General features: G+C 33.2%; 4 protein-coding genes and 1 non-coding gene across 5 annotated transcripts; 2 read left to right on the plus strand and 3 right to left on the minus strand.

The window, feature by feature from the left end:
- The first annotated feature begins 7,912 nt into the window (after positions 1-7,912).
- On the plus strand, positions 7,913-8,019 carry LOC131171687 (small nucleolar RNA R71). Its single transcript, XR_009142345.1, has one exon. It is a non-coding gene; the product is annotated as a small nucleolar RNA R71 (small nucleolar RNA).
- Positions 8,020-28,410: 20,391 nt separating this feature from the next.
- On the plus strand, positions 28,411-31,846 carry LOC110655802 (glutamyl-tRNA reductase 1, chloroplastic). Its single transcript, XM_021812249.2, has 3 exons — positions 28,411-29,058; positions 29,732-29,973; positions 30,371-31,846. The coding sequence occupies exons 1-3, from the start codon at positions 28,743-28,745 to the stop codon at positions 31,493-31,495; spliced, it is 1,683 nt and encodes a 560-aa protein (XP_021667941.2). The 5' UTR covers positions 28,411-28,742; the 3' UTR covers positions 31,496-31,846.
- A 1,896-nt stretch (positions 31,847-33,742) lies between these two features.
- On the minus strand, positions 33,743-36,919 carry LOC110655803 (E3 ubiquitin-protein ligase WAV3). Its single transcript, XM_021812251.2, has 2 exons — positions 36,148-36,919; positions 33,743-35,974 (listed from the first exon to the last, which is right to left on the minus strand). The coding sequence occupies exons 1-2, from the start codon at positions 36,502-36,504 to the stop codon at positions 34,025-34,027; spliced, it is 2,307 nt and encodes a 768-aa protein (XP_021667943.2). The 5' UTR covers positions 36,505-36,919; the 3' UTR covers positions 33,743-34,024.
- Positions 36,920-54,931: 18,012 nt separating this feature from the next.
- On the minus strand, positions 54,932-59,832 carry LOC110655804 (auxin-responsive protein IAA9). The gene is made up of 7 exons (XM_021812252.2): positions 59,667-59,832; positions 58,087-58,535; positions 57,775-58,001; positions 57,477-57,703; positions 57,188-57,329; positions 56,232-56,293; positions 54,932-55,341 (listed from the first exon to the last, which is right to left on the minus strand). The coding sequence occupies exons 2-7, from the start codon at positions 58,495-58,497 to the stop codon at positions 55,304-55,306; spliced, it is 1,107 nt and encodes a 368-aa protein (XP_021667944.1). The 5' UTR covers positions 58,498-58,535; positions 59,667-59,832; the 3' UTR covers positions 54,932-55,303.
- A 10,719-nt stretch (positions 59,833-70,551) lies between these two features.
- Positions 70,552-71,364, minus strand: LOC110655773 (uncharacterized protein At5g65660). The gene is made up of 2 exons (XM_021812227.2): positions 71,031-71,364; positions 70,552-70,829 (listed from the first exon to the last, which is right to left on the minus strand). The coding sequence occupies exons 1-2, from the start codon at positions 71,241-71,243 to the stop codon at positions 70,665-70,667; spliced, it is 378 nt and encodes a 125-aa protein (XP_021667919.2). The 5' UTR covers positions 71,244-71,364; the 3' UTR covers positions 70,552-70,664.
- Positions 71,365-72,089: the final 725 nt, after the last annotated feature.

The following is a 72,089-nucleotide window of genomic DNA, read 5'->3' on the forward strand; positions in this document are numbered from 1 at the left end:
CATCTAACTTTAGTGACCAATCTTTCCTTGAACTATTCACTATTTTCTCAATAATTCTTTTCAACTCTCTGTTTGAGATCTCCACTTGACCACTAGTTTGTGGATGGTAGGGTGTTGCAACCATGTGCTTTACTCCATATTTTTGTAATAATCTCTCAAATTGATGGTTGCAAAAATGAGAACCTCCATCACTTATAATAGCATGTGGAGTTCCAAATCTTGTAAAAATGAACTTCTTACGGAATTTGATCACAAATCTAACATCATTAGTTAGAGATGGTATAGCTTCAACCCATTTGCTCACATAATTTACTCCAACTGAAATGTACTTGTGTCCAAAGGATGATGAAAAGGGTCCCATAAAATCAATGCCGCACACATCAAATAGTTCCACTTCCAATATGTTTTAGAGGGGCATTTCATCTCTTTTTGAGATATTACCCATCCTTTGACACCTATCACATGCATTTATAAACTTTCTCACATCTCTAAACATATGTGGCCAAAAGAACCCTGCTTGAAGAACTTTTCCTGCAGTCTTCGTAACACTTATATGACCCCTATAAAGTGAAGAATAGCAATCTCTAATAACATTCCCTATCTCCTCATCAGCTAAACATCTTCTAATCAACCCATCTCCACATCTCTTAAACAAAAATGGCTCTTTCCAATCATGGTCCCTCACATCAAAAAGAAATTTTTTCTTTCAGATCAGGTGGAAGGATTCCACACACCAAATAGTTCACGAAATCTGCATACCAAGGGATTTTTGCATTCATGATTACCAACAGCTGCTCATCAAGAAAATAATCATCTACTAGAAGCTCTTTCCCCAAATTATCTCCTTGTTCTTGCCTCAATCTAAATAAATGATCTGCTACTACATTTTCTACTCCTTTTTTGTCCTTAATTTCCAAGTCAAACTCTTGAAGGAGTAGTACCCACCTTATCAACCTAGGTTTGGCCTCTTTTTTCTGAAGGAGATACTTGATAGCCACATGATCTGTGTACACTATTACCTTAGACCCCACAAGATAGGACCTGAATTTATCTACTGCGAATACCACTGCCAAAAACTCTTTCTCTGTAGTAGAGTAATTTATTTGAGCATCATCTAAGGTCCTACTTCCATAATATATTGCATACACCTTCTTATCTTTCCTTTGTCCCAAAACAGCCCCAATGGCATAATCGCTAGCATCGCACATCAACTCAAAAGGTAATGACCAATCGGGTGGTTGCATAATAGGAGCAGATATCAAAGCTTCCTTTATCCTATAAAAAACATTCATATAATCAGTATCAAAATGAAATTCCACATCTTTACTCAATAAATTGGTAAGAGGTTTAGAAATCTTAGAAAAATCCTTGATGAATCTCCTGTAAAATCCAGCATGCCCTAGGAAACTCCTCACTCCTTTCACAGATGTCGAGGGTGGCATTTTCTCAACAATTTCTTATAACACCCTCACTGTAGCAATTCCGTACATTATACTGTTCAGGTAATCGGTGTTGATCCGGACAGCTAGAATGTCTAGAAAAATATTTAGACTAGAGTGAGGAGTCATAAATAACTCAAATAATAGTAAGAAAAATCAAGGAAAAATTTTAGAAATAAAATACAACCAAGTTAAATGAGTCGATGCCCTAGCGATGGGTAACCCAGTGGGAAGTTGCGGTCTTCGCAGCTAGAAGCCCTAAACCCGGGAGAAAATTCATGAAATAATTTTTGGTACTCCAGAGAAGAGACATTGAGGTTTTTATGGCATTAGAATGCCAAGAAAATGCTTAGAAAAATTTTTAGATCGGTACAGACAGTTTTGGCTCCTTAAGCCAAACAGAGGGCATTTTGGTTATTTCGTCTTCGGAGATAATTTTTGACCGACTTGTCCAATTAAGTAAATAATTATTATGACATAAAATATGAATAAATATTGCTACAAATTAAATTGAAATTGAGTAGAAAAGAAAAGAAAAGAAAATGAATTAAAATTGCAATTTTGACCTCATGCTTATGTCATTCAAATACTCCCACCCAATCACATTGTGACACATGTCTTTAAACCACTTAAAATGAGTAAATGGGCAGAAATTTAAAAAAAAAAACAGATTCTTCTTTCTTTCTTCTTCTTGCCGAGACTCCCTTTCTCCCATCCACCATTTTTCTTTTCTTTAGCTCAATTTCCCTTAGGTTTTCATCATAAAAACCCTAAGTCCCAACACTAAAAATTGTCCTAGAGTCTTACTAAGGTGATTGGTTGCCAAGAAAGTGAAGGAAAAATTGAAGTTAGCTAAGGGAAAATTCTGCTCACAAGGTTAGTGCCATATCTCTTTCTTTTCTCTTTAAAATTGATGCTAGGAGTATGAAATGAGTTAGAAATTTAAAGAATTGAAAGAATATGTTGAGGAATTGAAAGCCATAAATTTCTATAGCCATGAGGAACCTTGAGGAAATTATGATTTTGATGGAATTAAATTTGATTAGTATTGTTCTTGATGAGTTGTATATGGTAGAAGTTGAATTATAAGGTCTTATGCATGAATCGAGGTATTGAAAATTAGGATTTTGAGCTATATTAGGGTTTGGCCATATTGATGGTAAATGGAAGTTCTAATGGTCAATTAGTGACCATTTAGCTAAGTATAATGAGGAGTTGAAGTGAATTGTAGCTTTGGATGTGAGGTTGGGTGTGCTGCCTTGAGTGCCCTGCAGGTATGGATGTGAGTCCAGCAAGTTTGGCCAGCTGTAAATTGAGTTGTATAGGTTTAATTGGTGCAAGGCCAATTGAACATGAAACTAGACACATAATGGCACAACTTTGATGGAGAAATCTTGTCCAGAAAATAAACTTTGAATGACCTAAAAATTGGCCAAATCCGGGTAACCAATTCTGGACCTGATAAAAGTGACCAAATGAACAGTGTTTGTTCATTTGGCCATAACTCAGAGTAGGAATATCCAATTGACCTGAATTTTATATTAATAGAAAGTTTAGACAATTTAGAATAACTTTCATGAAGAATAGAACTCCAAATTTTGACCACAACTCAAAGTCAAGACATCAAATCTGGCAGAACCAAATTTGCCCAGAAAATCTGCGTAAAGACCAATCCGGTCAGTTATGGTAAATTGACCATAACTTGAGCTACAAAACTCCAAATGGAGTGATTTAAAGAAGACACATAAAAGAACAACTTTGACAAAGAAAATTTTGCCAAATTTCCACTGTAACAATGACCAATGGAATAGTAAACTTAAGGCATGAAATCTGAAAATTTTGAATAACATAAAATAAGCTTTAAAATGATATTGGCAATCAACACCAACAAATCTAGAACCCAAAATGTGGTATAATTATGTATATATAATTTGTATACGTATTATGTATGAAAAAGTTAACAAATTGAGTGAATAGTAACCCAAAAAATATAAGAAATAATAAAAGAAATTAAAAAAGCCATTATGATTGATAAAATATAATATGATTAGTGAATTGTGATTTTTGAATTTGAGTGACCCTAAAACATAGAAGAATGTTTTAAGTACAATGGTGCATGAGAACCATTGATGAGAATTGTAATCATATGAATTATCAAATGAATGTATAAATTATGAAATTTGTCATGAAATAATGAAGTCATAAAACACAATATATTAACATTTAATAGTACTATGTGCCCATGTATTACCTAGACACGTGTGTCAGATTGGATAGATTGGCATGTCAATAGGGTATTGTTTTAGCAGTACTACGAAAGGCTTTATGCCTGTATTCATGGCTTTATGCCCACACTCATGGCTTTATGTCCGCACACATGGCTTTTATGCCCGATTATGTGTTATCATGGCTTTTTAGCCATATTGACTGCATAAGTGGTTGACGTTCCGCGTCCCATAGTATGACGGCCCGAGGCACCGCGGTGTCCAATGCCAACGACCTGTTATCCAGTTTAGTTAGCCTGTCATAGGTTACCTGGGCAGTGTAAATTATTGAAATTATTTAAGCATATTAGCAAATAAAAACATTAAAAGTATTAAATAAAATGTGAAGAAGAGATTAGCAATAGAAACATAACAAAAATATAATTTACAGAATCGTAGAGAGACCTCAAATATAATGCTCCTAGAATAAAATATATATTGAATATTATTACTGTAAGGCTATAAACTCAGTATTTTCAAAGAGGAACGAATTAGCATATAAGATAGTTAATACTAGAAATGTCATTTTAAATCAAATTGATACTTTAATATTTAGAATGTTTGATTCTTTCTTTATTTGTATACATTAGTTCTTGTTATATTATTGCACCACTAAGCAGAAATGCTTAGCGCGATGGATTTGTTTCCTTCGCGTATCGCGTAGGTACTGAAGGCAAAACCCAATGGATATTAGACTGGAATTTTGAAGTCCAGATCTGCAGAAGTGTCAGAAGGGTTCAAGGCTGTCACCTCCTCAGCAATGCATGTAGATAGGGCCCATATAAGTCATTTTATGTATTTTGTATATTACAAATATTTTGTATGTTGTAATGTAATCTAAGAATTGTAAACTAAGAATTTATAAGAAATATTTATGTGATGTAAATTAATAAATTGATTAGTTCATATGTAATTAATTTGTATATCATGTAATTTGTAAATTTATTCAATTAGTTATAAATCATATAAATTAATAGAAATATGATAATTTGATATGCGAATGGAGTATGAATGAAAGTAGATGGAAATGAATATGAGAATTGAAATACATGGATGATATTGAAATATGAGATGATTATGAGATTTTATTTTGAAAATATTGTTCAATTCCAAGCAGGTGAATAGTAAAATACGTCAATGTGAAATAAAATAGGGAAAACTCCATTGTTTCTCCATAGAAAAATAATTGATATTAAAAAATAATAACTTGAAAATGATTAAAGGAATAAAATAAGATAAGATAGGATGCTCCAGCACTAAATGTAGCACACCTCGCTTGGCTACATTGTAGATGGGTAAGGGATGTTACATTTCTACCTTTGCTTTATCCACCTCAATACCCCTGTTTAACACAAGATGTCCCAAAACAATTCCTTCTTGTACCATAAAATGACACTTTTTCCCAATTCAAAACTAAATTAAACTCTTCACATCTCTGTAAAACTTTAGACAAGTTAGATAAGCATTCATCAAAAGATTTACCATGCATAGAAAAATCATCCATGAACACTTCTATAATGTCCTCAATCATGTCAAAAAAATATGGACATTATACATCTCTGAAATGTAGCTGGGGCATTACATAATCCAAATAGCATCCTTCGATATGCAAAGGTATCATAGGGACATGTGAAGGTGATTTTATCCTGATCATCCGGGTGAATAGGGATCTGAAAGAACCCTAAATAGCCATCCAAATAGCAAAAATAAGAATGATGAGCTAATCTCTCAAGTATCTGATCTAAAAATGGTAATGGAAAATGGTCCTTTCTAGTTGCATTATTCAGCTTCTTATAGTATATACACATTCTCCATCCAATTATAGTCCTAGTAGGTATTAGTTCATCATTTTCATTTTTCACTACTATGATGCCCCCCCTTTTTGGGTACAACATGAACTGGACTTACCCAATTGCTATCAGAAACAGGATAAATGATACCCGCATCAAGCAATTTCAAGATTTCCTTTTTCACAACCTCTTTCATATTTGGATTCAATCTCCTCTGTGACTCTCTAAAGGCTTTATGATTATTTTCCAACAAAGTTTTATGCATGCACACCGAAGGATGTATTCCTTTAATATCATCAATGGTATAACCAATTATCCTTCTATGCTTTCTAAGAAATCTTAATAATTTTTTAACTTCACAATCATTCAGTTTAGCACTAACAATCACAGGATATGTAAAATTTTGACTAAGAAAAGCATACCTGAGATTTGTTGGAAGAGGTTTCAACTCTACCTTCGGTGCTTCACTTTTTTCAAGCATTGATGATGAAGTTGTATCTTGCTTCAAATCTCCAATCTTCTCAATACTAGCCATAGGCAAAGGTGGATTTCCTTCCAAGATTTTAGCATAATTTGCAGCTTCTTCAATCTCATCCCCCTTTTTTAATGTTGTAAACCAAACAAGCTTCTAAGGGATCTTCAGAATGTTGCTTTTTGAGCACTTCTTGACCACTTCATCTATCACATCAATTCTCAAGCATGAATTTAAATCATCTTTCTTTTTCATTGCTTGAAACAAATTAAATTCAACTTTTTCTTCCCCAACTTCTAATGTAAGCCTTCCATTTTTTATATCAATCACAAATTTCTAGCGAGCAAGGAAAGGTCTACCAAGAATAATAGGAATGTGTACATCCTCCTCCATCTCCAATACTGCAAAATCTACCGGTATGAAAAATTTTCCAACTTTCAGAGGAACATTCTCAATCACCCCAATTGGAAATTTAATAGACCTATCTGCTAACTGTAGTGAAATGGTGGTAGGCTTCATTTCTCCAATCTTCATTTTCTCATAGATAGACAATGGCATTAGAATAACACTGGCTCCAAGATCACATAAAGCCTTATCTATACTGATATCCCTAATGTGACATGGTATGGAAAAACTACCAGGATCTTTCAGTTTGGGTGAAAGCTTATTTTGCAAAATAGCACTGCTTTCTTCCGTGAGAGCTACGGTCTCAAATTCTTCCAACTTCTTCTTATTAGACAAAATCTCCTTCAAAAATTTAGCATATGAAGGCATTTGTGCTAAGGCATCAGTAAAAGGAATAGTCACATGCAAAGACTTCAATACCTCAAAAAACTTCCAAAATTGTTTATCCAACTTTACTTTTTGGAACCTTTGTGGGAATGGTAAAGGTGGCATGTAGTCTTTAGGTGCTACATATTTAGGTTCTTCCTCTTTACTCTCTCTCTCTTTACTTCCTTTTTCTTCCACTGAACTCTCTTTTTCAGCTTCAATTCTAACTTCAACTTCAGTTTTTTCATCTCCTTCTCTATTTTTCTCTTCTTCAATTTTCTCTTCAATCTTTTTACCTCCACTCTCCAATATTTTTCCACTTCTCAATATAATAGCCTTGTAATGCTCCCTTGAATTTTCTGGTTGGCTAGGGAGCTTCCCAAATGTTTTGTTGTTTGAAGAGCTATTTGATTCTCTAACATCTTATTGTGTGTTGCCATTTGATCTACTTTAGATGTTAATTGAGAAATCATATCTTATTGACTTTGATGGCTCACAAGTAGAGTCTCAATCATAGCTTCCAATTTAGCTGTCTTGTCTGGTTGTGCTTGTTGTGGTAGAGGTTGTTGTGGTTGTGGTGGAGCAGGTGCATTTTGAGGTTTGGAAATTCCAGGAGGAGGACCTCTATTCTGCTGAAAATTCTGATGTTGTTGATACCCAGAAGGTTGCTGAAAATTTTGGTGTTGTCCTTTTCTACCTCCCCAAGAGAAATTGGGGTGGTTTCTCCTTGCTGGATCATAAGTTGCAGAAAATGGGTTACCGCCTGGTCTTTGATTGTAGTTCCGCACATAATCCACTTGCTCACTTGAAAAATCTTGACTAAGTGCAGAAAAATCAACTACAGAATTGACATTTGCAGCTCCAACATCTACTAAATTACTAGAACCTCCAACTGAAGAATCTACTTTCATGCTTAGCTTGTCCATTTTCCTTGTTAAAGCATCAAATCTAGCATTAATCATATTCATGGCATCAAGCTCAAACATGCCAGCTAGTTTCTTAATCTCATTCCTCTAGCAACTCCACTGGTAATTGTTATAAGCAATTTTATCAAGAGCAAAAAAAGCTTCATCTTCAGATTTCTCTAAAAGATCACCTCCATACGATGCATCAATTGTACTTCTAATAGCTGGTGAAACTCCATTGTAAAAGTGTTGAACAAGCATCCACTTAGGAATCCCATGATGTGGATATCTCCTTTGCAAATCCTTATACCTCTCCCATGCTTCATACAAGCTCTTATCATCTCTAGGTTTGAAAGAAGTCAGCTCATTTCTTAGCTTAGCTATCTTGCTTGGTGGAAAATATTGAGCTAAAAATGCTTGAGAAAGTTCATCCCATGTTGTGATAGAACCCGATGGCAAAGAATGTAACCACTCTCTAGCTCGGTCCTTCAAAGAAAAAGGAAATAATCTGAGTCAAATTGCATCATCAGAAACTCTATTTATCTTTAACATATCACTGATTTCAAGAAAGTGTGCTAGAAGCACATGTGGACTTTCACTTAGACTTCCCCCAAATTGTGATTGTTGTACCATCTGATAGAGTGCAGGCTTCAGTTCAAAATTATTAGCTTCTACTCTTGGTGTTGACCCCGTGTCGCTCAAAATGAGCATTGATTTTGATGATAAAAAAAACTCAAACAGAATCTATCTAACCCAACTTTAAAATGATGTGTAGATTCCTTCTCTTATTCATAAAGAATTTTTGAAGTTGCATTTAAGGAAGAAGAATACTCAAAGGCATCCCAAGACAAATTCAAAGTGAGAAAAGAATGAGAATATGAAAGCCAAGACTCGAAGTAAAGGTATGAAAGTCATAAAGTTAGAGATTGAGTCTTAAGGTCTTATGTGAAAAGAATAGAAGAGAATTTAGTCAAATGGAGCTCAAAAATGAAACTTTATTTTTTGATTACTTTTTCTCATCATGACCTTGGATACTGCTATTGGAACTTATTTTTCTTAAGATCTAAATTTTTTTTTACAAGTTGAGACATGCAGCTGTTGACTTAGTTTGCTAACTGGTTTGCTAAAATATTAGTTTGCTAATGTGTTTGCTAAAACATTAGTTTACTAACCAATTTACTACTGTTGCCAAAATTTCATTAGTTTGCTAAATGATCAGAGCTGCTCAACTTGGCACAAAAGGACAAAATAACGGCCATTTTATCTTGAGCAGTGTGTATAACGTTCCAAAAAGGTTTCAAATGGTCTAAAATGATTTGGGACTATAAATACACCTTCTTTACTTTATTTTATTTTTGACGAAAGCTTACATTTAAACTCCAACCTTGATTTTCATTTATTGCTTTCATTCAAAAGCTTTAAAGTCTTTGAGCCACCATTGGCAAATCAACTCATCTCTTCTTTATAGTTTGATTTGTATTGAGTAAGAGTGAGTGTTAAAACATTAAGTTGCATTTAAGAGAGGTTGTACAAGCACCTATTGAAGCTTGAGAGAGAGTAAGTGCTTGTGATAGCACTTGTCAAAGGTTCAAGCTGCCTTGGTAAAAGCTTGGTGTTGAAAAAGTGTAAAGGGCTTTTGGTCTCTTGCCTTTAAAAGAGCAAATAGTGAAGAGAAGACTCAAAGAGGGTTCTTTGAGAGAGTGGATGTAGGCTAGTTAAGCCAAACCACTGTAAAAATCATTGTGTTTGATCTCTCTAACCTTAACCTCTTTACTTTTGTGCAAATTTAATTTTTATACATGACCTTGAATGTTGATTGAATTTATTGAGTTGGTATATTTGAGGATTTATGAGTGTGATGAGAAATTAGTTGAATGTTTTGTGATGCATATTTTGATAGCTATAAATATTGATTAAAGCTTGACTTGCAACTTAGGGACACTTTATTAAAATATATATCACTGCCATTATATATTAAGAAGAACCTAGTTGAACAAAGCCACAATTTTTCATTAGGCTACAAGCAAGGGCCAAAAAATTGTTAAAGTCCAATTCACCCCCCTCTTGGACTATTTTGGGACAACACTTGGTCTTGTGATACTTGGCATGAAATCCCCAATGTTAGAATAGGCATGATCCTTCACAGAATGGTTGTTATTGTTGTTGGCCATTTCTTCTTGTAGCAGCTCTTGCTCTTATGCTCTTTCTTGTTGTTGTTGAGCTTTAAATTGAGCTTTTCTTCTCTTAGATTCTGCTCTTAAAGCTCTTGCTGTCTTTTCTATTTCTAGATCAAAGAATAAATTGATTTCTTCACTTTTTGTCCTTCTCATAAAATAAAGTACCTGAAAAACAAAATAAACAAATTCTCAAAGTAAAATGGTAAAAGAAATTAAAAATAAAATAAAATAAAATAAACAAACAATCATTCAATATCAAACAAAAATCAAATCTCCAGCAATGGCGCCAAAAATTTGATGTGCGTGTCTCTACAAGTATACGGGTCATCTCAAGTAATAGAGTGATGAGTCAAGTATCGTTCCCACAAGGATTTATCGTTTGACTACCAAACTATGAATGAAGCAATTATTTGGGCTAATGATTAATGAATAAATGGTAAATGTAAATGAGTAAAATAAATTGATTAATCTAATTTAAATGGGTAAAAAGCAAACAAATAAATTTTAAATCTAGTTTGCAATTAAACTAAATTAATAACAGGTAATTTAAATCAAAGTCTAATTATGTTAAAAGTGATTCCAGAGTTGGGAGTTTATGCATAAATTAATTAGAATTTGTCTTGGGTATTCCAATTTTTAGGAAAAAAAATAGAGTCTGAAGGTGATTGATTCTAAATTCCCTTGATATATTTTTCAAGCAAACCAAAGTGTATTCTAAAATAACCAAACATACTTTCGTATGTTATTTGATTACTTTAAAACCCATTAAGTTTTATCACCAATCATTAATTCCTCTTAAAATCCTAGTTTATTTCTAAATCTAGGTAATTTTAAGTTCCAATCCTTGATTATCTATCAATGACTTTCACCTTTCAGTCCTTCAATCAAAGATTAACATAGTATCCAATAGGTACCAATATTAGGCAAGTAAAACGAGCACACAAGGAAGGAATCAAAATTCATATTTATATAAAATATGGAAATACCCAGTCCAAATCCACAAATTAATCTAAAACATATTTTCCAACTCTGAAATCCAAAGAGTTTACTCACTCATATTGGTATTTACAAGAAAGATTGATGGAAAAGTAAAGAAAAATATGATAAGAGAACTAAAAATAGAAAAACCTAGGTAGAAGAACCCAAAACTCTGATTTCTGGAGCTCTCAAAGATGGTTGCAGCAACTCCTCCCTCAGAAAAATGGTGTCCTCCTCCTCTCTCTATTTATAATTTTTTTTCTTTCCTTTGTTTCTTCTTGTTTCCTCTTATGGCAAAAACTAGAAAATGATGAATTTATATGGTCCCAAAAAGTTGCCCTAAAAGTGAATAAGAGCCAAGGAGTAGATAGGAAATGAGGTGTAAAAATATCCAAGTCATTAGAGTCATTCACGTTTTGGGCAGTCTGCTTAGGATACTGCTTACCCTAAGCAGCTTCTTCAGCAAGTTTTGGCCTGTGGTTGCACTGTCTGCTTAGGGTTAAGCAAATCCTCAGCAAATCTCGACAGACTTGGAGTAAAATGAACTTTTCTGCTCATGCTTGACTTTCAGCTTGACTTATGCTGCACCTTAAGCACTGCCGCTTACCCTAAGCAGCTTCTTCAGCAATTCTCAGCAGGTTTTAGAGTGAAAGCTTGAATATGTAAGATTTAAGCCGTACTTGACTTTCAACTTGAACAGGCTTAAGGTTAAGCTTATATGACATACCCTAAGCAACATCATAAGCAAAGTCTCAAGCAAATTTCGGCTAACTTACTCTTTCAAGGCTTGATGTCTTCAACTTTCCTCCATGCTTAAAGAACACCAAATTTCTTCAAAACACTTCCTAATGCACTCATTGATCCTCAATTTGCCACAAAAACCTACAAAAAAATAACAAAATAACAAAAATCAAATATAAAGTATCTAAGGTTAATAAATAAGCTAAAAACATAAAATATACTAAAATATATAGGCAAAATGGATGCAAAACTACCTTAAAATGCCTATATGAAATGAGTGTAACAGCTAGCCACCTCCCTCATTGATTTCGATTAGTGGAGTTGAGATTGCTTTGTCGTGGTGTACAATGTAACACTCCAAAATTTTAAATTTTATGAGCATTTTTGGTATTTTAATTTTATTTAAATTTTAGGAATTTTTTTTTTTAGATTTTTCGGATTTTAAAAATCGGGTTCGATTTTTCGAAAATATAAACTTTGATGATTTTTAAAAATTAATTTAAAGACCACGTGGCAAAACTAAAAATATATTTAGAGTCTACGTATTTTTCTGAGTTTTCTGAAATTTTTTCGGAACTTTTGGACTTCGTTTTCGATCCCGAGGCAGAGTAAAAATTCAAAATTTTGTATCTTGAATCGGACTGGCCGAATCAAACCGGACCGGATCGGACCGGTCGAATCGGGCCGGCCTTTTCCTTTTTCTTCTTTCCTTCCCCTCGCGCGTCGACCTCTCTTCCTTCTCTCTCTCTTTCTCCTCCCGCCTCGCCACGGCCACCACCTCCCCGCACTCCCAAATGACCGACGCGCCGCCTCCCAGCCTCCCCAGCTAGCCGGCCGCTAAAACGCGCGCGAACTCCCTCCCTCGACTTCCCCGGCCAAAATTCGGCCGATCCGGCCACCAATCGGACCGGGTCTTGTGTCTAAAATCATCTACTCGACGAGAGCTTTCCATAGATACCAAGAACACCGAAATCCATTGAGCGGTTTGTCCGATTTTTGCTCGGGAAGTTTTTAGCCCATTTCGACTTTTGGGCTAAATTTCTCACAAACCGTAAACCCCAAGAGAAAACCGAGAGTACCCGAGCGCTCCACTCGTCGAGAGCTTCGCGGCGACATAAATTTCGAATTTTTCCGACACCGTTTTTTGGTGGGTCTCATGGAACTTCGCAGTGTTTTTCCGAGCATTAGATGAGCTTAGAAAATTCTGAAAAATTTATGTACTAACCCCCGTGTTATGGGCTTCGTGTAGGTATCCTCAATTCGCGGAAATTCGACAGTTGTCTGAGTCTGTGAATTTCCGGCCAGACAGACCCGTTACCGGAAAAGTCTCCGAATTGGACCAAGGTTTTGGCTACCCCCCCATTGTCAGACGTCCCGAGCGCGTTCCCGAAGTCAGAATCGGCAAAGGTAAACCCGATCCTTGCTTTTTCGTAATTTTCTAGTGCTTAAATAGGATTAAAAATCCATAAAATATTCGTGGTAGCTTAGAAAATTATGATTCTTTTTGCAATAGCCTAGTAATATTGCTAAGGACCGCGGGGCAAAGTTTTAGAATTTTTAGAGCTTATTTGGGTAGTTTTTGCAAAAATGATCAATTATAAGGACTAAATTGAAATTTTACATATTGTGATGAATGACTGATTTGATGAGCCCAGGAGGAGCTGTGTGATATGATTGAGCTGTGGATATATGGATTGTGAATATAGAAGTGCGTTTTGAGCCATTTTGCAGGTTGGGTAGGTCCTAGGTATAGGGGAGACTCTGCCGAATTTTCGGCACGACTTAGGACGTATTTGGTCTTTTCTTGATTGTATCGAGTCATTTATATTAAAAATTGTAATGTAATTGTCGTGAGCCGATACCTCTTCTTCTTCCGCCACTACCAAGTGACCACCGTCAAGTCTGTGAGTAAAATATTAATTTTAATTGTAATTTCGATATTATTATATGTTCAAGTATGCCCATGCATCACTTATATGCATATATTTATGTAGTTAAACTCTAGGAACGATTTATGTTGCATTCATAACTGTTAGCGTGCCATGGATGTTGTTGTGGTAATTTGGAGCAGTGTGCGTGCGTTGGCGTGCGTGTGATGTGGTGTGGACTATGGATAGGACGGGTAGACACGGCTTGAGATCTTCATTGGGACCGGTCCTTCGGGTAGACACGGCTTGAGTTCTTCACTGGGACCCCGATTTGGTTATTAAGTGGAAGTCCGAAATGAGTTCTTCACTGCACCAGTTGGATTTAAGAGAGTCAGATAGGGATCACCCCATATATTATGATTGATGTTACAGGGTGCGTGAGTGCTCTAAATTACCTTTTTGATGTTATGATGTGAAAATGTGGTTGATGTTGCATTTCACTCTACAGGGTACATTAGTTTTAGATAGTTATAGAGATTATGGTTAAAATTGATATTTTACTCTCTGAGTCGAACGCTCACTCCTGTTCAATATTTTTCCAGGCCACAGGAGGATATTTTTGAGGTTAACCTGCTTTCTTCCCTCGCAGGTGGTTTATCAATGTTTGTGTAATTTTATTAACTCCTAGAATTTTCGCATGTGTTAGAAGTATTTATTTGATTTTCGTCTGTAATATTATTATCATGTTGGACCTGTAAACATATAATGATATGTATGTTTGATGAACTGGATGAGGGAGCTGAGCTCCCATATGTTTTTATGATGACATGAGTATGTGGAGGGTGAGCTGAGCTCCCCAATTGAGTATTTACTGTGTTTACAGGTCGAGTGAGTCAAAAAACTCCCCGTTAGTAGGTCCATTTTATGGCCGGACTCTGTCCGGTTGATTTCTTGATATTGGGCCCAGATGGGCCTTAGAGTTGGGTTAAGTGAATAGTTAGGCTTACTACGGGCCTCGGGGGCTTTAGGTCGCCTGTGTCCTAGTGCCGGTCCGGCCCATAGGTTGGGTCGTGACAAATGTGGTATCAGAGCTTAGGCTCCAGATTCTTAGGGAAAAATTGTCTAAGTGTTGGAAAGAGTCCACTAGGAGTCACATGCGGAAAAATAGGGTCCACATTCGTCTTGCATTGTCATCTTTGCTTCTAGTTTCTGCTTCATATAATTATGTATAAGTATGAGTCTATAGAGTTGTGTAACATGCTGTTTTGAATTTTGTGGGCTAATGCTGCTGAATTTCAGGAAAATGCGTAGAAGCAGGAGAGCTGCCACTGCACTAGAACCAGATGTGCCTGACGAGGTGTCGGCACAGGATGAGGTGCCTGCCCCGAGGAGGCGGGGTAGGAGGCTTAGAGCTGCTCAAGTAGAAGAGCAGCTGCCACCAGTTCAGGATCAGTCTTTTGTGGCATAGGGTCCCATGGACCCCATGGCAGCTACTCTAGCCGGGTTGCAGAGGACCATCGATATGATGGCGCAGTATATGGTCCACCCTCCTCAGCAGCAGCAGTCCACCGCACCAAGAGGAGAACCTTACAAACAGATAATCAATTTTAAGAAGTTGGTGCCTGGTACTTATGATGTGTCAGACGATGCATATCGGTTTTTGGATTCCTGCAGACAGGCAGGAACAGAATTACAGTTGACTGATAGAAGACTGATAGAGTGTATGCAGCATGTCATGGGGCCTATGCCTAGACAATGGATGAATGACTACGTGTTACCTCGGATGGAGGGTTTGTCATGGGCCTGGCCATTGGAACTTTTCATCAATCGGTTTGTGCCAGAAAGCTTCAGAGATCAGAAACAGTGGGCCTTTGAGGCCTTAAGACAGAATGGCAGGTCTATAGATGAATATGCTATAGAATTTCTAGAATTGAGCAGATATGCCCCTACAGCAGTAGCTACATAAACTATGAAGGTGAAGAGATTCCTAAAGGGGCTTGACAGGAGGTATGCGAACCTGGCCATGATGTCTGATCAGACTTTTGATGTGGTGGTTGATCGAGCCAGACAGATTGAGATTAGCTATGCTGTGGATGACAGCGGAAGAGCAAAGAAAAACAGAGCAGAGGGTTCTTCAGGTGTTCCCCACATGGGTACTACGGATAGTGGTGGCCAAACTACTTACAAAGGAAGAAGCAGGAATAAAAGGAGTGGTTTTAGACACAAATCCCGAGGGTTCAGACCAGGGCACGGATCCAGCAGTGGTCACAGTTCGGGGTACAGTAGTTCTGGGTCTGGTTCAGGATCCTCCTTGGCACCTTGTGCACAGTGTGGAAGAGGACATTCAGGACCTTGTTTAATGGGTTCAGGAGTATGCTTCAGATGCAGCCAACCAAGTCACTTTGCTAGGGAATGCCCCGTGTTCAGTGAGCCACAGATGGGGTCACAGGGTTCTGTTGCAAATGTTCCTCGTCAGATGTATCCGGGTGCTTCCAGCATGGCAGTGGGCGATTCAGCCAACAGGCCGAGGACAAGGGGGACGTGGATTTGGAGGCGGATCAGAGGTAGAAGTCGATCGTGGTTACGCCACTCAGTAGGGTCAAGCTCGGTTTTCACCCCGACCTACCAGATGCTCAAGCTTCAAATGCGCCAGGCGGTGTATTCTTCTGGTCTGTTCCTATGAGTCTCGTGTTTTAATAGATCCGGGTGCTACGCACTCATTTGTCTCCCCTGTGTTTGCCATGAGATTGGGTAGAAACCCTACAACTTTAGAATGCCCTTTGTCGGTAGCTACCCCACTTAGTGACAACATAGATGTAGATATGGTTTTTCCGGTAGCCCAAAGAGTAGTGGATGGAAAGATCCTCCCAGCAGACTTGGTTCCTCTACCAGTAATGGATTTCGATGTAATCTTGGGGATGGATTGGTTGGCAACTCATTATGCCACCTTAGACTGCAGGAACAAAAAGGTGCATTTCCACATACCTGGTGTGGAAGAGTTTAGCTTTAATGGTGACAAGAGCGTGGCTCCATATTGCTTGGTGTCAGCAATTAGTGCTAGAAAAATGTTGAGGCGTGGATGCCAAGGGTATTTGGCATTGGTGAGAGATACATCTGTCGAGGGTGTCAGCATGGAAAATGTTCCTGTTGTCAGAGAATTTATAGATGTCTTCCCTGAGGAGCTTCCAGGGTTGCCACCAGAAACGGAAATAGAGTTCTGCATTGATGTTGTTTAGGGTACAACTCCCATATCCATGCCACCCTACAGGATGGCACCAGCAGAATTGAAGGAGCTGAGGGAGCAACTACAGGAGCTTTTGGACAAGGGTTTCATACGCCCGAGCACTTCACCCTGGGGCGCTCCTGTGCTATTTGTAAGAAAGAAAGATGGGTCATTGAGGTTGTGTATTGACTACGCATAAAGAACAAGGTGACTGTGAAGAACAAGTATCCACTTCCTCGGATCGATGATCTGTTTGATCAGCTCCAAGGAGCTAGATTCTTTTCCAAGATAGACCTGCGATTAGGCTACCATCAATTGAGGATCAGGAATGAGGACATGTCCAAAACGGCATTCAGGACAAGATATGGTCATTATGAGTTCTTGGTGATATCTTTTGGACTCACTAATGCACCAGCAGCCTTCATGGACTTGATGAACAGGGTGTTCAAGCCATTTTTGGACCGTTTTGTCATCGTATTCATAGATGACATTCTGGTATACTCTCGGACCGAGGAAGAACACGTGTGGCACTTGAGGATGGTGTTGCAGACTTTGAGGGAGCACCAGTTATATGCCAAATTTTCGAAATGTGAATTTTGGCTAGAAAGCATCTCATTCTTGGGACACGTGGTTTCTAGTGATGGCATTCAAGTGGATCCCAAGAAAATTGAAGTCGTGGATCGATTGGCTTAGGCCTACAACAGTCACTGAGGTGCGAAGTTTTCTGGGTTTAGCTGGCTACTATAGGCGTTTTGTGCAAGATTTTTCCAGGATAGCGGCTCCCTTAACTAAGTTGACTCGGAAGAACGTTCCATTCATTTGGACAGATGACTGTGAGAAGAGTTTTCAGACACTTAAGGAGTGTCTAACCACTGCCCCTGTGTTGACACTACCTATGAGTGGTGAAGGATACACCGTGTACTGTGACGCTTCCAGAGTTGCCTAGGGTGTGTTTTGATGCAGAATGGAAAAGTAGTGGCTTATGCTTCAAGGCAGCTGAAGAGGCATGAGCAGAACTACCCCACCCATGACTTGGAAATGGCGGCTGTAATCTTTGCACTAAAAATCTGGAGACACTACCTGTATGGTGAAGTGTGCGAGATATACACCGATCACAAGAGTTTGAAGTACATCTTCCAACAGAGGGACTTAAATTTGAGACAGAGGAGATGGATGAAGCTTCTGAAAGACTATGATTGCACCATCTAGTACCACCCTGGGAAGGCCAATGTAGTGGCAGATGCTTTGAGTAGAAAATCTTCTGGTAGTTTGGCGCACATCTCAGCAGAGAAGAGACCATTGATTCAAGAAGTACATGAGTTGATGGATCAAGGTTTAATCCTAGATCTTTCAGATGAGGGGGTATTGCTGGCTCATTTTTCAGTGAGACCAGACTTGAGAGACAGAGTTAGAGTTTCCCAGCACAGAGATCAACAATTGATGAAGATCATAGAAAGAGTACAGCAAGGTGAAGGTGGTGAGTTTGGATTTGCCAATGATGGCGCCCTAGTGCAAGGTTCTAGGATATGTGTGCCCGAGGTGGACAATCTCAGGAATAAAATCATGCGAGAGGCACACTATACACTGTACAATGTCCACCCAGGCTCCACCAAGATGTACCATGATGTGAAAGATAGCTACTGGTGGAATGGTATGAAGAGAGACATAGCAGACTTTGTGTCCAAGTGCTTGACTTGTCAGAAGGTGAAGTTTAAACACTGAGACCGCCGTGAAGCTGCAAGAGCTCCCTATCCTGCAATGGAAGTGGGAAATGATCACTATGGATTTTGTGGATCAAGGTTGCCTCGTACGCGAGGATGTGATTCGATATGGGTAATTATAGATCGCTGACCAAATCAGCTCACTTCTTGCCTCAGAAGACTACATACTCTATGGCACAAGATGCCCGGCTCTACATTCGAGAAATAGTCGATTGCATGGAGTTCCGCTTCCATAATATCCGATGAGGGCCCCGCTCACTTCTCGTTTTGGAGAAAGTTGCAGAAGCACTTGGCACACGCTTGAACTTGATGACTTTCCACCCTCAAACAGATTGACAATTGAAAGGACAATCCAAACATCGGAAGACATGCTTCGCATGAGTGTTTTGGATTTTGGAGGTCAATGGGATGAGACTAGCTTTGGTGGAGTTTACCTACAATATGATTATCACTCCAAAGATAGGGATGGCACCCTATGAGGCACTATATGGAAGAAAGTGTAGGTCTCCTCTATGTTGGACAGAAATGGGGGAAGCGAAGGTGCATGATGTAGACCTAGTGTAGTACACTTCAGAGGTAGTTCCTTTAATCGTGAACGATCAAGACAACTTTTCAAGAGGCGTAAGAGTTATGCACCCAGACGGAGGGATGTGGAGTTTGCGATGGCGACTATGTATTCTGAAGGTTTCTCCAATGAAGGGAGTCATGAGATTTGGAAAGAAGGGCAAGTTGGCACCTCGGTATATCGGACCTTTGAGGTTACCGATAGAGTTGGAGCAGCTTGCTCACCGGTTGGAGCTACCACCCAACCTTTCTCACGTTCATCCCGTGTTTCACATCTCCATGCTCAGGAAATACATTCCAGATCCTTCTTATGTACTACAGCCGGATGTGATAGAGCTAAAAGAGAATTTGACATTTGAGGAGCAGCCTGTAGCCATAGTGGACTACCAAGTGAGACAGCTGAGATCAAAACAGATCCCTATGTTAAGGTTTTGTGGAGGAGTCAGTCGGTGGAAGAGTGCACCTGGGAGTCAGAACGGGACATGCGTAGTAAGTACCCTTATTTGTTCAATGTATAATCATGTACTTTATTCTGCCTTGTGTAAAAATTCGAGGACGAATTTTCTGTAAGGGGGGAAGAATGTAACACCCCAAAATTTTAAATTTTATGAGCATTTTTGATATTTTAATTTTATTTAAATTTTAGGAATTTTTTTTTTAGATTTTTCGGATTTTAAAAATCGGGTTCGATTTTTCAAAAATATAAACTTTGATGATTTTTAAAAATTAATTTAAAGACCACGTGGCAAAACTAAAAATATATTTGGAGTCTACGTATTTTTCTGAGTTTTCTGGAATTTTTTCTGAATTTTTGGATCTCGTTTCGGTCCCGAGGCAGAGTAAAAATTCAAAATTTTGTATCTTGAATCGGACCGGCTGAATCGAACTGGACCGGATCGGACCGGTCGAATCGAGCCGGCCTTTTCCTTTTTCTTCTTTCCTTCCCCGCGCGCGTCGACCTCTCTTCCTTCTCTCTCTCTTTTCTCTCTCCTCCCCGCCGCCACCACCTCCCCACCACCCACCGACGGCCGCCTCCCACCTCCTCACCAGCCGCCGCCTAAATCGCCGGAACGCGCGAACTCCCTCCCTCGCTCGCGGGGCGTTTCGACTTCCCCGGCCAAAATCCGGTCGATCCGGCCACCAATCGGACTGGGTCTTGTGTCTAAAATCATCTACTCGACGAGAGCTTTCCATAGACACCAAGAACACCGAAATCCATCGAGCGGTTTGTCCGATTTTTGCTCGGGAAGTTTTTAGCCCATTTCGACTTTTGAGCTAAATTTCTCACAAACCGTAAATCCCATGAGAAAACCGAGAGTACCCGAGCGCTCCACTCGTCGAGAGCTTCGCGGTGACATAAATTTCGAATTTTTTCGACACCGTTTTTCGGTGGGTCCCACGAAACTTCGCAGTGTTTTTCCGAGCATTAAATGAGCTTAGAAAATTCTGAAAATTTATGTACTAACCCCCGTGTTATGGGCTTCGTGTAGGTATCCTCAATTCGCGGAAATTCGACAGTTGTCCATGTCTGTGAATTTCCGGCCAGACAAACCCGTTACCGGAAAAGTCTCCGAATTGGACCAAGGTTTTGGCTACCCCCCCCATTGTCAGATGTCCCGAGAGCGTTCCCGAAGTCGGAATAGGCAAAGGTAAACCCGAACCTTGCTTTTTCGTAATTTTCTAGTGCTTAAATAGGATTAAAAATCCATAAAATATTCGTGGTAGCTTAGAAAATTATGATTCTTTTTGCAATAGCCTAGTAATATTGCTAAGGACCGTGGAGCAATGTTTTAGAATTTTTAGAGCTTGTTTGGGTAGTTTTTGCAAAAATGATCAATTATAAGGACTAAATTGAAATTTTACATATTGTGATGGATGACTGATTTGATGGGCCCAGGAGGGGCTGTGTGATATGATTGAGCTGTGGATATATGGATTGTGAATATAGAAGTGCGTTTTGAGCCATTTTGCAGGTTGGGTAGGTCCTAGGTATAGGGGAGACTCTGCCGGATTTTCGGTACGACTTAGGACGTATTTGGTCTTTTCTTGATTGTATCGAGTCATTTATATTAAAAATTGTAATGTAATTATCAGGTGAGCCGGGACAGCCTTCTTCTTTCGCCCAGCCGCCTCATTGACCACCGTTAAGTCTGTGAGTAAAATATTAATTTTAATTGTAATTTCGATATTATTATATGTTCAAGCATGCCCATGCATCACTTATATGCATATATTTATGTAGTTAAACTCTAGGCATGATTTATGTTGCATTCATAACTGTTAGCGTGCCATGGATGTTGTTGTGGTAATTTGGAGCAGCAGCGTGCGTTGGCGTGTGATGTGGTGTGGACTATGGATAGGACGGGTAGACACGGCTTGAGATCTTCTTGGGACCCACCCTGGGGTAGACACGGCTTGAGTTCTTCACTGGGACCCCGATTTGGTTATTAAGTGGAAGTCCGAGCTGAGTTCTTCGCTGGCACCAGGTTGGATTTAAGAGAGCTGTATAGGGGATCAGCTCCCATATATTATGATTGATGTTACAGGGTGCGTGAGTGCTCCAAATTACCTTTTTGATGTCATGATGTGAAAATGTGATTGATGTTGCATTTCACTCTACAGGGTGCATTAGTTTTAGATAGTTATAGAGATTATGGTTAAAATTGATATTTTACTCTCTGAGTCGAACGCTCACTCCTGTTCAATATTTTTCCAGGCCACAGGAGGATATTTTTGAGGTTAACCTGCTTTCTTCCCTCACAGGTGGTTTATCAATGTTTGTGTAATTTTATTAACTCCTAGAATTTTCGCATGTGTTAGAAGTATTTATTTGATTTTCGTCTGTAATATTATTATCATGTTGGACCTGTAAACATATAATGATATGTATGTTTGATGGACTGGATGAGGGAGCTGTGCTCCCATATGTTTTTATGATGACATGAGTATGTGGAGGGTGAGCTGAGCTCCCCAATTGAGTATTTACTGTGTTTACAGGTCGGGTGAGTCAAAAAAACTCCCCGTTGGTAGGTCCATTTTATGGCCGGACTCTGTCCGGTTGATTTCTTGATATTGGGCCCAGATGGGCCTTAGAGTTGGGTTAAGTGAATAGTTAGACTTACTACGGGCCTCGGGGGCTTTAGGCTGGCCCAGGTCCTAGTGCCGGTCCGGCCCATAGGTTGGGTCGTGACATACAACATGGCATTGTTTAGAAATTTTGTGTCATGACCTAAGTTGTATTATTGATTGGCGATACTATGATTTATAAATTATTTTGATAAAATGGTATTATAAATGTTGACATCAATTTCATGAAATGTGATTTTAAAAGGGTTTAAATGTCTGTTTATCGATTATGCTTTTATGTTCAACAACTTCAAAATTTTATTGTGCACACTGAGTATAATATTTAGCGATAGCTTTTTTTGCTGTAGCAGACAAGGAAAATGATAAAGCAGCAGAGTGAACTGCTACAGTGGCAAAGAAGCACCTTTTGAGGACTTTTTGTGGGTATAATATTTTATATACCCTTGTAATTTCTTTTGATGTAAATTTTGTTCATATGTATCTATTGAACTAGTCGAGCAATTATACAGTAAAGATTGTAATGATATTATTTTTTGTTTTCTTTTTGTAGATTAAGACTTTTATAGGTAAACTGAGTTAAAATTTTTATTGATGAGATTTATTGAAAATGTGTTGCAATTGTATTGATTGAAATGAGTTGGATTGTTGAGATTAATTAGAGTTGTGATTGAAAACTTTGTTGGAAGTGTTTTTAACAGAATTTTAAAGAACTATTTTTTCAAATTACAGCCGGCACTTGGTCGAAATTTTTGTAAAATTTGTGAAAATAACGAATTAATTAAAAAAAATTTAACTCATAACCTAAACTCCAATTAATGGCTTTTTAATAATGATTTAACATCATTTTACATCTTAAAATGAATTGAATTTGGTGTAAAATCCCTTATAGTATATTTAATAAGTTATCAGTAGGCGAAATTCGGTGATTCGTTAAGTATACTATGGGATCATGTTATGCCTTACGGAGAGGTAAGGTGTGACAAGATTGATGTTGTAGTTAATTTTTTTTTTCCAAATAGTTAATTATTATTTTAATTTGTTCTTATTATTTTTTCAACTTATATAAATTCTTGCTAAATTTTTTCTCCAACTTTACTTATAAATATAATTGCGTTTATTTTTGTCTAGAAAAATATAGCAGAAAATATAAATAAAAATCTCTATTGGGCAGAAAATACATATACTGAATCTTTAAATTTTTTTCTACTAATTTTATCATAGAAAATAAAATTTAAATTTATTAATATCATTATGAATCAGAATTTTAAACTTTTGTTCAACATGATAAAGATGAACACACAATGGCTCTTCAAAGAAAATGTCGAGCTCCACATCTGTAAACAAGTAAAATCCTTTTTTAATGAAGTATAGGTTATACCTAAAAAATGGTCGTAATTGTAAGAAAAGAAGGATAGAAAATAATTAAAGCTGAAGGAACAGCTACAAGAAAATCCTAGATAGGAGTGACCACAGTCCAATTTTGAACCCGATTCAATTCAGTTAAAATCAGATCGAAACTAATTAAAATCGAAATTGAATTCGAATCAGATCGAAATCACCATTCTACAGTTTGGTTTAACTTCATATTTTTTAGAAACTGTGAATCAGTAATTTCGAGTTGGATTGAATTAACGGTCCTGAACGGATGTAACCGGTGATTTAAATACAAAAAATTCAATAAATACCTCACTTCATCCTTAATTCATTTATATAAATCTCAAATTCTCTACACAATTATTATCTACACTCTCTTTAATTCTCAATACTCTCTTAATTTCTCCCAAATTCTCTAGACAACTTTATTTTCTGATACTCTCTCAATTTCTCTACTTTATTATTTTATACACTCATTGAAATTTTCAATATTATCTCAATTACTTTATTCTTATTTGATATCTTCAATAAAATTTTTAATACCCTCTATTTTATTTTTTTTCTTTTATATTTTTTTTAATTATCAAATTTTATCATACGATTTTTAGAAAAAGGGCAAGCAATAGAACTGAAATCTTTGATTCCTCTAAATCCTAATAAGACACGCGGATAAAATTAAATTCATGCATTTTTTTTAATTTTTTGAAGGAAAAATTAATTTCATCTCTAATTTTTTAATCAAGTCCAAGTTTTTTCTTATTAAATTTTTCTTCAAGATAAATTAATCTCATTATTTTATTTATTTTATTTTATTAAAAGATTTCTAAAAAAAATTAAAATATTTTTACAAATATAATTTAATTTTAAATCAATAAAATTTTCCTCCCAATTTTTTTTATCCAAATTGCCTTTAAATAGCCTCTAAATCTTTTTGAACCGCCTTTCAAACCTTTTTAAACCGAAATTTGAACCGGAATCAACAGTTCAGAAGCTATCTCTCAAACTGCCCAATGGTGATTTGGTTTAAGTTCATAGTAACCTGAACCATGGCCACCCTACTAGAGAAGGCAGCAGGAAAAACCAAAGCTTTATATGGAAACAACCAGAACATGGTAAAGAGGAAATAATTCAATGCCTGTGATGAAAATTTTTAAAGTGCAACTATTGTACCTATTAGTTGTATTGTGACTATTATCATGGTGAGTTTAATATGAGTCCCCAATTAACGATCAGAGTATTTATTTTGCATGCAACTGTTGCACTAAATAAACTTCAACATTCTTCTATTTCTCCCTAGTAAGTCTCTTCTGAGGTTTAAGTGTGTACGCAAACTATGTTACTCTTGTAAGAAGCACCTTGAATACATCTGCAATGGAATTTCTTGTGTTCTTCTAGTTACTATCCTGTTATAAAATATATAGACTATGAAGTTTCTCTGACTGAGGCAGAGCTGCTTGATGATTTTCCTCTAAAAGATATCAGGGCTATCTGAGGTTCTTGGCACTTGCAAAGCTTATCATGCGCATAGCACCTCAGTATGAAAAAAACAATAGTGTTCGGGTGGCGATCATTCCACTGATCATTACAAGTTGGTTAGATTTGATATTCCTGTTGAGATATATTCCTTGAATTCTAACTCTGACCTCACCAGTCACCACCCTTTTCCAAGAAAATAATTCTTTTATGAATTTGAAAATTATTCATTGATCATGTTAGGGCTACATATATGCAATTAGTACGGTCGCCATGGGTCCTCTGATATCAATATGGTAGGTTATATTATAAGTGGGTTTACAGGCTAAAATTACATTCTGATGACGCGAATGAGTGTCGTAGTCTAATTAGTGGCACAAGGCTTTATATAGAAAGTAGGGTTAGATTTTGGAGAAACATTTAGCCCAATTGTCAAACCAATTACCATCCATGTTAATTTATCATTGGCCATTTCTAAGAATTGGCCAGTATGTTAATTGAATGTCAAGAACGTCTTCCTTCAAGTTGATATGGATCAAGGGGTCTACATGAGACACGCCTTAATTATGTGTTTAAGTTGGAGCAGGCTCTCTGCATAATTAATCAAGCTCTTAGGGCATGGTTTCGGCAATTCACAGACTTCTTATTGGGTTTGTTGGTAGCCATAATGATTACTTTATATGTTCATCCATTGTGATCATGATCATTAGCAATAATTTGATGAATTCATCGGTGCCCAAGTTCTCAATTTTGGACTAATTATGTCTTATCATTGTCATTTTTAGTCTCTGCTTGTCGGTCTCCCAATCCAAGCCTAAAAATGGATTTGTAATTTAGCAAATCACCCGCAAAGAGGGTTCCAGCGGCATGTACGTGGGAGTCACAGCCCCAGCCAATCAATTGCTTCTGTGTCGACTCTGTCTGCGGTGTCGATGGAGTGACATGCTGATGTGGGTGTGCTAATGTTCTGTGCACCTTCTTCAGGGTTATTAACTCAATAATTTTCTTCTTCTTCTTAATGAATGCCTATGATGATCTTATAAACATTTATTTCAATGGTGAGTCTCTTTTAGCGCAATAACCTAAGGCTACATTTGATAGCACTAATGTAATATGATATAATCAGTAATGTAATATAATGAATTTTTATTTTATTATAAAATAAAAATAAAAATAACGTAATAAAAAATCATATTTACATCGCCTACTTAAGTTTGTATGTAGATCACCCATCTCAATTTAACTCGTCACAAGCCTATCAACACTCTTAAAAATAGCCACTATAATTATAATATTATTTACTTTTTAAATTTAATAAAAATTTTAATAGAGACTAAATAATAATTAATGTACTATATAATAAAATATAATGCTTTCCCTTTATCACCATAAAGATAATAAATCTTAATTAAAAGAAATAAATGACGAGACTCAAACCCAATAAGTGTAAAACTAACAAAGTCATTCCTTATCACTAGTGTTAGATTTAAAATCTATTTGTATAAATATAAATACAATTTTGGAATGAGAAAATATTTTGAAGTTTTTCAATTGAAAAATTATCGGTCAAATTTAAATACATTTTAATTTTCATTTAAAAAAAAAGAAATTTAGAGTATATAAATGCCATGGAAATAGTAGTCCAGTAGACAAGCGCATGCTTTGTAGTTAAGGAACTCAAAAATTCAAACCTTTACAGTCCCATCCCCTTCAAGAAATTTCTTTTTTTTTAAAAAAAAAAAAAAGAAGTATCAACTATACAAACACAATATCAGATGAACACCTTCTTCATGTTCACTCCCTCCAAAGAAAGGTGATAAATTGGAGAGTACATTCGTGCGCAATTCATCCAACTCAGAAACCAAGAAACTGTTGGCAGCAGGCAGTGCTAGTGTAGGTTCATTATCTTGGATTGCACCTTAAAATGAACGTAAATTCAAGCTAAGAATTTGCCCCATCTGGAAAATCCTTCTCTACTAAGCAGTAAAGATGATAGATTCAAGCTAAAATTTGCCTCTTCTGGAAACCCAAGAACACAGGTCCAAGAATGAGTTCGACGCCTGTTTTTGCTACTCGTGGGTTTCAAAAGTTATGAATTGTTAATTTGAGTATAATTAACGCAGTTAGAGAAATGAAATTATTTAAATATCAAAAAAGAAGAAATGAAATTATTTTAATATAATCTACTTATAACTTAATTACACTCTATTATGATATTTTTAAATACATAATATTAATTTTTTAAAATATACAGTAAATAAGAAATATATATAAAATAAATATAATTAAAAAATATATTAAATTAATAATATTAATCTTCTCAAAAATAATTTTTTAGCTCGGTTCCTAAAAGAGAGAACAATCATAGATACAAACAAGGGTTAAACAAAAAGAAAATTAAGTTGGAAGTTTTTTTAATTAACCCTAAATCAAAATTAAAATAGTCACCATATAAAAGCAATAAAGTAAGAGAACTTCAAGAACAAACTTTAATTAAATGGTATATTAAAATCATTTTTTTAAATTGAATTGGTATTAAATTTTAGTCATAATAAAAAAATAAAATAAAATAAAAAATAAAAAAACTTTAACCACATAATACAAGACCCACGTAGCTCATCTCCACAACTTTTCCAATGAAGATGTGGCGAATACAGACCTTGAAATCTCAAAAAGCAACGTCCATCACAACTTCAAGTCCCACAACTTTCCCACCTTATCTGTTTCTCAGATTTTGCAATGTCTCCTCTTCTGGGAGAAGAACCTGTCGAGACCATTGGATATGATTTTATCAGAATCGAACGGACGACAGCCTGCCATGATATCACCTTAATTAGAATTTCTGATAGCAGGCTGAGGCAGATACATCTCAAGTTCCATATGCTTTTTATTTTCTTTAAAATGAAAATAAATGAATGAATAATGTTTCATTTTGAGCTTTGTACACAAATTCAAAATAATTATATAAATCTAATTAAATATAAATTTTCAAAATAATTTATCACCTTTTTTCTCGTTAATTTATCCTTATTATTTTTCTATTATGCTTATATTTCTAATTATATTTAAATCAAAATATTAAAATATTTCATTTAGTTTAAACTTTTTATTTCACTCTAGTTAGTTGATCATGAAATTGATAATAAATCCAATTATTAACTAAATTAAATATATTATTTTTAAATTTATTTTTTTAAATAAATACACAATACTTTGCAATATTATAAAAATTTAAAGAAATAAAAAAAAATTCAACAAAATTTTGAGAAACCCAATTATTTAATAAAGATTGATTCCCTATATAATTCGTGTAATTATTTGGTGCGAATGGGACATAAAGCATAGTGTTTGATTTAATTTGATTGGATTGAATGTTAATCTCTTAATAATTAACACCTAATCTCTTACTAATTTCATTTTTCTAAAAAAGCAGAAAACCATGATTTCATCGTGAGCTGCAAATAGCCCACTGTATAATATAATTTCTCCGTGATGAGAGGCCCAAAGTATCAAGTGGGGTCCAAATAGAGGATCAAGACAGGGAGAAGTATAAAGGGGGAAGAGATGGAGGATAGAACATGTATAACACCAACCAATCACAGTTCACAAAACCAAAACTGAAAATCCCAAAATCAAATCCTCCTCCCTTCTGTTTATTTGCCCAATCAGGACCGTTTTACAGATTCCAACATTAAGGAAGTCCATAATTCTTCCAATTTTGTTTCATAAAAATACCAAAACCCAAGGCCAGAGGACGCCACACTCCCATCCTTCCTTCCCTTTCCTCCATCTTTACAAATTCCTTCAACTTCCCCATTAAACCTCTCTTCCCTCCCCTCCTCTCCTCTCCCCCAGTTTTTGGGTTTGTGGGTGCAAATTTTTTTCTCCCATTATTATGGTTGTTTCGAGCGGTTTTGCCACCACTTTGGCCGGTGCCAAGTTGGAGACTTTGTTACTTAATTCTACGTCTTCATCATCGTCTTCATTTGGGTCGTCTTCTTTGAGGGCTCATTTGGCTTCGCCTTCGCAGATACAGAATTTTTACAGGCCGGCTCCGAACAATTGTAGAATGATTTTAATGCAGAGAGGAGGGGTGAGATTTGAGGTTTCTGCTTCAACGGATGACGCGGTTGGAACCGACTACAATATCGATCCGGCTAAGGTTTCTAGCTTTTCCGCTCTTGAACAGCTCAAGACCGCTGCCGCTGATAGTGAGTTCTAACTTATCCATTTGGATAGCTTTTTAATGTGTGATTCTTAGTTGTTAATTTTGCCAATGCATTGCTTATTTGCCTTTCTGAGCTGCTTTTTATAGAATGTTTAGTCCTGATTGAACAGTTTTGTTTGTTCTGCATGAAAATTGCATGCATTTTCAAGTCAAATTGATCGTCTTGTTGGGAAAATGCTTGACTTGGGTTTGTTCAGTTCATAATTAGGATAACTTTCTAGGATAATTCAAGTAAGAAATTTAAGTGAAAATGAAAGTTTTAAAGTAAAACCGAGCTTTAAGCAGTTCTGCAACATTCTGTATGCTCTGACATTTCAAAAAGTCGTAAATGTGCATCTGGGATAGTTGAAGAGTGTTGGAATTTTGTTGCCTTAATTGTCAAGTTTCAGCATCGGATAAATGGTTCAGTCTGGTTATAGTGTCCGGCAGGCGCTGTTCAGTGATTGGGATTTTCATTTTTCAGTGTCTAAAGGAGGAGGAGAGAGGAAGGGAGACGGGTTGTGGATTTTGCAAGTTATCCAATTTGGGTGGTGGAGAATCGTATATCATAAGTTGTAGTTCAAAAGACATCTTTGGGTTTTACTATTATTGTAGAATTGCAGAGATTTTGATTTTGGTTTGCTTTTGCTGACAATTTTATTATTGGTCTCCATCAGGATATACAAAGGAAAGGGCTAGCGTTGTGGTCATTGGGCTTAGTGTTCACACTGCACCAGTTGAAATGCGTGAAAAACTTGCCATTCCTGAAGCTGAATGGCCTCGAGCTATAGAGGAATTGTGTGGTTTAAATCATATAGAAGAGGCTGCAGTTCTTAGCACCTGCAATAGGATGGAGATATATGTTGTGGCACTATCTCAGCATCGTGGGGTCAAAGAAGTTACTGAATGGATGTCAAAGGTGATTCCTTCTTTGTTATATTTGGTCCTGTTTTGGCTTTTAAGAAGCCTTTTGCAGTTCATCTACTTCAATGGGAGGATGGAAAATTTTCAAATGATAATTGAAAGTTGGGGTTAGAATGGGTATTAAATATATCATGTGCCTTGGGCAGATTATCTTGAGCAATTAAACTTATATGAACTGTCTTAAATGTTTAATCATACCAGAAGATTTTGATTTATTTTTTCGTTTTGAAAGAAACTGTTTTTATCTTGCTATTTAATAGTCATGCGGTCTGTTTTGATTTACATGACATGATCTTCATAGGCGATTTGAAGTGCAGAGAAGTGAACTAACATTAGTTTCAAGTTTTAACATTTTGATGCCGGTTGCTAAACTGTTCTTTTTTCCCTGGCAGACAAGTGGCATACCTGTTTCAGAAATTTGTGAGCACCAGTTTTTGCTCTACAACAAAGATGCTACGCAGCATCTCTTTGAAGTCTCTGCTGGTCTTGACTCACTTGTTCTGGGAGAAGGCCAAATTCTTGCCCAGGTTAAACAAGTTGTCAAAGTTGGCCAAGGAGTTGTTGGGTTTGGAAGGAATATTAGTGGGCTATTTAAACATGCAATATCTGTTGGAAAGCGGGTTAGGACTGAGACAAATATTGCTGCTGGGGCTGTTTCTGTAAGCTCTGCGGCTGTTGAATTGGCTTTGATGAAGCTTCCTGAATCTTCACATGCTACTGCCAGAATGTTGGTGATTGGAGCTGGCAAGATGGGGAAGCTTGTGATCAAACACTTGGTAGCGAAGGGTTGCACAAAGATGGTCATTGTAAACAGAAGCGAGGATAGAGTTGCAGCTGTACGTGAGGAGCTAAAGGATGTTGAGATTATTTACAAACCCCTGGATAAGATGCTAGCTTGTGCTGCTGAAGCTGATGTGATTTTCACTAGCACAGCATCAGAAACTCCATTATTTTTTAAAGAACATGTTAAGGATCTTCCTTCTGTTGGTTCAGAGACTGGGGGTTTGAGGTTATTTATAGATATCTCTGTTCCGAGGAATGTGGGTTCATGTGTCAATGATGTTGAAAATGCCCGAGTTTACAATGTGGATGATCTCAAGGAGGTCGTGGCTGCTAATAAAGAAGATCGCCTCCGAAAAGCAATGGAAGCTCAGGCAATTATTGCTGAGGAATCAAGACAATTTGAAGCTTGGAGGGATTCATTGGAGACTGTTCCTACCATCAAGAAATTGAGAGCTTATGCTGAAAGAATCAGAGCTGGGGAACTAGATAAATGCCTTTCAAAAATGGGTGAGGATATCCCAAAGAAAACAAGGAGAGCCGTGGATGATCTTAGCCGTGGTATAGTTAACAAGCTCCTTCATGGTCCAATGCAGCACCTGAGATGTGATGGCAGTGACAGCCGAACTCTAAGTGAAACCCTTGAGAACATGCATGCTCTTAACAGAATGTTTAGCCTTGAGATAGAAGTAGCTGTGTTGGAGCAAAAGCTTCGAGCCAAAACCAGCCAGAAGTAAGCTCCATTATAATCACTACATGACATTTCAATTCAAACTAAGGGGAAAACTCGGGTTCACATCATTGTAACCTTCACTATAGTTGTCCAAATATAGGTCCCTGGAGGGGATCCTTGAATTCATAGTATCTTGTGTAAGGCACTCTTCCTAACTTCCATTTGGGCTGAATCACGTAAATCCTGTGTCTTTCTTAGCAACCATTCATGTTTCTAAGTTACACATCAGGATTAATGAGTTGAGCTCGATCGTTGTACTGATCTGCTTTAGAGTTTATGGCTTGTATCTGGGAAACTGTTCATCATTGTAATTACTTTATCATTTCAATACAAAGATGGGCTTTTGTTGCGAATATTTTCTCTCTCTCACGATGAGCTTTGCTGGTGTTACTTTCCTTGTATCAGTGACCATATCAGCTGCAAGTGCAAGGTTAATGGCTCAGTGCTCATTAACCAAGGCAGTCCATGGGTGAAGATCTAGATTTGACATAGGTAAGAATTTTACTGTAAAAAACTGAGCTAAGCTACTACGGTTTTCCTTCTCCAAGTTCTAGTTTTTTCTACTGTGGGTGTGTGTGTGTGAATGCAGATTGGGCCTGCTAAACTGTTGTTTGATCCTTTAAATGGAACAAGATTCTTGGGATTCCTGGTCCGCAGTAAAAATAATTTTAATATTTTTAAAATTTTAGATTTGTTAAAGACACGGAATGAAATTTGCTGGCAAGAGTGTGCAATTAGAAAAAGTATTTTCTTTGTTTTTGTAATATATCCTGCGAATAATTTCCTGAATTCCACCAGTAATGCTCTGGGGATTGAGTTGAATCTATCTACAGTTGATGGACAAAAACGCTTAGTTGTCAATCGACAAGTGCCGTCAGTAATTGATTTTTATTTTATTTTTGTGTAACAATCAGTGTCTGTGGCTCTAGCTTCTAAGAATCCAAAAAAGAGTGGGTGAAAGTGAGAAGACATGGGGACCTCTCCTATCCTTCTCCCAGTAACAACCTTGCTCGCTGCCCTGCCTCCCGCCATCACCAGTAATTTGGGGCCATCATCTCCATTCTTCTTGGGTTTTTCAATGCTACATTAATTCTTGCCTAGTAAATTAGGTGCCATTTCAAACATGCAAAGTATTTAATGTCAAATGAATTACATGCATTAATAAATAATTTTTTTTTCAACGAGAGATAAAAAAATAAAGAATTAGATGGTTCTCAAAGTAAAATGTTAAATATATGGATGCTCTAACGTGCAAGCTAGACTGGATAGGCAATAAACTCGCTAGATTTTGAAATCTTTAGGGTCATTTTCCCAAAAAGTTTAATTCAATTTCAAACAGCAACCTCTCTACTCTAGTAGTCTTGAACAGAGCCAAACTAAATCAAACCAAACCAGTATTCCCTTATGATCACGCAACACAAGCACCAGTTCTCTTGGTACAGGCTACAGAAACAAGAGGCAAGAAACCAAGTTTTCACATTGTGATATAGAATAAAGTTTGATGCTAGTTTGAATCATTTACACAGTAAAATCCGTTGGATTGATGACCCTGAGCCAGGTTCTTAGATGTGGACCAGACGAACAAATACAGCTATCTGGGAAAAAGAGAGAGAGATGTAACCTTGCATAGAAATGGCTAAAATTTTGGGTGATCTGAGCAGGGCTAACCCACGATAGGAACTCATCCAAGAGACAAGACCAGAATTTAATATCACTACTTAATACTAGTTAATACAGACAGAATCATGTCTTTCCAAATTACAATTATGGAAAAGAAAAGAAACCATCGACAAGGAAATAACTGCAATTATAGATAATCTTTAAAATTGGAATTGTTGCATTTAGCCAAAAGACCCAATGGATGAAAAAGAAATAGAAAAAGCATCATTATTACATGGGACCTAAGCCCATCATCTAAATCAAAAGAGGGTCTATCATAGTACTTAAAAAATCAAAACTCATTAAGGTGATATCATATTCACAACAAAAGAAATCATTCAATCATCATTTCAAGTCCCAGCTAGCTACCCCAATCATACTGTCCTATATGCTCCCAAACTACCATCTTCTCCTTTTTCATTTGATCATGAGAAGGTGTTATAAAAAAGAAAAAAGCCACCTTTATCCTTTTCTTTTTTTTTAAAAAAAAAAATACATTAAAACCTCCATTATCGTAGCCATTTACAACTTTATTTTGGGGGGGCTGACACAAATCATGATGCTAAAAGATTAAAATCCCTAACACTACAAATTGAGTCAAATGTGGATTCAATTTTTGATTGAAAATTAAAAAGACAAGCTTAAACACCCACGCTATGGATCCCGTGGGGTATTCCCTCTCTATCTCTTTCCCGCGCCGTCTGCAATCAGCTTGTCCCTCCTTTTACAATAAAAATATATTCTATCTATCTATCTAATTATAATCCACAATTTCGACCTCCCTTCATTTTTAATTTTTTTTTTTTCTTTTCTTTTTCCCAAAATCAATAATGTCCTGAAGAAAAGGTTTTCTTCTTTTCTTTTTTCCACTTAATTAAAATCTAGCGTTTTCGAAGCCGTGCAGATCGCTGACTTTATTCAACGACTTCTTCATCAGGGCTACCTTAGCCAGCTTTTCAGCCGCTCTCCAAGCTGAAGTAGGCGTGAGCGGCTCTCCATTCTCGTCAATCATAACCATTGTCTCCCTCTCGCTTCCTCTCCGCCGTTGGATCATCATCTGCTGCTGGTGCTGCTCTAGCCGATGCTGTTTAATCCGTTGTAACTCCGCAAGCTCAGCCTCTAACCCCCTAACGTACTCATCAGCGCATATGGAGCTGGATTGTAATATCAGAGCCCGAGACGATGCCAGCAAGTGGTGCGCGCTTGTGAAATCGTTGTGCACCACCAGTCTTCGAGTTTCGGCTATGGCCCGAGTGGTGAGGAAATGATTCCTCAGACGTTCGATTTTGGGTGCCGAAGATCGCACGGCGTGAGGACGGGGGACGAGTAGGGCCCGATCGCGGCCGTATACAACCTCCTGGGTGGCGGGGTCCTTGTAAAGGCAACGAACAGATATCACGTGGTGGAACCCAACAGCTGAAGATGGGACCCTCAACTCCACCAACAATTCCCTCTCTTCTTCCGCGTACAAATCGCCTAGCCGCACCGAGCCAGAGCTGAGAACGGTGGGCCTAGCGTTGCACGAATACACGGCTAATATCTCAGCTGGCGCTGAGCCGGAAGCGAAGCTAAGCTGAACTCTCAAGTCTTGTACTACCACACTCAGCAAACCACCCACGCATTTAGCAAACGCGTCCTCAGCCGGCTCGTGGCTGTAGCCGCCGCTTTGACCAAACCCAAACGCATGAACTGGGATCTCAATATGAGCAAATCGGGTGGACGAAACATGGCCTGAGGCATGCCGTTGATTCCCAGTATTGCTTTGGACTCTTTCATCCTGACCGTCGGATAGCAGTATGATGCTCGCAACTGGATTCCGTTCTCTCCTGTCTTCGAGAACCTTACTTGCTTTCCTCAAAGCATCTCCTACGCTGGTCCCTTGACCACACACGAGACGGTCAATGATGCGGCGAGCCGACCGCTGGCCGTGAGCCGTCATTCTCCTCAGAGGTAACAACCTCTTAGGACTGGACGAGAAAGCCACAATCGATAGCCGATCAGCCGAGCCGAGAGACGAAATCACCAATCTCATGGCGCGTTTAAGCATCTGCAATTTAGCTCCAGTCATGCTTCCACTTACATCAAGAACCGTGACCAAATCAACTGGCGCCCGATGCAAAGGGTCCAAAAGCGGTGCCGTATTGCTACTGCGTGCCTGTTGTGGCGGTGGTGGCGCTTTCACCCTCAATGCCACCGCATAAGTTTCATAGCCACGGCCCACGGAAACAATAGCAGCTTCGGGTAACAGTCTGACCTGAACATTTCTGGAATCACTGGTGCCATTGAGCGTAACATCATCTGATTTGATTGAAGAATGGGTAGGATTAACGAAGAATCCTTGAAATTCCTCGACATCGTCATCTTCCCCTTCTTCGGCATTCTCATCGGCTTCAGGAATCGGAATAAATCTTCCACCGGCAGTTGGAGAAAGCAATGGCTCATCATCATCATAGGATCTCGAATCAGAGGTTTTTGGATTTAGAGATACTGGCTGGGGTTCGTGTCTTGGGGTGGTCTTAATGGCTCTGGGTGAAGATTCGACCACCAAAACTTTTTTCTCTTCAAGTTTGGGCTGCTTGTCGCTGTTGGAATTGTTATCGGCATTGGTGTTCTGAACGGCGTCATTTTGTGGGTGAAGATTCTTGTGGATGGCGAGTAAAGGAACATCTTTCCAGGTAGAGTTGCAGACGGGGCACACAAGGCTGCCATGCTTACGGACATGGGCGGCTATACAAGGGAAGTGAAAAGCGTGTGCGCATTCTGCTGTGTATATTGCCGTGCCCTGACCTGTCTTCACGCTATTCAAACAGATTCCGCAGCTACTCTGCGAAAAAGGAAAACAACAGAGCAAAACCATCAGCCAACAAAGTCAAATTCTTTCCGACATCAGATCCCGCAACAACTCTCTTACGTAGTTGAAATTAAAATGAATGAGACGAAAAGAGTAAATTAGAACCGTTTCATGAAAGTTTTATAGACGGATGCTGGAAATCTTACCCTGAATTTGAAGCTATTCTTGAAGAGGGACAGCTTAAGAGGAGATCGAGGAGAGGATGGGTTTGAACTCTTAGCTGCTCTGGGTGTGGTTTTGCAATGGAGCACGGGACTTTCATTCGTGGAAGGTGGTTCCGAAGTATTACTTGTAGTTCGGCAACGTAAGCTTGGGCTAGAGATGGGCTGCGACCGTAGGCGAGGCGTGGCGGGGTTGGTTCCACCAGAGAGGAACCCTAGCTTGGCACAGCTTCTGGGGATTGGGCTACGACTAGGACTTGTTTGTTGTTTGTCTGAAATTGAGGTAATATCTGGGTCTCTAGGAATGGTAGTGCAAAAGGCTCTTCTCCAACCTGTACCCATTATGAGTGAGTGACCAAAGCAAAGACTCTCTTTTTGCCTTTCTTTTTTGCTGCCGCTGAATCTTTATGTATCTGTTTCTATATATCTCCACCTTTCCTTATGTTTCGTAGAGGTGGAGAAGATAAAGAAAAAGTTTTGTTTTGATCGATCTGAGGTTGCCACAGAAGACAAAAGCGCAGAATCAGATTCAGCAATAAGAGCATGGGATCAAACGAAAAGAGAAGCAAAGAGACAAAGAAGTGGGATTTAAGAGAGAAAGAACCCAATACACAGAACTTTCTTTCTATTTCTATTTCTCTTTTGCTCTCATTTCTTATTTCGACTTTCTATCCTATACTGTTCTCTCCATGGATAACCCCAAAAAGATATCTGGCAACCTAAAGGCTTGAGATCTACTGCTTCTCTTTCTCTGTGTTTGATAGTTTCGCTTTGAAATATATATTCCTTGGAAATGGTAAATAAGGACTTTACCCTTGTCACCGGCACGTGTTGGTTTATTTTTTACGTTGCCGGTCAACGTTTCAGCCACCCTGTATACCACGTTTTAGCCACCGACCTTTACACTGGTCACCATCTCGTGCATGCTCCCATACTCTTTTAAGAATCTCGTTTCACGCGCCCTGCAGGGATAACTTCACGTGATTCTTCGTGGATTGTCAATGCGTGGCCTTCACATTCATAACTGCGTGTGGAAACAGAACTGGAACTGTCGCGCTTGTCTCTCTCGTTCATGCATGATACGGCTTGGTAGTTGCTCCTGATAATTATCCGGCGCGGTCAAGAGCATTATTTGAAATTTGTAATCACCAATGGCATCCGTTCATCGTTATTTATCAATTATGTTATATAAATAAACAAAATATAACAAAACATTAACTAATTTAGTATAATTTTTCTCCTCTCTTTATTTCTTACCATACTTGAGAGAGATATACAAATTTCGTTAGCCTATTAAAAAATATGCATTTATTTGCTTTATCTAAATTCTCTAATTTATTTTACCATCAATTTTCTTCCTCTGATATTTTTTTTTATCTTTTCCAAACGTGGCTAAAAAACGGGTGGGAGCTTTCAAATACGGATGGATGTAGGAACCTAGGATTGGCAATACCCAGATAACCCCGGTAGGGTGGTAAAAAATGGAAACTTTGTTACGGAGAAAGAAAATAGAGGAATATATATATATATATATATATATATATATATATATATAATTAAGAAAGAAAATAATTTTTTAAATAATAAAATATTTATTTTATTTTTTATTTAAAATTAAACTAAATAATTATATAATGAAAAAATAATTTTGTTTATTTTTACACAATTTCTCTTTAAATGAATAGAAATGAATAATAATTTATATTTGTTATTTCTCGCACTTTTTTCTCTTAATTTTTTATTTCAAATAAAAAATATATTTTTATTTTTCTTCATAGTTTTTAAAGTTACACAAGTTTAAAGGTAGCCAAATCTCTTTAAAGTTGGTTGAATTTTATGAAACTGTGATTCAGTTACGGGAATTTCACTTCAATCATGTTCAAAGGATAATTAAAAATAATAATAAATTCTTGAATTTGGCCAAATACAATCTGGCTATAAGAATCAACAGTGTTGAACATGACTGAAGTTTGGGAAGTTGATTCCTCAACGAAAACGAATATATATATATAACTCTATATGAGTTAGAATAACACATAAATTTGTATTGTAAAGGGAATTTAATTTTTTCATTAAAAAAATTAAATTATACTCTCTATCTAATCTAAGTAAAATTTGTAATTAAACATGATGATTGAATAAAAAATAGGTTTATTAAGATACAAAATTTATATGCATAACTTATGTTATTTATTTTGGTTTGTTAATCATAAAAATGATCAAACTAAAATAAAATAAAATTAATAGTTTATTAGTCACTAAAGTGGCCAAACTATGAATGATGTTTTCATGTATATAAAATTCTCAATTATGTATACTAGTAGATGCCTATGATAAAAAATGGATTAATTGATACATACTAGTCATCAGAACTGAATGATTTTATTACTTTATGAATAGTGAGAATTAATCAACTATTTTTATGAATAGTGAGAATTATGAGGGTAATAATATTTTATTAAATATATATTAAATGTCCAAAGATAACATGTATATTTGATGTAAGTTAATTATTGTCTAATCAAGTTTAAAGGTATTTAATTTATAAAATTATATTATAGTATCTACCAAAATGAGAACTGTAGTATACTCTACTTATTTAAATTGTCTGAATATATTTTAATTTGAGTATGTAAATATTATTTTGCAGCTATTAATCTTCATTCGCAAGTTTCATCTATTATTGTATTCAATGGGCTTAAACTTCTCTAAATCTTGTGAGCAAGTCAAGTTCCATTTATATGTCTAGGAACTTGACTTAGCATTATTGTAAGACAAACCCGCTACTATTACAGATACAAGCAATGAAGAATAAAAGTTACACCACAAGCAATGGAAATGGTCAAATATTCTGTGAATCACTATTGCCAATAACATTAAAACAACAATTCCACAAACTGAAAATATAAAAAAAAAATACCTTAATTTTATGAAAGAATGGTTTCGTTCTGCAGACAAGTCACTCACTGGGACTCTAATGGCACAACTCACAACCATGAAGTATAATGGGTCGAAGAGTATGCACAAGCACATTATAGAGATGAGTAATATTGCAGCAAGGCTAAAGACCTTAGGGATGGCCGTGGATGATGCCTTCTTGGTGCAGTTCATTCTGAACTCATTACCTCCTGAATATGGGCCATTTCAAATCAATTATAACACTATTAAAAATAAGTGGATTGTTAATGAATTGGCCAGTAAGTTAGTTCAAAAGGAAACGAGACTAAATAATCAAGGGACTCATTCTGTCAATATTATGGGTCAATGAGCTGGTAAAGGACTTAAACTAAAGGCCAACAAGTTTAAGAAGAAAAAGAAATGATCTTCAAATATTTCTCAAATTGAAAAAAGGGAACAAATGGCATATAAGTATCGCTTTTGTAAGAAAGTAGGATACTATCATAAAAATTGCTTCAAATGTAAAGTTTGGTTCAAAAAGAAAGGTAATCCTTGTGCTTATGTATGTTTCGAATCAAACTCAATTGAAGTTTCTAATAATACTTGGTGGCTTGATTCTGGTGCTGTTACTCATGTGTCCAACTTGATATAGAGGTTTGTTACAATCCAAACCACAAACCCAACTAAAGACTTCCTATTTATAGAGAACCAAATAAAGGCTCCAATTGAAGGCATATGGACTTACCGTTTGATTTTAGATAGTGGCTACCACTTAGACATTTTACAAACTCTCTTTGTACCTTTAGTTTCTAGGAATATTATTTCTATCTCAAAACTTGATAAATCTGGGTTTAATGTTAAGTTCGGACATGGATGTTTCAGTTTATTTAATAATAATAATAATTCCATTATTTGTTTTGGAATTCTTACTAATGGTTTATATAGGTTGAAACTTGATGATAATTTTGCTGAATCCAAGCTTCTCACTTATAGCAATATTGAAATTAAACATAGTAGACTGAATGAAGATTCTGCTTTTTTGTAGCATTAGCATTTGGGTCACATATCCAAAGAAAGATTAAAGAAGTTGATAAAGAATGAAATTTTATCGAGCTTAGATTTTACTGATATTATTGTGTGTGTGGATTGCATTAAGGAAAAGCAAACCAAACACAATAAAAAATGAGCTACAAAAAGCAATTAGCCTATTGAAATTATACACACTGATATATGTGGGTCTTTTGATACTCCATCTTTTGACAGATAAAAGTACTTTATTACCTTTATTGATGATTTTTCACATTATGGACATATTTATTTATTTAATAAAAAACCTCAATCAATAAATATACTTAAAGTATACATAAATGAGGTTGAAAGGTAATTAAATAGAAAAGTGAAAATAATAAAGTCAGATAGAGGTGATGAATACTATGGGAAACACACTAAAATGGGATAATGTCCTGGTCCATTTGCAAAGTTCTTAGAAAGTCGTAGCATATGTGCATAGTATACTATGCCAGGTACTCCTCAACAAAATGGGGTGGCAGAAAGGCGAAATCAGACTTTAATGGATATGGTTAGGAGTATGATGAGTAACTCTTCTTTACCTATATTTTTGTGGATGTATGCACTTAAAACCGTTGTATACTTGTTAAATAGGGTTCCTAGTAAGATAGTCTCAAAAGCACCTTATGAATTGTGGACTGAAAGGAAACTTAGTTTAAGGCACTTGCATGTTTGGGTTACTGAGCGAAAACAAGAATTTATAATCCACATGAAAATAAATTAGATTCTCGAATGATAACTGGATACTTCATTGGTTATCCAAAGAAATCTAAAAGGTATAGGTTTTATGTTTCAAACCATAATTCGAGAATTATGAAAACTGGCAATGCAAGATTCCTTGAGAATGGATGTAACACCCTTACATTTATTAGTTCTAAAGGTCTCTAATGCAAATTCCATATCAGCAAAGCACGGAGATAGTATTGGGCTCAAAAAGTAATGATATATAAAATGAGGGAACTAATCACTAGAGGCGCGTTTGGTGGAATGGCCTGGAGAGTTGGAAGAACTTCAGGGTTAAGAGTGCTCACTTGAGAAAAATCCTAGGATTGGTGACCTCCTGGGAAATTCTCCATTCCACCTATGTGACAAAACCGTGAGGCTTATGGCTATAGAGGACAAATCCTCTAGTGGTTGGAGCCTGACCATTACAATTGGTATCAGAGTCGTTCGCGTGTTCTCCTGGGTGATGGTGGGGCAAACCTCAGCGAGGATGCTGAGTCCCGAAAGGGGAGGAGAAAAGTCCCTTAGGTAAATCTCACATCGACAAAGTACAGAGATTGTCTTGGGTTTAAAAAGTAATGATATATAAAATAAGGAAACTAATTACTAGAGGCTCATTTTGGTGGAATGACCTGAAGAATTAGAAAAACTCCACGTTATTCATATAATTACATGATAGATTAGTGAAATAAATATGATAAAAATCTTAAAATTGTATAAACATATGTTAAGATTCATATATTTAAATGTATGTGTCAATTTTTTTTTTTCTTCAGGTGGGGATCAGAAATTTTATTTTTTGAAAAAATATTATTTTAAATATTATTATTTAATAAAAATTATTTAATGGTTTTAGTTTTAATTTTTCATTAAAATTTTAAGATATTTTTAATAAAAATTTTAATAATAATAATAATGATATTAAATATGTCCATACATTTACCCAGAACTGCTGCGAACGTGAAAGACAGTAATAAAAATGTGGTAAAAAGTCTCAGAATTTCTGAGCGGCTCAGACACTCACATGACTGGTCGTTTCTAGTGGTGTCAGTGGTTTTGACACTGCCGTATCAAGGCCCCTCTTTAGGTCCTTGGGTCCTACTACTACTACTAATTGCCAGTGGGTCCAATTTTTTATGTAAGGGCAAAATTTTATTTATATCATATTGATTCATTGTCAATTTTAAATATAAATATATTTATTTAATACTAAATTTTAATATATACATTATAATTTTTAAATTTATAAAATTTTTCTATTGAATCCATGATAATTGGCAAGACAAATTCAAATGTAAAAAAAAAAAATATTCATGCATGATTCAAATAGAATTCAGATTTAATATTCTAGATACTCATTATTGCAATTTAATTATCTAAATAAGGTTTTTGGGTATTATGTATTTATGGGTGACTTGTTTTTATTATTTATTATCCATAATATATATCTCTCTTTAGTTAATAAATATACCCATTAGAAATATTTTTTAGAATATGTCTCTTCCTAAAATATGGCCCAATCATTTTTTTTATAAATAAAATCAAGTAAGAAAGAAAAAAAAAAGATTCATTTTCTCTTTTTCTATTCTATCTTTTCTCTCTCTATCATATTTTTATTATAATATTACTCCCTCTAATTTAAACATTAAAGAGTTTTCACAAGGATTTTCTTAATGAAAAAGATGCTAGTCTTTTAGAATTCACATCGAATATGAAAATTATTTACATAGCGCTTATATAAAATAAAGAATCTTAGTAAAATTATATTGATTTTATTAAAATATCGAGTCTTATTTCTGAGTATTGAATCTGTACATTTTTACTTGGATAGAAAAAATTAACTAATTATATTTTTTAACCATAATTTCTACATTACAGAGTTGAATAAACATTAAATAAAAATTATATAAATTAATATGATACTAAATATATTTATTATATAAATCCGTCCACTTTTATATATCACTTTTCAAATATTATTTTATTCAAAATTATTCATCACCTTACAAAAATTGAGATACATTAATTTTTTTATCCTTATATTTATTAAGAATAATAATTATTTCTATAATTTTTTTATAACACATCTTATCATTTTTATTTTTTTTTTACTTAAATAAAATAAAAAATAAAATAATAGTGGGCATAATATAGATAATACTTTCTCTGTCTTTAAATTAAAAAAAAAGTTGAAAAAATAATTAGATAATGATTGATTAAAATGGACTTGTATTTAATTAAAGTAGAATAAAATAATAAAAACTTAAATATAAATTTCTATATCATAAGAAAAAAAAAATTATAAAGTACATATTAAATGTATTTTGTGAAAACACAGATATGTGTGCAACTATATAATAAAATTTAATTATAAATTTTAAAAGATCCTCCAATTGGCATTATTGAATTAAGAAATGATTAGTAGGGCGGTAGAGGTAGAGTGGGGCAGAGAGTGCAATAAATGCAGAGGGAGACGCATGAAAAGGAGGTAAGCAGTGGCAATTAATTACTTATTAAAATCAGTAAAACCATAAAGTAATAAATCTGACGGTCACGGTTGTGGTACCTTCCCGGAATAAACGTACCTGACTCCGCACAACACTCAATAATTTCTCTCTCACTCTCACTCCCACATGGGGCCCTCTTTTCTAGGAGTCTATTTTTAACGCCGTTAGCTGCCTACTGCTGACGTTTTTCGGTCATTGGGAACCGCTGAAACCCCATGCGTCAAAAATGTCAACTCCTTCCGGGAAGAAAGTGGTATATGTGATTTTAATTATTTTTTTTTCCAATTGATTCTAATTATTTAACTAATCATTTTTTAATTACTTCTACTTTTTATTTTGTATTTTTTAATTAATTTTTTTTAAATTTTACATGAAAATTAAATGAATAAATAATTATTTATTTCATATATTTTAAAAAATATATCATTTGATTTTTATATTTTGTTTGTTAAATTATTTAATTTTTTTATTAATTTTTTTTATTATTAATAAAAGTTTAATTATTATTTAATTTATTTATTTTAATATTAATTAGTCTCTATATTTAAAAAATATATATTAATTAAATTTATTATTTAACTCTATTAATTATTTAGTCTTATAATTATTTTTATATCTAAACTATTTTAATTTTATCTTATTTCTCTCTCATTTTTTTTATTTTTCTTTTTTTTATGTTTCTTATCCTCTATACTCATATCTTTCTTCCCTATATTCTCTCTTTATTTTTATCTATTAACAAAAATGATATAAATTATTTGCACAAAAAATTAAATCTGTTTCTTTAAAATTTTAATTAATCAAGAAAAATTATTTATCAATAAAAAATACTAAAATAATGTCTAAAAATTTGAAAAAAAAATATAAATTTAGATTAAGTTTCCATATAAAAAATTTTTTATTTTTAAGGAGAATTATATTTTATAAAATATTGTATTTTTTAAAATATATACACTAACTAATCAGTTGCACTAAAATAGATTGACTAAATAGTAATATTTTTTAAAATACAAGAATTAACTAATTACTTTTTTTTAAATAAATGACTAAATTATAGTTTGTATAGTATGAATAATAGGTAATTTGATGGAGTGATTAAATTATTTAATAGAAGTAAAATATAATGGTTAAATAGTATATTTTTTAAATGTATGAGTTAAATAATTAATTTTATTAGAATAAAAAAATAAATAATAATTTTTTCAAATTAAATTAACTATATATATATTAATTTATGTTTTTGTTTGATTTTGGAAGGGCTACAAGGTAGGGTTTTTAGTGGTGTTTTGCCAATTTTTGGAAGTGCTCATGTTTTGGGAGACAACACTCATACACTTACAACAAACATTTATTCCGCAATAAAACAATATAAACACTGCACTTCATCAACCTGCATTGTCTCTTTACTGCCTTTTTTTTTTCTTTGATTAAAGGAGAAATCATAATTTAATTTTTCAATATTATATTTTTAATTTATTAACTAAATTTTATATTTTGATAGATATAATATCGTGATTTTGCTATTTAATTATTGATTATAATTATTGATTCAAGTAGTTGAATTCTGATAATCAAATGCTAAGTGTTTGATGAGTGCTCTAACACTTTATTCGGAAAGTTTTTTAGGAGAAGGAAAATAAATAATATTTTCTTTTTTTTTTTTTTTTTTTTGCTATTGTTTGGATAGAAAGGGAAGAAAATAAAGAGAAAAAAAAATAAATTTACAATTTTATCCTATATATTTAAAAAAAAAACTTTAAAAGGGTAATTTGATAATTTTGATGTATAAAGAAACACTTTTATTAATTTTTCTCCAAATTAAAGAGAAAATAATAAAAAGAAATAAAATTTATTTTCCTCCCCTTATTTTTCCTTCATTTTCAAACAAAAGAAAGAAAAATGACATTTTATTTTTCCATATTTATTTTATTTTCTCTCTCTTTTCCTTCTATCAAAATAGGGTGTAAGTGCAATATCACATTACATTCATCAAGAGAGGGACGATTCAGATTTTGAATGAAACGTAAGAACCAAATTGCGATGACATGTCAATTAATCTTGTATGAAATTATGTGTAAACATTATCATCAAGCATCTTGCTACAAGAGTAGTTAATATCAACAAGATAAGCATTTATTATAAAGATTTTTTTTTTAATTTTAGTAAAATTATTAATTATAAAGAATTATGATTAAGATCTATTTTTAGAATTTATAAAGATTTGATGTTAGCTTCCACTATAGTATTCAAATGGAGTTATTTGTGAAGAAGCAAAGTAAGATTTGGCAAAATAATAGAGGTAAAAGTCAAAAATTATATGTATTAAGTATCTAATCATCTCACCCCGTTTCGGCTTTACTGCTTTAAATGTGTCGGCATGACAAAACTGGTCTCAAAAGGTGATTGATGAATTCCCTCAATTATTTTGTCATATTCGTTGGGGGCGTTAGAACGTTGAGTGCTCATCATAAAATATAATTTTTAGAAAAAAAACAAAGTAATAAAAATGATCTTCATTTAAAAAAAAAAATTATATATGTTTTTTTTTAATAAAAAATTTTATTATTTTTAACAAAGTGTCCTGCGCTCACCTTAACTCAACATCCATGCCCAACACTCTGCTTCTCATCTTCTTCGCCACACCTCATTTGACTGCCTTCTAACTCAAGCCTTCCTTTCTCATGGGTATCTACAACTCTCACCTCCCATTTAGCATCATGCTGCCGTGTTTTCACCTCTCTATTCGATCAGACCCAGCGTGCTCGCTGGTCCTTCTTTGTTACGACAACTCCACGTCAAGCCGGATCCTCCTCTCCAATTTTGGATGCAATTCCCTTCCCTTGTAACTCTATTTCAACCTCACCTTCCGGATCCTCCCTTGTAACCCTTTCTTACAGAAATTTGCGTTAGAGGAAGCAATTTTGCTATTACTATTATAAAATTGACGTTTTAATCATATTTAAAATATTATATATTTTATTTATACTATTTAGTGATAATATTTATATTAATATTTAAAAATTAAAGGAATGATTCATACAAAATTACTCTTATAGTTTTTTGAGGTTAAAGGAGTACATTAACTATTATCGATAATAATTTTATATTTAACGACTAATTCAATAATTATTTTTATCGAACACTTTTTATTTTAAATTACTATATGAATAACTAATATAAACAGTCAATAATTAGTAAAACAATTAATAACTATTAAAATAATTAATATTATTAAATAAAATCTTGATGAGTCTAAATAAAAAATATGAAAGTGTAATAATAGATTTTCAACTTTAAATTATATATTAAGCGTTACATTTTAAAATTTCTTTAAATGTTAGAAACTATTAATTTGCTATGAAGCAAAATAACAGTCGCTAGTTTGTCAAGTAAGCATCATTCAACAAGACGAAAAGTAATCATATCGTTGAGAAAATAATGCAATAAATAAATAAATAAAAAGGTTATCTCCAATGGACCCTCGCATGGAGACTACTGGCTAACATAGTGTTCATCGTTTTGTGCAAAAGATAAATATCAAAATTAATTTTAATATTAATTTTTTTAAATAAATTTAAAAATGAAGGTCTCAAAAAGGATAATAAATTAGTGCAATATATAATTATAATTAGAAAAAGAAAATTAAAGATTAATGGTAAATTTTGTAGATAATCAATACTTATTCATAAGACACGTGGGAGCTAAAATGTTGAAAGATCATTTGGCATTATGGTATAGATGCTGTTATATGAAGTCTTGGAAGATACATATGCATCTGCTGGTGGACTCCTTCCCTCTCCGAATCATTATATTTTGCTTCCACGTAGCCGCTTTTAAAAAAATTAATTTATTTTTTTTCTATAAAATAATTATCATTACATTATATAGCTTCTGAAATAATTAAAATAAATAATGAGCCAATACCAAGTATTTTGGATGAGCATTGTTTGAATATAAAATAAAAAAATAAAATAAATCATTTAGGTTTGAATTTTAATTTTTTTAGTAATTCAATATTTTTTTTAATTTTGACTGGTTTAATTTTTTTTTTTCTCTCAATAATTTCATTTACTTAATTAATGAGCAAATTGAAATAAATTGATTGATTGATAACACTTTAATTTTAAATATTATTGAATTAATAATTCAGTTGCATGTCGTTTTATCTAATTCATTGTATAGGAAATTAATGTATAAATCTTGATATTTTTTTTTTAGTTTTAAAAAATTATGTACAAAAAAGCAAAAAAAAAGAAAATAAGGTACTTCAAATATGCCCTTTTGACTACCAAAGAAAACATGGGTTGTGCGTAGGGGAGAGCAGAATTCAATTTAAATTAAAAAATTGAATTAAATTGAATTAATTTAGTTCAATTGATTTGATTTTAAAATAATTTTGATTTGGTTCAGTTTATATATATGTCAAGGAAAATTAAAGAAAATCGAATCGAACCCTAAGATTTTTATGTTTTTGTTTCTAATTTTTTTGATTTTTATGTTTTTATTATTTAGATTTAATATTGAAAATATGAATTTTATAAAATTCAATTTGATCGATTTAAAATTGAATCGAACTAATATTTATCGATTTAATTCGATTTGATTTTCTCTTATTAATCGATTTGATTCGATTTTTAAAATTTTTAATTTTTAATTTCAATTTTTTCAGTTTTATTTAGTTCAAAACCAAACCGACCGTTTGCACACCCCTAGTTGTGCGTATCTTAAGCAGTTGGCTTGGTTGTGCTATGATTTTTTTTTTTTTTTTATATTCAATGGAAACATAATTCACCGATTACAGTGGATGAGCTATAAAATGAAACGTAGCCTTTTTATTTTTCTCAAGTGATAAATCTTGAACTCCAAATTTTTTAATTTTTTACACTTTAAAAATATAAAAAGACTAATCAAATTATCCTTAATTAGCATACTATGTTTTTTTTTAATTTAGTTTATTGAGTTAAATATTAATTAACACACTAGACAATAAAAAGTAGCCTTTTTTTATTATAAAAATAATTTAACTTGAAATAAATAGATAAAATATTTAAAGATTATTCACTTTTATATAAAAATAAATAGATAAAATATTTAAAGATTATTCACTTTTATATAGAAATAAATAGATAAAATATTTAAAGATTATTCACTTTTATATACTGTGATTAAAACAAAAAAATAGTAAGAGTATCTAATTTGGCTGATGGTTTGGCTGTCTCTGTTCAATAACTGTGCGTTTTGAAGGGCATATTACCCACTAACTGGCACGTGAAGGGTGGGTCAAGTTTATCCAATTTTCATCTAGTGTTAAATTAATCAATAGTGTATGATTATGAGAGAAGTCCTTCATGAATATGATTTATAACTTAGAAAATAAAAAATAAAAAATAAAAACCTACATGTCACGTGACATAATTGGACACCCCATATGGAAGAGCCCATCATTTCACGCACCCCAACTTGAGAATTGTTCTCTCTCTCTCTCTATACATGTGCAATTTGACCAATTAGTTAATTACATTATTTAGACCAAATTAGGATATTTAATATCTTTTTAAATTTTAAATTAAGTCATATTATAATTATTTTTAAAATTATAAATTTAAATGTATCTCCTAATCAATTATTCTTCAACCAAATCCAAAGGGGAAAAAGAAAACAAATAGAGCGGCATGTGTTGCAGAAGAATTGCATATGGGGGTGTGATTATAGCCATAATCGAATCCCCAAATCGAAGAAAGTTGATTTTTTCTTTCTTTAGTAGAAAGTGATATTATTTTAGTTAATAATTTTTGTGGGTAATGGGATCTGAAATCACAAAGTTAATACATAAATAAATAAGATTACTCAGATATGATTATGTCATTAATTAAGATTAATCTCCACTCTCAAACTGCTCAATTTGGGTGCGCTGGCGGCGGCGTGGCCTACTACTCTGGTTTTGGCATCTTTATATTCTCAATTCATCCCTTCTTTATTTAATTATTTTCCATTCATTAACCATAAATAATTTAATCACTTAATTACTATAGCATTTTCATGATAACCCATTTAACCTCCTCATGAAAAATAAAATAAAATACAACTTGAACTTTGGTTCTTCATATTTTATTAGATAAATAAAGAAAATGAAGAGATTCTAATTGGAAGTTCATTGCTATTAAGGGTGAGATTAAAGTAGTTGGAGAAGGCACATGGATGGTAAGTTATAAAAATGGGTTAGGAAATTATGGGGAGAAAATCCATAGAAATTGATATAAAGAATAAAAGGCATTTATGAGGTTGAAAGCGAAAGCTTTCCTTCCTGTTTGTTGTTGAGTCGTTGCCACAAAATGGAGCACATGCCTATGAGCTTTGTGAATGAAATCAAACTGCTACAATCCCTAACAGCTTCACTTCATATTTATTTTCTAATATTTGCATGACCAACATGCATGTCTATTAGCCTTTTTCCTTTAATTTTTTCCCCATGTATTTGCCTACCAAATCATTATTATAAAAGAACCCACCCAATTAAAGAATATTTAATTTTTGGCTGCTTTGAAACTTATTATTCTTCATCCATCTTGCCTTGCATAAATAAATTTTCATTTGGGTCCTTAGCCAACCCTTGTGGTCCTCTACTCTCCCATCATCTCACAAAACAAAAGAAAGAAAATTGTTGTTATTTGGTCATGATTTATTGACAATAATAAAGAGTTTTAACTCAAAGAAATTGAGTTTCAGCTGAAATTACTGAATTATTAATTTAATAATTAATCATTCATAATTTTATTTATATATATTGATAATATGATAAATTAAAATTTACCCATTTTCGAATAAAATCAACGCTATCATTGATCATATTATAGTATAGTGTCATTCATAGAATTTGATACATAGTTTTTGGTCACACCCTTTAAGGGAAGCAAAGAGAAAGCAAAAAAAAAATTGTTGGCGAGGCTTTTTTCAAGGAATTGAAAGTGACAAAAATAAATAGGAATTGTGCTGAAAATTGGAAAAGGACAATGGAAATGGAATCAACCAATTAATTTCAGAGTTTTGACATTATTAATTTGGCCAAGTTCAAGCACAGGTCAATTAGCGTATAAGTTTGGTACGACGAAGTCAAAATTTGGCTATTTGAACGCATCATTTTGTCATCATCAACCAGGACGACCATTGCCTCCCTCATTTCATGTGCTCGAGACTTTCATCACTAGTTGCCTCAAATCCTGGAACTGTGACAACTAGTGACGAACTCTGATTTAAGGTAATTAGGTGAATCCCATGTTAACTAGAGTAACCCTACCCATCATTTTGGATTAAGAATATTGGGGCATTAACACCCTTTACAATTTTCCTCTTGATAGATCCTAATCATTTGGATCTGGGTTGGTCCAGTCAGATTCTTGCAATGAGCACCATTCAGAATTTTCCAGGGTGGACAGACAGCCATGATTGGGTAATGCAAAAATCTTGATGGACTTGTGATTGAAGATGGAGATTCCCTTGAGCCATCAAGCATGGAGCCCCCCATTTAGCTTGAAAGCCAAGAGATTTTGATATGACCCATTTGGCTGGAGGGTCCTTGATAGTGCAAGGTTGCTATAATAACACGTATATAAATGCGAATTCTACAAGAAATTGCTTACAGGCTAAATTCCAGTAATCCACTGCAAAAACCCATTTGATAAAAACCTAGAATGGACCAAAATCAATTGAAGGGCACCACACTAGCATATCCTAGGTTGTTTAGCCCTAAACTTTTTTCTTTTTCCCCCTTTTTTAAATCCTTAAAATTTGACTATTGTTATGGAATGTCATAATCTTCTATTTGTTAAAAAAGAGAAGGGGTTGGACCAAATCATATCTTGGCAATTGACTCCAAATGAGAACTTGGGAAAAAAAAAAAAAAAGAGGCTAAGGTAATCTATATTATCATACCATAATTGATGGTGATTTGCACCCAAGGACTAAAAAAATATTTCTTGTGCATAGGGTTTGACATATATTATAATTGAAAATGGTATTATATTTGATCATAGGGTTTCAATAATTTAAAAGAATTGAGATTAAACCGTAAACTGGAGGTTTTTTCAATTTCGATTTTGATTTTGATTAAATTTGACAATTAACTTTTTTAAAGAAAAAAATTAAAAAGAAAACTCTAATTTCAAATCGAACCATAATGGGTCCAGTTATATCTGCCCTTGTTGACATCTTTTTCGCAAACCCTAATAGCACTTTATTTCATTTTCTGGGTTGCGTATCCAATCTACTAACAATTGAAGAAATGATAACTAATTAATGGGTTTGGTATGGAGCAAACAGCTTTAAATCGATTAGACACGTATAGCAGAAAATTAGAAGAAACAAACCATGTGGAATGTTTAGTTGACTCCATTATATTGTAAACATGTTACCTAATTGATTCATCCCTTATCGCTAATAATAGAGATTTATTTGCATTTTTATGTTCATGTACACTTCCATTTTGGCTAAAAATATTGGGTCAAGCTTGCTGATAAATAGGTCAATATCTATAGCTAAAATTCAGGTTGTTCTAGTCGCTGACATCCGTCACAAGGCAAACCACTACCTCTCAGGCCTCCTGACTAATTCTACCACATAGGCCAATGATAGACACTAACTCTCCTTGTGAATAGTTATTGATTTAACCGGTATACAGTAATCTAAAAATTTAACTTTTATTGGTTAATTTATGAAGAAGTATGAAAAAAAAAATTCAATTTAACTTAACCCCATATTTTATTGTATGAATATTTTTTTTTTATTTACAATCTATGACTTAAAATTAGAAATGTACATACAATTCTAAAATGATCTATTAATATGCTAATAAGTTGTTTAACACCAATTTCATCTATCACTTTGTTGTGAAAGACTAGATTGATATATTCAATCATAAGTATCTCCATATTTCACTGAGTAGGGTTTGGCTTTAAAATTTTGTTTACTATATTTTTTGTGATTACTTTATTCTTTTAATTATTACATTAGAATTTATCAATTTATCCAAGAGTAGTTTACTATATAAAATTCCTTTACTTTTACGAATTTAGTACCATTTATCTCATTTTATACAATGAAAAATATTGAATAATACATGATTCACTTCATATATGATTAATTTAAGAAAATGAAGAACATGACATTAAAAGTAATTACTTATATACAATTAGCTTACTTCTATAATTTAAAAGTATCTCCAAAACTGTCAAACCTTAAATTTAAATTTCAATTTGATTTGAATCAATTATAAAATGAAAAAAAATAACAATTATTATAAAATGATTTTATGCTTTTTTTTTATTGGAATTAAGTTGGTCATTTGCTGACAATGATCACATGTTATTAGAGTCAAATCACCCATTATGGGAGAAGATGGTGGGAATTTAAAATTGATGATTAGACCAAGAATTAATTCCTCTAATCCAATCCTTATTTCATGAAACTTTTATTCCAACCAACATTGCTAACCACTCCAACTTTCCAAAAATCATACAATCAACCTAGGGAAAAAAAGATTGAAAAATTAGTAAAAAATTTGAGCATCTGCCTAACTACTAGTACAAATCATTGACAAGCAACTTCATACTTCCATTTCTTTAATCTAAAACCTAGCATGCATTTTGAGATGATATGAATGACAGAATGAAAAGGCATCAACTTTGGCTTTAATTACTAATAAAGAAATCATTTTTAGAACTATGAAGATAAATATATTTTTTTTAGTATAGATGTTCTAGAAGAAAATAAATTAATCTTTTCAAAACTTGTCTTGTTTTGCTTTTGCAATAATGCAGTGCTGTGGTGACAACATGCATTCAAAAGAAGTTTACTGCTCTTGTTGTTGCCTTTGTTTGCTGGCAACTAATGGGTGTTTTTAACTTTGCCATCCCTCAGCTTCTTAATTTGCAGCCACAGTTGCAGAGGGATGGCTTCTTAACTTTTTTTTCAGACGAGTGATAGAAGGAATGGGCCTCAGTTTTGTAGCCAGATGATGGGTTTTGAACAGAAAATGTCCCCATTCATATGGTCAGATCCAAATCTTTTAAATGATAGGATATCCTATCTTGCAAATTTTTTCTTTTCTTGTTTTTTTCCAAACATAATCAATTTCATAGAAATGGATTCTGACAGATACAAATTTCAATACTTACAATTATCTCAATTCAATGTTTAATTAAAAATTTCAAATGTATATACAAATACACATTTTAAATACATTTAAAATAAAAAAAATACCGTTTAAAACCATTAAATCATTTGATATTATAAAATAGATACTCGATCATTAAACTACAATTTAGATGTTTGCTACAGGTGATGGGTTTTGATCAGAAAATGGCCACTGATTTGCATGCGCACATAGATGTTTGACAAAATGTCTCCAAGAAGCAAAAGCGTGTAATCAAAAGTTTAGATAAATGTTCTAAGATGCATGTATATGCATTTTTAATTATATATCCGATCATGTGAGGAAAAATCTAGCTAATTGCAATATTTAAAAAACAATTCATATTAGATGGGAATTAGTAGATTTCTCTCTCACCCAATGGCTGAGATCTATGAAGGAAAGCAGATTCAATGGATTAGAGAGTTTGAGGGAGCTTTCTTTTTGGGAAAAAGACTATGCGAGGCATTGTAGCCAACCTCTACCGTGAATTTAGATTGAATTTGCTTCCCTCCTAATAATCTTTTCATGCCCGTCAATTTTCCCCCAACTTATGGGCCCTATGGAAGATGTTATCCAGACAAGTTTCACTAATGGTGTTACACAAAGACAATGTTGGCATCCCATCACAATTGTTCGATTCCATCACTTTCAATCCTCCATGTCAGTTTCCAGGCCCTCCCACATGATCAAGCGATGAATTTTGACAAAGTGAGAATCTTTTCTTTTGTACCTATTGTAGCTCAATATATTACACCTTAGTTAATAGATTTGGCCATCTGGGAATTTGTATTTTCTTGGTTATGCACATACTTCGGTAATTATCAGCAAGGTTAAGAACAACGCCTTTAATTGGAGTTACAGTACCTCCTCTTTCTTAGCTAAGGTCATACACTCATATATTTACTCCGTACAGAATGGTACCGGTTCCTCCTAGATCAATGGCTTCTATCTTCTGCCGCACTTAGCCACGCAGTATTTCCCCTCTATCCTCACTGGCAACACAAATTATTCTGTGCAACCAGATGAATAATGCACCAGCCTATCAACTGAGCATCACATGAGTACTACTCGACATTTAGTCCTGGCCACGGTCTGGCAATCTGGACCCACGGTGGCCAGGTCTACCCGAAAGCATATCACAAAAGCTGGCCATATCTCAATTGTTTAAGCACAGGATGACACATAATTTAGCTCGGGAATCATTAAGGAGTGTTTTACGTACTAATCATGTTTAATTGTTGCCATTGGTGGAAAAGCAATGAATAATTGACAGCTAAATTGTATGTTTACAATTCATTCTATTCCTCCAGGGCAATCAAACAAATTAAAATATTTGATCTCAAGCATGTCAGTAACTATAATAGTTGTGAAAGGTCAGGGTGCTAGATTTCCTGAAACGAGTAGTCTTCACTTTTCACCAGACATTACATAATGAGATCAACAAACAATGCACTTTACAAACTACGATCCCTGTATCGAAACAAGAACTTGTCCAAACTTCGACACAGAATAGTAGTGGCACTCCCAAATACACAGGTCTTTGGAGTTTGACGATTTTATAAACTTTAACAGAGCTTAGAAAACAAGAGTTTCCTTAAAAACCAAAAGTTAGAAAGATAATAAACAGACACCCATGACATTGTTACCCAGTCCAACACCCTATCTTTCCCTGCTCCCCTTAGAGGAAATTATAATCATGAGCTTCTGTACCAATTTCCAAAATTTCAACCCTTATGTGCTGGACAGATAGCACGGTTGGCTAGTTCTGGTTCTTGCATTTCTCCACAGCCCTTGGGGCTACATACAAAATAAAAAAATTATCCACAAATAATCTCAATGCAATGAAATTTAACATAAAAAGACAAATGCATTGAGCTGGTAACAAGTATCATATAATTAAGCAAACATGCAGATGCTAATAATAGAACTTGTGTTGGCTTTGGTAGCACTAGCCACCAGCATCAATTCACGAAATTATAGTTGCCAAATACTAGGGGTGATAACCCACTACACTAAAGCTAGATGGATACATATTAAAATTTCCACAAACTATAAAATAAATTTTCAAGACTAACATTTTTAGGTTAGAAAAAGTAAGGAAGCCTGCCTTGCTGGAAAACACACAAAATAAAGGCATTGGGTTTGAAGTTTCACTTCAAGAAGGAAATGTTTTCTAGATGTTTGATAAGGAAAAGAATTTACATGGAGAACAAAAATTGATGATTTTTGAAAGTCAGTGCATAGTGCATACCCTTTAGGGGCAATTCAAACCATCTACAAGATCTTGATTCTTGAATATAAAAGATTATGCTATACAACATTTCTATTATATGCAGGATCGATGATTAATCCTAAGCATTTATATCATACAGTTTTGGACCATGAGTCAAGCCAAGCATCAAAAATTTTCCAGCCCATCCTGTGATTTTTTTAATTTTTTTTTTTTACGAGAAACACAAATTTATCAACAAATGAGACATCTAAAAAATGCTTTTGTCATGCTCCTAGGAGATTTTTTTTTTCATCGCAAATTTGGTATTATGTTGCAAAATTCCTACTGATACAAATTCAGTAGATGGTTATGATTATTGTGAGCATCATAACAATTTCTTACAGTTCTACCTTCTAATAGTTTGAATTGCAACATGTTATCTTGAGGTGGTTACTTAAAAACATAAAATACACACCTAGGCCAATGGCATCAGAGCTCTTCATGATCCTCAGCCTCTTGCATGTATCAATAAACATCCTGAAGTACAAAGATTGAATCAGAATGCATACATATCCTTAATTTATCCACATATAATTCTCACTATTTAACAAATCAAATTTTTGACAAAGCATGTGATACAGATGAACACCAAAAAACAATAACCTTCTGACCTTCATTCTCGAGTAAATGGAAAGCAAAGATATGTGCACACTATGTTTGAAATACAGACAAGTCGAAATACACTATTTTTTGTACTCAAATTGAGAACTAGGAATATTGGTGCTGAATAAAGAAAAATTATTTTTCATTTCACATGATTCAGCAATAAGTTCTAGGAGTTTCACTGATTAAATCCAAGATCAATTAGATCAGCTCCTTCCCAAAGAACACACAATTTTTAACTGCTAATGGTCTCTGTTGTCGCAGCTGGTCAAAGATGTTATATAATACAAAAGTTGTGCATTTATGAACGCAATAGACACCGAAATGTACTACTATAGCCAAATCAACATCATTGCGTCCACAGCTTATGGTTAAAAAATAAAAGCATAAGATAGAAAAATATTAATGCCATTCTAAATAAGCTCCTCACTAATAAAATTTAGACATTTTTTTCCCTCAAAGATTCATGGATATTACTTGATCTTTAAAACATTCCAACCAAAATTGTACAAATATGACATATGATGAAAATAATTTAAATCTTCTGGGCCACTTCCTCAGGGATTTCATCTAAATATCCCTATATATTAATATAATGGAGTATGATACAAAATAGAGTTGTAACTTCCTCAGCTTTGCATAAATGTCAACCACTTCTTAAAGCTGAATAACTGAAAAGTTATTATTGTCAAGAAGAATATGCTTTGTGAATTGACGAGCAATATTTCTAAAGAGCAACAAAAATGCGTGAAGTGGATCAGTACTTACTCCCACGGAACATCACCAACAAGCATCCAGTCACCATCTTTATCCTCATAGGTAAGAACATATTCTGAGCCATGAAGCAGATCCTTCAGCTTGCTCTCACTCAGCATCTCCCTTCCCAGAGCTCCATGAGATCCATATTGACCTGACATCATAATGGAATAGCGGTAACTTGATCCATGAAAACTAGAACAATACCCATTAAATAAATATCAGTTCATAAAGTAATATTTAATGATGATTTCCACAAAACAAGACCTCCATATCAAATTGAAATTTTAATTTATCTCACCAATGGTAAAGCAGCCGAACATCTTCTCGAGGGCAGAAGATAGTTCCTGATATGCAGAGTAGTTTCTCAAGTCTACTTTCCTTAAATAAGGGGCACCATCCATGCTAACCTTGACAAACAAAGCACCAGACCCAGCTTTTCCATCCACTTCTTCAGTGTTCTTTGATGTGGTAGCAAGAGAGTTCTTCCTAAATGATCTGATGGGTGGCCAACCCACAACCTGTGCCCTGCCAAAGACGGAAAATTAGAGAATATTCTCATAGTTAAGAGACTGACCATTAAAATTGTGCGCACTTACTTGGTAGCAGGGGCACTACTGTTGTTGTTTGCAGAAGTATTGTGATTCGTTCTGGTATCATTTGTTCCATAAGGCCTCTCCTGTGGTGCCTTTGAGGCAACTATGTCTTTCACTTTAGCTGCCTGAGGCCCAAATTTCTCAAGCGCAGAACCAGGTTTCAATCCCATGTTTGGAGCGGGCTTAGGTGACAGCATGACATTAACCTCTGAATTTGAAAGAAATTTACCCTGCACCACAGGTCAGTAATCTATCAGTTAGATCCATCAGCAAAAATCTTTCTGTTCCCACAAGTAAAGCTATAGTTGTTCACACCTCTAAGAACCCATCCATAGCATCAGAGAACCCTCTTTTGTTACGCAAAACAACATTTTTCTGCGCTGAAGAGCAGTGACCATCATTAGAGGGGTGCAAGGGGAAGAAGGGCTTCTCATCAAGTTGTGTAGAGCTCAACAGGCAAAGCTCAGAATTCCTTTCAGGTGATTGAGACCCTGGAAGCCCAAGTCGCAGTTCTGTAGCTTTCAGATTCAGACGAGTCTTTCTCTCATCAGATGCAGCAGGAACTACTGAACTGTCCACAGAAGAACAATCTGACAATCCCATATAGTTTCGCTCTTTTAATTTAGAGCTATTCTGGCATATGCTTTCTGCAGAGGTTGAAGAAGCCAGTAGAGTAACATTGCTTTGACCCTCCTCCTCCACAACACCAAGTAGTGGTGGAGACATCAGAAGTAAGAAGAAAAACACTCAGAATTCTCTGTAACCTGTTAAGCAAATTGCATGCTATGTTCCTTTTTTTAGAAAATACAACCATTCGAATTCAAAGAAGTTGATGATAGATACAAAATCATTGAATCTTTAAATAAAGACAAACAAGTAAATAGCAGTACATTCAATGAACAGCTGGCTACCCTTGTGAAGCAATCAACTCAAGTCACACAAAGTGGATTGAACTATTCTAATCAAACTTCCTTTAGATCACAAATTACTGTGTTGAAGTACCATGCTAAAAGAAGTAAGCAAAAACTAGACGCAAAAAACTGCAAATATTACCAGATCTAAGTACTAAGAGTTATTAAAGGACTTGCCAAGATCACACGCCGCAATAAGCTTATAGATAAATAAATAGCAATAGGAGCTATTCTTTTAAAAAAAAATATGCAAATTTTCTCAAAAATAAAAAATAAAAAAGTTCTAAATATCGGTTTATTATCAAATGCTGATCAACAATCCAACATAATCTAAATTTGAAATGCATGAATCACCTGCATAAATAAAAATGGCAGAAGTCAAGCTGCGTAACTATTCAGAGCGGAAAGATCTAAATTCCTTTTTAGAGCTAATAAAAAATCTGTTCGCCAAATTGAAAGAGTAGAAAGTAAAAATCCAGAGCAGGGCAAAACTTGAAGTAATTGCAGCCACTAATGCTAATTGCATGTCCAAAAAAAAAAGTGCAAAACCGCCTGAGAAAATGTTTAAAAAGTTTGGAAGAAAAAGGCTAAAAATTATGCGAATATGGAAGGTTTGTTCGGGCACTGAGAAAGGAAGGGAAAATATAACTAACTTTTTTAAGTCATTCACAAGAATCTCCTCTCAACTGAGCTTAAAAAGTCCGCTGGGACATTTCATTGTACGGATACCAAAACCAAAACTCACATAAACAAAAAGATTTCAACATTTTCTGTTTCAGCTTTTATTTTCCCCAGCAGTCTCGAGAAACAAACAGAGGTTTAACAAGGACAACAACCACAACACTTAACATCGAGCATAAAAATAACAGTGAGAAACAACTGGAAAAGAAAAGAAAAGAATCTGAAAGAAAATAAACCAAGTTAATTACTGAAATCTTGAAAACAATGAATAGCTTATAAAATAGAATAAATTAATAGATGTACCTGCTTAGATTTATGGATTTGAAGCTGAAGAAGAGGAAGATGATCAATTGAGTTTTTTTTTCTCTTCGATTTTAGCAGAGAAATTCACAGGGAGTGAGAGGAGTAGTAAGGATCCTCCATTTGGCACAAAGCAACAAAAGCTTATTTGCCGTCCGATGTGAAACTCAATGCATTAAAATAAGCACTTAAAAAAAATTACGTGTCCTTTTTTTTTCTAAAATTATTTAGTTAATAAATAATAATCCGCCGAACGATTCGAGGGAACACGCATCAGTGGCTGAGGATATTTTATGGTTGAAGGGAAACCATTGATCAAATTGAGGGTAGATTAGGGATTTCAATTTTTAAAATGTTCCATGGCCATGCGTGGAGGAAAGGGATAGTCAAACTCATAACCCATCCAATGTCACCAAAATGAATAAATAAATAACCCATCCAAAACAAATATGGGGAAAGGCGCGGATTAAAAAAGAAGAAATACTTACGGAGAAATGAGAAGAAAAAAATTAAGGTAATTTAAGTATAAAAAATAAGTAGATAAATTAAAGATTTAATGAAATTAAATTAAAAATATTAAATAATAATATTTTTTAAAATATAAAAATTAATTAATTTTATTAAAATAAATAAATTAAATATTAATTTAATTGATATTAAAATGTATTAATTAATAAAAAATTGATTAAATAATAAAAATTTAATATTAAATAGTATATTTTTAAAAAATATTTAAATTAAATAATTAATTTTATTAAAATATATAATTTAAAATTAAATTAAATTAGAAAAGATTAAATTAAATTAAGGTTTTAATTATTTTTCTAATTAAACAATTTGATTTACTTTTTTATTTTAAACATTTAATTTATTTAGTTACATTCACTTTAAAAAAAAATCTCAAAAATAAATTAAAAGAAATAATTTATTTTTAATTAATTATTAATTCTTAAATTATAACTAAAAATAAAATTTAAAATAAGTGTAAAAATCAAATATAAATCGCAAATCGGTGAACAAAATCAAAACTAATTCGGTTTCAAATTAGTTCAAACCAATATTTTATACCTTGTTAACTTATAGTTTTCTATTTAAGTTAAAATTAAAAAAAAAAACTTAATTTCTACATTTTTTCTAATTTTATTAATAAAATATTATTTTATATTTTATAAAATTAATCAAAATAAAAAAATTTAAGAAAATTAAAATTAAGATAAAAGGACTCTTTTGACCTTTAGACTAATTCTAAATAGTTATATAAATCTCTAAAAAAAATTGTTGTAAAAAAGTATCTTAATATTAATTTCAATTAAAAAAATCTAAAATGAGCGTCATTATTTTAATGGCATTAAAAATTTGATAAAATTAATTATAATAAATGAAATATTATTTTTATATTTTAAATAATTACAAATAATTTTAATAATTCATTGCAATAATTGAATTTGCTTTGTAGATATAATCAAGCCTGATATAGAAAACAAAAATCAAATAGAGAAAGTGATGTTAGCTTAATAAAGAGAAAAGCTAATAAATGAGAAAAACAAATTAACTCTAGAAACTGAAAAAATCGTTGAGAAAAAAAATTTCGTAAAGAAAAAAGAGATCCAGTAGAACAAAGTAGAAATAACCATAGATTAAGCAGAATTTTAAATATAATTTTATAAATAAATAAATAAATATATGCAACAAGCATTCAAATAAAATTAGGTAATACGATATATAAAAATTTATTGTGAATATGAATCTAAAAAATAATTAAAATAAATTAAAAGTTAATTGAGATGTTCTCGATAAAAATTTTTTTGACACTCAAATTAAATTTGATATAAGAAAATATATTTAAATAATGTATTTTAAAATATGAGTACCTTATATAATTATAAATTTTATTTATAGGCTTATTTAACTATATAAAATTAATTTAAATTGGGTAAAAATACCTAAAATTAAATAACGGATACATCTTAACCACTAGGCTCATCCACCTCTCGCGAGCCCCCATTCACAATCCCTTCAGTAATTGTTGCTCTTCCTACCTACAACTTCCTCTTTTTCGCAAACCATAGTTGCTCTCTAAAGCCTCCTCATGCAAATATGGTTTGGTTAATGTTGGAGGCTTAGACTCTCTCTTGCTTAGTTTCTCCTCTCCTTGTCTTCACCCGAATGTATACATTTAATTAATTTATAGATATAATGTTACATAAAATTTTAATAAACATTTTCTAAAATCTTAACAGAACATATTTAAAATTATGATTTATTAAATTTTTAATATATATATATATATCGAGTGCATATAAAAATTTTATAATATTATTATTAAATAATGTTTTTATAAACATATTAAATGAATAGTATTCAAAATTAATTTGATATATTTTAAAGATAAAATAAGAATAATAAAATATTTTTAAAATTAACTTTTTAAATATAATATTTATAATATATATTTTAAAAAATAAATTTTAGATTTTTGCATAAAATTTTAGGAAACAACAATTAAGTCTATGAGCTATAACAAAACTCATAAGTTAATTGCAGTTTTATTTTTAGTAACAAATTGATTTTTAAATTTAATTTCTGTTAATAAATTGATATTATTTTTCAATTCGACATATTAGTATTTAATTTTTTTTATTAACTAAATAGTCTTTATATTTAAATTTTATATTTAAAAAATTATATAAATTTATTTTTAATTTTCATTAACAAATTAATTTCTATTATCTAAACTGACTGTTAACTTCGTTAATTATTTTCAATTTAATATAATTTAATTCTTCAAATTTTATAATTTTATATAATTATATAAATATAAATAATTAATTATTTAAATATAAAATTTGAATAAAATAAAATTTTATAAACTAAATTATTTAAAATACAATTAATAGTATATACCAATTTATTAATGAAATTTAAATTTAAAAACAAAATCATTACTCAAAAAAAAAAAAAAAGTGACCTAAATTTTATTATACTCAGTAAGTGAGTTGTAAATTACATTAACACTCAATTTGTTTTGTGGACAATATTTTATGTGAATTTTCAAATCTTCTAACGTTTAAAATATTCAAAAAAATAAATTAATAGAAAATAATTTTGTATATAGAGAAAATTAAATCATATTACAAAAAATAATTTTATATTTTTAAAAGTAAAATCATTTTATGAATTTTAATTTTTATTTTTAAATATAAATATATATATATATAAATATATGATATAATTTAATATTAAATTAAATAATAAAAAATATTTGTATATATAATTTATTTTTCAAAAAATAAATATAGCCTAAACTTAATGCTAAAAAAAAAAAAGGAAGCGTGTAAGACTTGCAAATGTGCCGTAAACTTTACAGGCAGCTGAATCCAAAATATCCCACGTCAACTTGGAAACCCACTCAAAAAGACCTAATTGCCCAAATCAATCATACCCTTGAATTTCTAGAAAATTTTTAATAATAATAATAATAATAAACGGATTTTCTTTTAATGCTATTTCTTTGAGGGCACTTTTCATGTGATATTTTGCCAGCAAAAAAAATAAATATGGACGATGACAAGTAATTATTAAAAAGAAAGGAATGCAACTCATGTTTGGGCAAAATATAACAAATTCAACAACCCCACTCACTGCAAACTCTATTTGCATATAATTTAACAAAATAAGTAGAGATTCCTATCCTCCATTGCCTCATTAAACATGCAAATTACTAATTTTTTGTCATTATTTATCCCCGAGTGGATCCACTGACTTCTTAGATCACATGCTTTTATGAAAAAAAAAAAAAAATTGTTGCACTCTCCATGAGCATAATTTTGCGTAACTTGAAAATAAATAAGATAATTAAGAGAAAAAAAATAGCCAAGTATGGTTGCATACTTGGCTACTAACTTAATTTTAAGATTAAAATTTGAGAAATGTTGAATTTAAATTTTAATTTTTTAAAATATATTTAATTATGAAAATATTATAGTAATTTTTAGTGATTAAGTGTTTAAACAGAATAAGAGGATAAAATTAGATAAGAGAAATTTCGATTAAAAAAAAAATTAGACAGAGAAAAGAGAGGAGAGAATTATTATTATTTTTATTATTGAAAAGAGGAGAGTAGAGGTGAGATAGAGAGGGGACAAGGGGAGAACAGATTGAAGCGAAATGATGTGCTGGGGGACAAGAAAGCGGCTTTAATTTTGGATTGCCGGGCACAGAACGCGACAGCTAACTCCCTTCACTGACTGTATGCCTCCCTTGGCTATTGCTTTCCCCACGCTCTTTTTCTCTTTCTGGAGTCCACGTCCCAATCACGTTTCCCATTTTTGTTTCACCTCTCAAGGGTTGCCATGCACATCCCTGATTTTTCCCTTTTGACACTCACCATAGGCCATTTTAACTTTTCTTTGTTTTTTTTTTTTCCTTTATTATAGTAAAAAATTAGCCCAAGTGATATTGGTGAATATATATAAATGTTGCCACGTCGGATCTAATAAATCGCATTCGTATAATGATTTTTTTAAAATTTTGAATTAAATAATTATTAGAGCTTTTATAAAAAAATTATAAAATAAAAATTATTTTGTTAACAGTTATCTTTAAATGTTTTATATAATTATTTTATTTTTATTTTATTTATTTATCATTAATATCTTTTTTGTAAAACTAATTTCAACTGAAATATTAAATCAAAACCTTACAATTTTAAATTTGATTTAAATACTATTAATTTAAAAGTGAATTATTATTAACAAAATATAAAATTAATATAGAAGTTTCTATATTCTTAACTGAATTAGTAGTGTAAATTGTAATTTAATGATAAAAAAAATTAAATTTACATTCACATATAGGTATTAATTTACTGGATAATTAATTGTATAAAAAATAAAATCGTGTCTTTTTGTAATTATTGGTAATTTAGTAGTACGGCACTGTATTATTTAAGGAGATTAATTTGAATTATATAATTTTTTTTTACCGTAAATTAATATGTTTCTACAAAGAGGTTAGATTGTTTAAGTTTATATATTTATCAATGGGTGAATATTTATAAAGTCTATGCTTTTAGCAACTCAGGTTTTTTCATATTCATCTTGTTCAATCTCAATTCCCCCCAAATTTAATAAAGAAAATCAACTTTGATTTGAGGAATCAAATATTTTTGATATCCAATATAGATTCAGATATTTGATAGAGAATGGAATTCAAATTTCGATTGCTTTCAAATTTGTGAATGTGTTAGGAAGAAGATGGGAAAGCAAATGAGCAACTTGGGACGAAATTGGTGATGGGAAGGAGTCGGGTGGAGACTAATGAGAACGATTCTAAGTGACGATGGTTGTCGAAGGAATTGAAATCAACTCCCAGCATTCATGTGATAAATCTATGAATTTTTGTCTCGAAGTAAAAGATGGAATCGAAAGGAAGTGGAGGGAGAAGAGAGTCGATGGGAAATTGGGTTAGAAAACACGAAAAAAGTGACAAGGGATTTAGTTGAGAATTGAGATTATATTTTTCTTTTTCTTATTCTTTGGGCAAACTTAACAGTATTATAAATGCAGGCACAGAGCTACACTTGGGCCAATGGGGGACACTAGGCCGCCCTAAGTTTTCAAAAATTTTTAAGGGTATAATAATAATTTTTTAAAATATTAATATTTTTTTAATTGTTACTACATAAATTTTATGTTGTATTAGACCTCATAAAATTTTAATAAGTATTTTAAAATTTTTTAGAGATATAATATAAAAGTAGTTATCAATTGTTGTCTAAATATTTTAAAAATTTTTAGGAGTATTACTAATTTTATAAAAAAATAAAATTTTAAATTTTAACTGAATAATATTAATAATAAAATGTAAATTTTTTTATAAAAATATTTAAGACATCATTATTTTTTTACTTATTCTTTATCATCTATTTTATTTTACTGTAATCACTAATTTTTTTTCTTTGAAATTTAAATTATTGGATAAATTATTAAATGAAATTTTAGTATATTTATTTTATTATTTTTTTTATCAATTTAAAATTTTAATGAATTTCTTTTCATAATCTTATTGCTATTATTAAAATTTCTTCATTACTATAATTTTCTTAGACTCAAATTAAAAAAAATCTTTTATAAATTAAAACTATATTATTTATTTTATTTAATTTATAATTTTAATTAAATTTATTTTTAATGATTATTATAAAAAAATATAAATTCAAGATAAATTAGATAAATTTTTTAATTTTAGGTCATTAACATAGTGTAAGTACAATAATTCTTAATGTTAAGCATTTATTATTTTTTTAATTAATAACTTTTATTTAATTTTTAATAAGTATATTTTAATTTTTAAAATTTATTTATAAATTTATATTAATTTTACGAATTACATATTTTTTTAATTGAGTCCCTCTAAGTGAATTTTCTGACTTCGAATAAGTGATAGCTTTTAGAACATCATTTTTCTACCGGCAAACCGCTCTTATGAGCTTGTTAATGAGGCCACGAAAGAGTTGCTCCAAAACCTAAGAAAATCATTGGGAAGATGAAGGTGCATGGTAAAATCTCAGCTTTCACACTCGCATTTTGTTGAGAGGCAATGGTTCGAGTTTTTCTTTAGCATTAATTGACATTTGATGAATTAACAACGGATTGAGTTTGAAGAAACGAATATCCTAATAGTTGTCATACTTATTAAAGTATTTTAATTTATTATTTTATAAATTATAGATTCATTATAAATTAAAAATAAATATATAAAATTTATTTATTTTTTCTATATATAATTTTATATGCATATTATATTTTAATCCACAGTACCCTAATTATAATAAAATTATCATAATTTTATTGTCAATTTATGTATTTTTCTCTTATACAAGTGTATATTTATGCGTCAATTGTTATTTATTTAAAAGAATATAATTTATTGCACTAAAATTTTGTTTAAAAGAGCAACACTATTAGATTTTCTTTTTCAATTATAACACACATAAAAAGTAAATAATTATGTCCGAATGTGCAGGGAAAATTGGGTACACGCGCGTTGATTTTGGTTGAGGGAAGAGTTATGCAGAGAGAGAAGTAATATTTTATTTTAAGAAGAATAGAGATTTTACATTTTAGTAACCATCATTGACTGCCACCAGCTTTCGCACGCCGTGGACTTGCCGCTAAACCATACATACATTGCACATCTATACAGCACAATCCTCATCCCCCTTTTGCCAACATCATCATCTCCTTACTCTCCCATTTGCCTGCGTCACCCTTACGCCATCATCATACAACAAGCGACTTGGGCCACCCATGACCCATCATAACTCTTGGGCTCCCTTTCCTCCACCACCTAAATTTAATTATAAATTCCATCTTATATAAATAATGAAATTAATAACCATGAAAATTAAATATTTTTATCAATATTAATCGAGTTGTCATAAAAATAATCCAAATATGAGAACAGAAAATTTGAATTTTTTTTTATAGGAGTGATTTGAATATCTGCAGGCGCTAGGCAGTCAAATGAGGGAATATTTGATATTGTTGTTAATATTATTATTTAAAAATATATATTTTTCAAATATATTATTGGGAAGATATTAAAATTAATTTAAAATTTTTAATTATAATAACTTAAAATAATTTTTAAAAATCTTTAAAAAAATAGCTTTTATATTGTTGCTCATCTTATTTAGACAAAAATAAGTGCCCATCTAATGATACATTATACAATATCACTGTAATTTTATGTTAACATTTATTATGAAATAATAAATAAATAATAATTAAACACATAAATAAATTTATTATTATTATTATTTTAAAAAATAACTATAAGGTGTTATAGATTTTGAGGCCTAACCATACATATATATATATTTACCCATTAAATCCCTGCACATATACATGATTATTGATAATTAAATTATTATTTGACTACTTTATTATACATACAGTTTCTCTTGCTTGAAAATTTAAACAAGGACGTATGCGAAAGAGAAGCCTGTAATGAATAAAAGTGTGACGTTTTTGACTCTCAAACCCAATATTAATGTGTGAGTTTTCTAGTCTCTTTCTCAAACGTCAAACCCTATCCCAACAAGCATTGCACACGGGTGACTATTTTTTTATTATGACATTACTCTTGATAGCTACCTTCTAGGATTTCAATTATTTTTCTTTTCTTTTTTTCAAAAACATCAATTTCCACTTAAAGCATTCAATTAAAGCATTTGACAGTGAAAAAGTGGAAAAAATATTGCAGGGTTACATTTCAGAAATTATTGGACTACAACAAGTCTAAATAGTCGGTAAAACTAACTGAAGTTTAAACCCAAATAATAAATCAAATCGAAAGCTTAAAATACTGAATCCTGCAAGCCCAGTACACCATAAGCCTAAGCCCAGTATCCAAATCTTAGGATGGTGGCAAATGAGAGGCGGCTGTAACAAGGATAGTCCCGTTGGGCCACTGAAGGCCAGTCGCCAAAATATCTCTACTTGCCGAGGAAGAACAGAGGCCATGCAAGGCTAAGTTTGAACAAAAACCCCAAGAAAGCTCTCAAGTGACAACGAGAGAATTACGGCAGGAATCCAAAACCCAACTGAACAGGCAGCAACCATGGGAACATCGAAGATGTAGCAGAGAGGAGGATGGCAGGGTAGAGCTCTTTGGCATTTTCACAGGTATATAGAGTTGGACACCGTTAAGTGGATAAAGACTCCAAAGGTTTTGCTTGCTAGAGAAATAGATCCTCCATAGACCCAGCAACGGGGAATAGGCAATCCATTAATATCATGACCTAGATGGCTTCTATTGAGAGGGAGACCCACTCTTTAAAACCAGGGAAGGCCGTCTTCTATCTGGATGGGGTATAGAAAAACTGATATAACTACACAGGTATAAAAAGCCCATAAAATTGAAGGGAAAAACGAGACGTTTCTCTCGCTATAAACAAGATAGAGAACGATGCTTGATCTTTCTCTCTTGTTTTTCATGCATTGAATTTTCCAAACATTTATGGTTTTTTAATCTTTCAGACGCGAAGCAATTTTATGAACCTATTTTTTTTTGCTATATGTGGCCTAAGTAATTTTTTTGGAGCATTGCCATTAATGCAACTGATCCACTGTCCGTTCCCTCTTCATGCTCCCCATTCACTGGCGTGCAGTGAATTTAAATTATATGTTTAAAGATTTATTGAAGTCGTACAGTCCTATTCGCAGAAGAACGCTAGCCTCGTAATGACGTTGGGCGAGGGCTGTGATTAGCCTCATCTGCTTGGGCTAAATGCTCTACTTTCTTTTTGTCAAATCCATTTGGCATCAAAGTCAAATAAAGTTAAATTTCATTAACAAGCTGGGCTTCATTTAAATTGAGCCAATTGTTGTTTTACTTTTATGGCGCGAAGTCACCGACTGAGGGTGATTATCTATTCAATTTGTAATTGAGAAAATAAAATAATTACTTAAAAAATTAAATAAATCTAACTAAATTAAAATAATTAATTTTTTAAAAATTAAATCAAACTAAATTAAATGAAATAAAATTTTAGTTAAGAGAGCCAATAGAATTCAATTTAAATTGAAAAAATTGATAATTAGATTTTATTCAAAAATTCAATTTAGTTTCCTGAGTAAATCAGTTCAATTTAATTTTTAATTTTGAGAAATTCAACCTATTATGTTCAATTTAATTTTCTGGGAAAAATTAAAAAATTGCAGATTGAATAATTTATTTTTTAATTAATTGTTTTTAAATTAAAATTAGAGTTAAAAATAAGTAAAATTAAGTCTACTTATGTAAAAAGAAATTAAAAATAAATCCAAAACAAAGTCTAAATTGGTAAATTAAACTAAATCAAATTGAATTGAACTTATTCTATTCACTTTCCTCTTTCATTTAATTTAAATAAATTTAACTGCTGTAATTTTAATTTATTCAAAATTTTGCTTGATGTTCACTTCTAATTATAATAATTATATATCTATCTCATAATGCAGAAAATTAAAATTAAAATTTTAATAACACAATTTTTTAAATATTAAAAAAATGAAAGCGAGGCATCAGTGACGAAAGATTATGCTTTGATTTGGATTATAATAAAGAAGACTGAGAATTGAAATCAAAGAAAGAAAATTTGTTTCCAATAGAAATTGGGTGCTGCCAATGAGATGGATCAGATACGCGCAGCGTAGGCATTCCATTCCATTGTCTGCCAACAGATGAAGTGACACTACATGATCATACTGCCAGTTTTTTTCCTTTTCTTAATTATGATGTTGGGTGGCAGGTTATTAAATGCTCCCATGTATACCTTAATCACAAAACTATGGATCTCGTATTCTTAAATTCAACCATTTGTATAATTAATCTTATAGTTTTTCATGTGTATATTTTATGAAAGAAAAAGCTAAAACTCAAGAAGGCAAGTGTAGTGTTTAACATGGCTATAACTTTTAACTATTTTCTTTATTCTTTTATTTCATAAATATCTCAAGGATTAGCCTCATCTGATTATTATATGCATACACATAATACGTGCAAAGTGTCTTTGCTCGTTTTAATTAAAAGTTAATTAAGAAAACCAAATGAAGCATATTGGAGAATCCATTCTATGCAAATTAATTAAAAGTGGAGGAGGAATAACCCCACCATTTTATAGTGCCTTGCCTTCCACATTCTCTAATATTGAGAAATTTTTAGATAATTATTTTCATTTCATGAACCCTATTCACTAAATTTAAATATAAAATGACTAAAAATTGGCATTTTTAACATTGAAAATTATTAAAAAATATACATTATTAGAATTTAAATCTTTAATTTCTTTCATTGCGAGAAATGCAGTCGATTATAATCGTCCAAATCAATCAAAGAGAAAGAAAAAAAAAAAAAAAACTATTCTCATTACCCAATAAAAAGAAACTATATCTATCTTGTATACATATAGATGAACTGTACAAGTATATCGATGGAATAAAAAGAAGACATAAATTATAAATATAGAGGAATTGGTACAGGGGGTGGCTTCTGCACTTTGATGGTGATCATCTTCTCTAGTAACGGAGGCTCACATGGACAGGCCATTGCTATGAACCTTGGTACTTGATCCCCAGGCATCAAAACTGGCAGGGGCTCTGCTTTGTTTTCCTTTGATTCCTGTTTATGCACAAAAAAAATCTAACTTCATTACTGAAAACTACTGCTATATATATTAACTTCTGATTATTATGGCAAATAAATTAGTATAATCCTCTTCAATCCTTCTGTAGAAGATGAAGATACAAACATCTTCAATATAAACATAAAAAAGCTTGCAAGAAAACTGAACTTATGTTCTGTACAAGATTCTGTACCTACCTGGGGAGCAGGAGTAGGTTTCTGGGGTAGATGCTCAATATCTTGTTGGGCATGGGAGTTTTCTTCAGAGGAAGTAATTCGGAATAGGGATCTTATCTTGTCCCAGTGGAGGCAACAAGTGAAGAACCCACTCATCAAAAACAAAATGACCAACAAAAGAGCTAAACCAGAAGGAAACCCTAAGGAGGGTCGACTCGATTCTTCACTCTCCATCCTGATTTCTTCTGTAAAATTGAACGAAAGAAGAGAAATGTAACAATATTATGAAGGAGTGGTTGGTGCTGGTGGCAATTTATATATATATTCAGGATTGAGTTGTTGGGTGGTGGCTGTTGGGTACAATTTGGAGGTACATAAGATAAGATGTTGAGTACGGAAAAGGCATGGGCCCATGTTTGCACTTGGGTACAGCACCAACTGTTTGGTTTCATTGTATCTTTGATCATTACAGCGCAGTGGAATGTTAGGTTGGGGATGCAAGAAAGAAAGCCACCCTATCCCTTCCACATGGAGAGAGGTCCATATCTATCTTGTGTGACGTGAACAATAGTACAAGATACAAACCCTACAGAGAACCATATATATACATATGTCCCCCAAGAGTTTCTGTGGTGCTAGGCTTTTTTGATCTTGCGGTTTTCATTTGTTAAAATGGAGTTTTGTTTTTTAAGACCATGTGGAACTCTTCATTTATGGACTTTAAAGCCCTGTTTTTTTGGTTAATGCATTGTGGTTGTGGGCCTTTACCTGTAATTTTTTTTTTTTTTTTATAAAAGTTAGACTATGTTTTGAGCCATTCATCTTCTTTAATATTGGTGTGGAGCCGTACGGATGCTTATAATGCTTTCTATGAGGAACAAACCCTTCCTTTCGTGTGTTCCCTATCAGTTGTTGCCTGTTGGCATACTGTTTAGTTTGCTCTGGTCTGTATTTTGTTTCAGGCTAATTTAGTTTGCTTGGGTTTGGTTATAAAAAAAACCTTTCTCTTATTGTATGTACTGATAGACTTTTAGTATAGAAAAGCATATGCACAAACCCAACCCACCATAGAAAAAGAAA

Source organism: Hevea brasiliensis, chromosome 12 (genome assembly GCF_030052815.1).
Source record: "Hevea brasiliensis isolate MT/VB/25A 57/8 chromosome 12, ASM3005281v1, whole genome shotgun sequence".
In the NCBI taxonomy this organism is placed as follows: Eukaryota; Viridiplantae; Streptophyta; class Magnoliopsida; order Malpighiales; family Euphorbiaceae; genus Hevea; species Hevea brasiliensis.

Bases quoted from the DNA above. Each gene is read 5' to 3' on its own strand.
- LOC110655773 (XM_021812227.2), bottom strand. From the start codon at position 71,243: ATGGAGAGTGAAGAATCGAGTCGACCCTCCTTAGGGTTTCCTTCTGGT. The intron at 70,830-71,030 runs GTAGGTACAGAA...GTGCATAAACAG, and splicing joins AACCTACTCCTGCTCCCCAG to GAATCAAAGGAAAACAAAGC.
- LOC110655802 (XM_021812249.2), top strand. From the start codon at position 28,743: ATGGTTGTTTCGAGCGGTTTTGCCACCACTTTGGCCGGTGCCAAGTTG. The intron at 29,059-29,731 runs GTGAGTTCTAAC...GGTCTCCATCAG, and splicing joins CAAGACCGCTGCCGCTGATA to GATATACAAAGGAAAGGGCT. The intron at 29,974-30,370 runs GTGATTCCTTCT...TTTCCCTGGCAG, and splicing joins TTACTGAATGGATGTCAAAG to ACAAGTGGCATACCTGTTTC.
- LOC110655803 (XM_021812251.2), bottom strand. From the start codon at position 36,504: ATGGGTACAGGTTGGAGAAGAGCCTTTTGCACTACCATTCCTAGAGAC. The intron at 35,975-36,147 runs GTAAGATTTCCA...CCTTTTTCGCAG, and splicing joins AGAATAGCTTCAAATTCAGG to AGTAGCTGCGGAATCTGTTT.
- LOC110655804 (XM_021812252.2), bottom strand. From the start codon at position 58,497: ATGTCTCCACCACTACTTGGTGTTGTGGAGGAGGAGGGTCAAAGCAAT. The intron at 58,002-58,086 runs GTGTGAACAACT...CCTGTGGTGCAG, and splicing joins CTATGGATGGGTTCTTAGAG to GGTAAATTTCTTTCAAATTC. The intron at 55,342-56,231 runs GTGTGTATTTTA...TTTTGTATGTAG, and splicing joins CTCTGATGCCATTGGCCTAG to CCCCAAGGGCTGTGGAGAAA.